At 34.4% G+C, this 66803-nt stretch overlaps 7 protein-coding genes across 10 annotated transcripts; 4 read left to right on the top strand and 3 right to left on the bottom strand.

Annotated features, from left to right (window-relative positions):
- Window positions 1-687: 687 nt before the first annotated feature.
- Window positions 688-1767, bottom strand: LOC111393897 (small heat shock protein, chloroplastic-like). Its single transcript, XM_023019673.1, has 2 exons — window positions 1370-1767; window positions 688-1276 (listed from the first exon to the last, which is right to left on the bottom strand). The coding sequence occupies exons 1-2, from the start codon at window positions 1635-1637 to the stop codon at window positions 870-872; spliced, it is 675 nt and encodes a 224-aa protein (XP_022875441.1). The 5' UTR covers window positions 1638-1767; the 3' UTR covers window positions 688-869.
- Window positions 1768-2363: 596 nt separating this feature from the next.
- LOC111404285 (leucine-rich repeat receptor-like protein kinase PXL1) lies at window positions 2364-4621 on the top strand. Its single transcript, XM_023033116.1, has 5 exons — window positions 2364-2382; window positions 2825-2941; window positions 3879-3989; window positions 4124-4232; window positions 4276-4621. The coding sequence occupies exons 1-5, from the start codon at window positions 2364-2366 to the stop codon at window positions 4619-4621; spliced, it is 702 nt and encodes a 233-aa protein (XP_022888884.1).
- A 1463-nt stretch (window positions 4622-6084) lies between these two features.
- On the top strand, window positions 6085-6983 carry LOC111404277 (receptor-like protein kinase). Its single transcript, XM_023033106.1, has 2 exons — window positions 6085-6507; window positions 6591-6983. The coding sequence occupies exons 1-2, from the start codon at window positions 6085-6087 to the stop codon at window positions 6981-6983; spliced, it is 816 nt and encodes a 271-aa protein (XP_022888874.1).
- A 15497-nt stretch (window positions 6984-22480) lies between these two features.
- LOC111393889 (auxin-responsive protein SAUR32-like) lies at window positions 22481-23293 on the bottom strand. The gene has a single exon (XM_023019661.1). It carries the CDS (start codon window positions 23059-23061, stop codon window positions 22690-22692), a length of 372 nt encoding a protein of 123 aa, XP_022875429.1. The 5' UTR covers window positions 23062-23293; the 3' UTR covers window positions 22481-22689.
- Window positions 23294-31268: 7975 nt separating this feature from the next.
- On the top strand, window positions 31269-32187 carry LOC111393881. The gene has a single exon (XM_023019650.1). The coding sequence runs from the start codon at window positions 31324-31326 to the stop codon at window positions 31948-31950; it is 627 nt and encodes a 208-aa protein (XP_022875418.1). The 5' UTR covers window positions 31269-31323; the 3' UTR covers window positions 31951-32187.
- Window positions 32188-33821: 1634 nt separating this feature from the next.
- LOC111393862 (metal-nicotianamine transporter YSL3-like) lies at window positions 33822-38406 on the bottom strand. Of its 4 annotated transcripts, none has more exons than XM_023019629.1 (8): window positions 38001-38406; window positions 37163-37503; window positions 36807-36979; window positions 36013-36110; window positions 35792-35926; window positions 35416-35605; window positions 35179-35293; window positions 33822-34885 (listed from the first exon to the last, which is right to left on the bottom strand). In XM_023019629.1, the coding sequence occupies exons 2-8, from the start codon at window positions 37494-37496 to the stop codon at window positions 33948-33950; spliced, it is 1983 nt and encodes a 660-aa protein (XP_022875397.1). In that variant the 5' UTR covers window positions 37497-37503; window positions 38001-38406; the 3' UTR covers window positions 33822-33947. The 4 variants fall into 4 exon arrangements, with proteins under 4 accessions (XP_022875397.1, XP_022875379.1, XP_022875388.1 ...); XM_023019611.1 differs by having other exon boundaries at window positions 37163-37547; window positions 38001-38405; XM_023019620.1 differs by having other exon boundaries at window positions 35416-35587; window positions 37163-37547; window positions 38001-38405.
- A 14500-nt stretch (window positions 38407-52906) lies between these two features.
- Window positions 52907-58187, top strand: LOC111393853 (ATPase family AAA domain-containing protein 1-B-like). The gene is made up of 5 exons (XM_023019599.1): window positions 52907-53422; window positions 55658-55958; window positions 56431-56589; window positions 56808-57103; window positions 57798-58187. Exons 1-5 carry the CDS (start codon window positions 53222-53224, stop codon window positions 58017-58019), a joined length of 1179 nt encoding a protein of 392 aa, XP_022875367.1. The 5' UTR covers window positions 52907-53221; the 3' UTR covers window positions 58020-58187.
- The last annotated feature ends 8616 nt before the right edge of the window (window positions 58188-66803 follow it).

Here is a 66803-nt window from a genome sequence, read left to right as displayed (position 1 = left end):
ATTAACTACTCTGAAAACTGCTTGATCGTCCTATAACTACCCACTTTCTTTGTAGTGGCCATTTTGTCATGAAACCGCCTTTTAACTGCTGCCATTATCTTTCATCGTTCAACTGCCTTCGATTGAATTCCTTGAGTTGTGGAACGTGATAAGACTACTTTAACAACTGCCTTGATAACTGCATTCCTTGATAACTACGATGCGTTATGTTTGTTGACACCTTGGATGACTTGAACGTTTGGGCGAGAGTAGAATAACAGCTCTGGACGACCGTATGACACCCATTCGTTCAGATTCTGAGCGACTTGCAAACTTGGGCGATGACGTTACCGCATTCTTCGGCCCCTTGTTTGGACCTTCACCTTGACTCGTTCGATTGGACTTCATTCTTTGGGCCATCCGTTTTGAGAATTCTCCAATTGGACTTTACTCCTTGGGCTGTTCGATTTGGACTGAATTTTTATGTGTCAACACATGCTTAAATTATAATCCAAGTCTGGTGCATTTGATTTTGGTCGCACAGTCAGCTAACAAAAGAAGTGGACCGACCGTTACAAGACTCAATACTTTTAGAACTTAATGAATTCTATGCAATGAACTAACGAAACAAATGAACAAACGGAAACCTAACCCTACTTTCCTCGATCTCGCATCTTTAACTCTGCATTGTTCACAAAATTTCGGGTCGGAAAGATTCCGCTTTTTATATGCCCAAAAATTCTTTCACATATTTAAACAAAAGCTAAATATAAAAGAAAAAGAGAGAATAAAACTATACAAACTTGTATTGACGCACAAGCAGAGATGAACAAAGCATTACAAAAACATCGCCGAAAAAAACATCACACCATATTTCTCTTGAAAGAACTTCACTCAATTTCTACATCAATCACTTTCCTCTCTGCTTTAGCCTTTGGAATATAGACATAAAGAACTCCATTCTTCAATTCTGCCTTCACTTGATCCTTCACACAGTTATCAGGAAGCTCTAGTCGAGTATCGTACGAGCTGTAGTTCCTCCTCGACCAGTCGAGGTCTTTTTCTTCCCCCTTGTGTTCACCTCTAATAACAAGTATATCATCCTCTACAGAGACTTTGAGATTTTCTTTCGATATCCCTGGCATGTCAAATCGCATCTTGATCTCATTTTCTTCTTCTTTTATGTCCCATGGGGTTCGTATTTCCCCGGTTACCGACAAGGCATCGTCAAATAGTCTGTCCATTGTATCCAGCATCTGCCGCATTGTCCTCATTGGAGACAGAGGATCTAGCAGCCCTATTATCAAACAATTCCATAAAATTTTGAGAATTTGACTTCGAAGAAAAGAAACTTAAAATTGTGAATGAAATAAGGGAACAAAAGACACACCAAAAGGAGAGATGTCCATGGCCAATCTCCGGGGACGGCGCTCGACAGCGGTGCCCTGTTTGTTACTGCCGGAATGATGCTGTACATCAACTGAAGTATCTTGCTTATCGCCGGAGGCTTGAGCTCTCACAATTGACACTCTAGACGGCGGCACTGCCTTTCTTATGGCCTTACATGCTGATGGAAAGAACACAGAACACGACCCGACACCAACAGATTTGTTCTGTGTCCTGAAAATGTTGTTTGCTGCTAAACGTGTAGCTGCCATATCGAAGAAATTAATCACTAATCTTGGTTTTGATAAGGAAATGAAAAAATTTGGGTGTGTATTTATAGGCAGTGAAGGAACGGTGTGGAGAAATCTTGAATGTCTGAGATAAATATCGAGGTTTCTGGAGTAGAGTGTGATACCTTACTTGCTATTGCTAGTTTCTTTCTTTAGGTTTCTACTATGTTCGCGAAAGAACCAGAATTTTAGTTTCTATTTTTTGTATCCATCAAGGAACCTGCCAGAATTCAGCCCTTTTATAAAAATGTCTTGTATGCAGACTGGACCCATTTTTCTTCTTGTTTTTTGTAAGGCCCACACAAGACCATCAATATAAAATCACTTCAAAATGCTCTGTCTACCCAAATTTCCATATTATGAAATGTGATTGTTTGATAATCAAAATTCGAGACCCTAAAACCAATTACAGATGGAGCCTGAATGAGGTAAACTAAGCATGGTGGAATGTGCACAAAACATAGGAATTAGGATAATGCATTAGGCAGGAGGAGGTCACAGTGGTTGAATGCCGGGCAAAATGGACTCTCCAATGCATATAATCTTTACTCAAAGTGAAATCTCATGTATGTGATCAATGCAAGAGACTGTCTTGTGAAGGGTACGTGGAAACTCGTCTTGCAATAAGAGAGTCAGATGCAAGTTCTCAATCAACGAAAAATTCAAGCCTCGACTTGCTCTAATTATTTGGTTTTGTAACATTGAAAAATGGCTATGCAATCTACAAGTAGTCGAGGAAATATTCCGAGCCTAGTTCACCTGTTAAATTATGTCTAAAGCTTAAGTTTTTAGAGAGAGGTTTTATTGTTCTCCTATGCAACTAACCATTTCGCACTACGATATTTCATTGTTCTGATAGATGTGGACATTGGATGACGATCGATTTTCAGCAAACAAGGAAGATCTTGACAATAACTCCCGATGTTTTGACGGGACAACACTAAAACAAATTTGATAGAAAATTAGGCAATCAAATAGACGCAACAAAGAATATTGAAATTGACACTACTCGACCTTACTCGTACAGACTCTAAAGCATTAACTTCACCCTTCATATGATCGACTCTTTTTTATCTCCAAAACATTTGCTTTGCTCTTTCACCTCCCACTCACCCTTAGGAAAGCAAGACTAAAGATTCACAAACTTATTATTCATGAATGCTTTTTAGCTTCTTGTCACCAGAATTTCATTACAAGTCTTGCTCTTCTCATCCCTTCTCTAGTGCTTAGGCCTCAACCTCCAGCTCGTGACCGCAGAGAAGCTCTACGGATCGATCCATGTCCAAGTTTGTCTTAGGACATTATTTTGTAAAATAGGCTTCTATTATTTTTTTCTCGTCAAAATGTCTATTTTTTTCTTTTTTCTTTTCTTCTTGCTTCAACTCAGAATCAAGGTTGACTCTGAGATTTTGAGGGCCTTAGACCAATTTCAAATATGAGGCCCTATATACACGTAAAAATACATGTAAAATAAAAAATTAATTTTTTTGGGGCCCCTTATCAAAGTGGGGTTTTAGACAATCATCTACTCCTCCTATAATCAGGATCGACACTGCTCAAAATAAGTGTACAAGCCTGTCAATGAAATAAGATAAGAACTCACAAGTCACTGCTCTGCTTATTAAAGGATAAATAATAAGCAATGATGAAATTTATTCATTATTTATTACTTTTTTTATATAATAGTAAAATGACTTATGTCATAATTGTTCTTTTTCAACTTGTTGGAATCTCCCCATTGCGCCAATCCTACTACTAAACCTTTACTTTAAAGCTGACATACAGTTTGATTCTTTAATAACACCTGCACACAACGACCAAAACATGTGAAACTTGAAACATAAATCCAACGTATTCTCTCCAACTTAATCTTCTGAAAGTTTAATCTTCATTATTACGGGTAATTCTTCTAAAAGATCGGGGGTTAATTTTAGTAAAAAAAAACATCGACAAACAGCATTACTTACGTTGTTACTGATAGCTCCTATAACTGATCTATAAAAGTATTAACGATTAGAGTTTGACCCTTCGTCAAACATAATAAGCAAAAAAAAGATTAGAAATGTGTAAAAAAAATTTATATATATACATTAATGATTATAATTCAAAAGTTGTTCACCATCAATATAAGAGCTACATAGCTAATGTAAATTTTCATAAATGGTCATCTCACAAATCTCACTCTGAAAAATTGGTTGTAAATGGTTCATAATGTATATGTAGGAATACCTAATGTTAGGCCGTTTGGCCTCAATGTGATTAAACTCTACATAGTCCGACAAAAATCAGTTAAAAAGCCTCGAGCAAACAACACCACCGCCTTCGTTATAATAGGTAGTTCCTAAGAACTAACAAAGAAAACTGGGTTAAAAAACATCAGCAGACAGCACCACCAGCAACATCTGTCAATGCTCCATGAATTGTATGCTCAAAAAACAGCTATGAGAGATTGTTTGCACCTTATCTAGTATTCAGAACTACCATGGTTTTCTTGTTTCTTGGTTATGTTCTTTTCTTGATGAACCTGCGTTCAGTCTTATCAGTCTCATTGCCTCAAGATGCAATTCATCTTCTTCAGTTTTGAAACAACCTACTGGAACTGTCTCGGTTTATGCTGCAGTGGAATGAATCCATTTAACACTGCCAATGGCCTGGTGTTTCTTGCTACTCAAAAAAATATTTTCGCGTCGAATCTTCAAATCTCAAGCACTACAGCCTCTCAGGGATTTTTGGAAATATCAGTTTCCAATATGCGTAAACTTCCTGATTTGCTGATTCTTGATCTATCTGGGAACAATTTCACAGGAAAAATCCCAGCCCTGCTCGGAAACTGCAGCAAACTCAATACGATTCTCCTCAATGAAAATGGCTTTTCTGGATCAATTCCTGCTCAGCTTTTCATATCAAGGGAAATTGTACAGATTGATTTAGGATTTAATCTGCTCACTGGGATCATTCCCCCCTGAGGTAGGCCAAGGCAACAGTCTTGAATATCTTGGGTTGAATGACAATTTCTTGAATGGGGAGATTCCTGTAGAATTACCTACTCTATCAAATCTGAAATTTCTCTATTTAAGCATGAACAATCTAACGAAATCCTTGCCTGATTTTCCATCCTTCTGTTCACTTGCTGATTTTTGGACTCATGAAAATTCGTTTTCTGGTCCTTTACCAGTTTACTTGAGCAACTGTCATAACCTCAGTGTTCTCTATGCGTCTTCTAACAATCTCGGGGAATTATTCAACCGAATACCTTCAAAGGCCTCCTGGAACTTGAATTTCTGTATCTTGCCAGAAACAAGTTTGAAGGGGAAATTCCTGAGTCCTTATGGGATCTTAAGAATTTAAATGAGCTTATTCTTTCGGCCAACATGTTCAACGGAAGTATATCAGAAGACCTTAGTCATTTCAATCTGCTAACGTACCTCGATCTCTCTAAAAAAAACTTAACTGGACACATTCCAAGATAGTAGCCTCAGAAATTTGAATATTCTTTTCCTTTACAAGAATATGACTGGTTTCTTACCTCCAGAGATTGGAAATTGTAGTTTTATAGTCGAAATCAGGCTTCAACATAACTTCATTAGCGGAAATTTGCCTTCTGAAATCTGTGAACTGCATGGTCTAAAGGTTTTTCACATGTTCAACAATCAAATCTAGGGTCACCTTCCTCGGTGTATAGATAGAATGAGCAGTCTTGACAAATTAGCCCTGTATAATAATAGATTGACAGGCTTCTACCCTTTCGATTTTAGCAATTTAAAAAACCTTACTTTCCTTTATTTAGCTCACAACGATGTCACTGGAGCAATTCCATCAGACCTTCGGAAGAAAAACCTTCCTGGTTTAGTGAAGCTGGATTTAACTGGAAACCATCTAGATGGAAGAATTCCTTCTGGCATATGTGCTGGCGATGAACTCGTAGATTTGGCACTTGGAAATAATAACTTCAGTAGCCGTTTCCCCAAGGAAATCATGCAATGCAAGACTCTAAATAGGGTGATTCGTCGTGATAATTTTCTGCAAGGAAGCATACCGGATGATATAGAAAAGAGCTCCAGCACTTCTTACTTTGATATTCGTGGCAACTTGCTCGAGGGAAGAATTCCAATAAGATCTGGTTGCTGTAGCAATCTCTCGATGATTGATCTCTCAGATAATAAGTTTTCTGGCTCAATACCTAATGAATTTGGAAACCTTCAAAATCTTCAAGTTTTAAGGATTTCTTCCAACAGCTTGACAGGAGAAATTCCCTGGGAACTGACTCATTGTCCAAAACTAACAGAATTAGACCTTAGCACGAATAATATTTCTGGACTAGTTCCACCAGGGATCTTATCATCTTTTACCATGAAAAGCATCCAACTTCAACAAAGCAAATTTAACGGTGTTATTCCTGAATCTCTCTAGTAGACAAAGCCTCCAAGAGATGCAGCTCGGAAACAACATGCTAGAAGGTCCTATTCAATTCTGTCTCAGTAAAATTCAACATTTTAGTTCTGTTTTAAATCTCGGAATGAATAAACTCTATGAAGAAATCCTCAAATGCATCAGCAATCTTGATAAGTTAGAGATTCTTGATATCTCAAGCAATGGTTTCTCTGGTGAAATACCCTCAGAAGTAAACAATATGATATCACTTTCAGTTGTCAACATACCTTTTAATCTTCTCTCAGGCAGAATCCCAGATTCCTGGGCAAAAATCATGGATTCACATCCAGGATTTTCACCTGGAAACCCTGAACTCTGCTTAATAAGCACTGAATCCACTAATTGTAGAGAAGGAGACAGAAAATCACATACTAGAGCAAAAATCCTAGCGGGGATCCTTGCCCCAGTCCTTCTGTTGCAGGCATTTCTTCTTGCAGCAGTGTACATTTTATGATGCACGTACAAAAATCATCTTTAACCGATCAATCTCTCCTAAATTCCCAGTCAAGAACAGAAGATTTACCCGAAGACTTAAATTTCGAGGACATTCTACATGCAACAGAACGTTCGAGTGATAAATACGTTATTGGAAGAGGCAAGCATGGGACAGTTTACAGAACACAATCTGTGAGATCAAGAAAGAACTGGACCGCTACGAAAGTGGACTTATCCAAGATTAAAATTAGCATGGAAATGAGAACTTTAAGTCTGATCAGACACCAGAATGTGGTGAAAATGGAAGGATACAGCATCAGAAATGGATATGGCTATATTGTAACAGATTACATGCCAGGGGGAACTATTCATGAATTAGTACATCAAGAAAAACCGCGAAGGCCTTTGAATTGGGAAACTCGTTTTCTTATTGCTCTTGGCATTGCTCAGGGATTGTCATAACTCCACCATGATTGTGTGCCTAAGATCATTCACAGAGACATTAAATCAAACAACATAGGGACTCTGAATTGGAACAAAAAATTGGTGATTTTGGGACAGCAAAAATGGATTCTGATATTGATGATAGCTCAAAAGTTTCTGAAATAACGGAATTGTAGATACGGAGCACGAAAAATTCATTAGTGTTGTTTTATCATCCTAATTGTGCTTTCAAATTGCGTGTGTTTAAATAAGCACGTTTTTGCCCAGCTAGACAATAAATTCAATACACTTACGTATTTTTGTTGGAATTTTGCTGGAAATTTTATATTATTTGGTGAATGAAAAATTAAGCAAAAATTTAAATCACTTAAAAACGTGAATTATTGAAAAAGTGAGTAAAATATTATGGAATATTTTAGAAATTATTTGGCTGAAAATGTGTCTTTCTATATGAAAGTTTATGACTTTTGACATTATCATTTTTAAGAGACGTTTCTCTTTAAATATAGAAACTAATTTCAATGGTTGTGTCTCTTCCATAGATTGTGTCTTTTGAGACAAACATTTTCAACATCTATATATTGATCCATATGTTTGAATTTATTTATTCAAAAATTTCATTCCATTCCATATTTTACACTTTGCTATGCATAAAACACTTTGTAGAAGTGATTATCTTTTGCATCAAAATCATGATTATGGTAGAGAGGGAATTCCGTTTGAGTTCGTTGGTCGAAGTCATTTAGAGTGCTCCTATGGCTTGACGTAGTTGTTGTATTTTGCGAGATGATTGTCGAAAAATCCTTAGTACCGATACGACAAATTTATCTTAAGGAAAGAGTTATACTCACATCGGCCAATCGCATTACTTGCATCTAATTTTCTTTTCTTATTTCTGATTTCATTTCTTCATATTTGATTTCAGAAAATGATTGATATTATTTATATGTTTGTTCTGCGAGGTTTTAATTCAAAAATGGAAATGGTTAGATTCGATAATCATTGGTTAGTTTCTCAAATTCCATTTCGGCAAGTCGAAACCTTATTTCGATTTCGTGAACGTGTAAGTTACGTTTTGTGAATACAATATGCACATTTGAATCGGTGTATTCCCCAATAATCTTAAGATGAAATTTGTTTTCGTGCATTTATATTTTTCATTATTCTGTTTGCATGAATAAAGTATTAAATGGATTAGATGATAAAATCTGATTGTATAAGCTCGACACCGATTTATATTTTATGCTCAGTGAGGTTCTATGCAACTCTTGAATGATGCATACATGAGAAACTATTATGTTATTATATGAATTGTGTCTTAAGTGTCCACGTCATCCATTTGTTTAGTATATGATGAAAGTGAAGTATTATATATTGCACATGGTTGCAATTGTTAATCAATATATATGGCCGTCAATACGTGTCTTTCCATAAATTAGTCAAGGACCATGAAGTTGATTTATTTTGAAAAAGTGCATGTTGTTTTTAAGGCAATTTATTAAATGATGACTCTTCATTTTTTAAATGCATTTTCAAATCCAATTTCGTAATATATCATCAACTTGATTATCCTATCAAATAATATGACATGTATATTTATTGAAATAAGATCTATATATGTTGGTCATTGGTACAACTCCAATGTTACTGAAATAGATGTCAACTAATTGTGAAAGTATATGAACTTTCATGAATATTCTTTTATTGGAATATGAAACATGACATGGTAAATTAGTTGGTTTCATATCTTTTTGAAATTATAATAATTTTGATTAATGTTGATAGCCTCATTTAATCCTATGAAATTAAGTAAGATGACTTTAATGTCAATTATATTTGCATAAATATGACAAATTGTGATTTGTTCTAGTGGAAATTCTTGCAAAAATATTAAGACATGAAAATATTTTGCAGAGCACAAATTGTGCCTAAAGTTGGCAATGGTGCTGAACTTCCTTTTAAATCTGGAAAAGTTTGAATGTAATGATTTAGTTAAATTTCTGACTTCAATAAAATTAAATGGGATTGTTTGTGCAAAATTATATTTGCATAAGAATATGACAAAATGTAATTTGTCCCAATTTGATTACTTGGAATTGGTGATCAATTATGTAGAATATTATGAAATATTCTAGGATCAATTTAGATTAAAATGTACATCATTTCATATGAAAATCATGATTTTTGATATAATTATTTTTCAATGGCTATGTCTCTTCATAAATATTATTTTAAGAGGTGTGTCCTTTTGTAAGGATGTGTCTCCTAAGAACACAACTTTTTAACATATGGTTGATTTGTTCGTTTAAGTTTGAATATGGTGAATATGTACCTTATTATTTGACATGAAATGAAACTATCATATGAAATGTCACAATATGATAAGAGAAGTTGTGATTCTTGTGAATCAAGATGCTTAGGCCTTTTCACTGTTGAAATTGACTTCAATCGCGAGACCAATTAAATTGGTTTATACTTGGAAATCATTACTGGTTTATATTATGGCCTTGATTTAATTTGGATGATCAAATTAAAATAATTGGATTGAAGTACGTTATATACAACTTTAATTGAAATAAATTGTGAGTCAACGACCACTATTTTGAAAGTACTTAGAATTTCACGAAACACTAGATACGGATATTATCTAAGAGATAATTGAATAGAACTATAAAAGAGTTGCTCAATTCTAAGTTCAAGTATAACCCAAGAATGTGGGGGGTTAAATTTAATGCTTGTGAACTTGAAATGGAAAGTTCAAAACTTGTGGATGCAACATTACTAAATTGCATATATATTCTCAATTGAGAAACTGTGGGGGTAACTCAATTTAACAGTTACGTTTGCTTCTATTTTATAATCAAGAACGATATCAATGAAGGTGGAAAGATCATGCAAGAACAATTGGAATCTATGAAGAATATTCATAAAGTTCAAATTCATGGTAATGTTTCAATGATGATATTGAATACCCATGATTTTGAAATCTACTAGTAAAAGTGATTGATTAGTGTAGTGTTTGATAGAAATTCTCCAACCGTGTTTGGAAATTGATAAAGCTAATAAGAAGCATGTAGCTTCATGAGAGGATTTCTTGATGGTTAAAATTTGTATCTATTAAATGAAATTGATCGTTGGCTAGCAATATTTGATAATATACTAAGTCACATGTAATTGTAGATCTAGACGTATAAGCTATAAACATAATATCATTGAGCAGTTGATCTCAATGGTGTAAACTCGTGGTACTTTTAAGAGATTTACCGAGAGATTAAGTATACTACATATCAAAAGGAATGAGATTGAAGCCTACTACATTAGAGTCTTTGTAATGGTAACCTTACCTTGTTGACTGGAGATCCCAAGATCTTGGTTCAAAGGGACAACTAAGTTATGAGGGCTCCATTTAAGCACTAAGGAAAATAATTTCCTAACTCATTCCTATGACATTAAAGTGCTTTCTGCAAAATTGCAAGAGGTTAAGATAATCTATTAATAATTCCTATATCTTGATTAAGTCAAGTGGAGAAGGGCATAATACTCTTAATAGGAGGTCACCTATGTGAATATGAAGTGGGGCCGCTTCAATGAGAATTACTCAAGGCTTAAATTCTCTAAACACTCGCAGAACCAAGAAGGGTTCAGGACCCAAATGAATAAAGTCATGAGAACCATGAACGGTTTAGGGAAGACATTGTGTGAGTATCGTTGTCTTGGAGTACACTAAAGGCCGAATGGTTCAAGACATCACGTTCACCAATTAGCTGAGTAAGTCCGATGGTATTTCACTAAGGGTGGGTCAAGGCCAGAAGCTACCATCCCTGATGCAGTGTTTTTTCGCTCTCTCTCTCTACTAGTGTTTGCATAGATATTTGCATTAATTTACATTCATGTGGGGGATTGTTGAAATTTTGCTGAAAATTTTGTATTATTTGGTAAATAGAAAATTAAGCAAAATTTTAAATCACTTAAATACGTGAATTATTGAAAAAGTGCGTAGAATATTATGGAATATTCTAGAAATTATTTGGCTGAAAATGTGTCTTTCTATATGAAAGATTATGACTTTTGACATTATTATTTTCCAAAATATGTGTCTCTTTAAATATAGAAACTAATTTCAATGGTTGTGTATTTTCCATAGGTTGTGTCTTTTGAGACAAACCTTTTCAACATCTATATAGTGACCCCATATATTTGGATTTATTTACTCAAAAATTCCATTCCATTCCATATTTTACACTTTACTATGCATAAAACACATTGTAGAAGTGATTATCTTTTGCATAAAAATCATGGTTATGGTAGAGAGGGAATTCCATTCGAGTTCGCTAGTCGAAGCCATTTGGAGTACTCCTATGGCTTGACGTGGTCGTTGTATCTCGAGAGATGATTGTCGGAAAATTGTTAGCATCGATGCGAGACAAATTCATCTTAAGAAAAGAGTTATACTCGCCTCGGCCAATCGCATCGCTTGCATCTAATTTTCTTTTCTTATTTCTGATTTTCATTTTTTCATATTTGATTTTAGAAAATGATTAATTTTATTTAAATGGTTTATGCAAGGTTCGATATGAAGAATCACATGTTTAAATTCAAGAATGAAAATGGTTTGGAGTACACTAAAGGCCGAATGGTTCAAGACATCACGTTTACCAATTAGCCGAGTAAGTTCGATGGTATTTCACTAAGGGTGGGTCAAGGCCAGAAGCTACCATCCCTGATGCAGTGTTTTTCCGCTCTCTCTCTACTAGTGTTTGCATAGATATTTGCATTAATTTACATTCATGTGGGGGATTGTTGAAATTTTGCTGAAAATTTTGTATTATTTGGTAAATAGAAAATTAAGCAAAATTTTAAATCACTTAAATACGTGAATTATTGAAAAAGTGCGTAGAATATTATGGAATATTCTAGAAATTATTTGGCTGAAAATGTGTCTTTCTATATGAAAGATTATGACTTTTAGCATTATTATTTTCCAAAATATGTGTCTCTTTAAATATAGAGACTAATTTCAATGATTGTGTCTTTTCCATAGGTTGTGTCTTTTGAGACAAACCTTTTCAACATCTATATAGTGACCCCATATATTTGGATTTATTTACTCAAAAATTCCATTCCATTCCATATTTTACACTTTACTATGCATAAAACACATTGTAGAAGTGATTATCTTTTGCATAAAAATCATGGTTATGGTAGAGAGGGAATTCCATTCGAGTTCGCTAGTCGAAGCCATTTGGAGTACTCCTATGGCTTGACGTGGTCGTTGTATCTCGAGAGATGATTGTCGGAAAATTGTTAGCATCGATGCGAGACAAATTCATCTTAAGAAAAGAGTTATACTCGCCTCGGCCAATCGCATCGCTTGCATCTAATTTTCTTTTCTTATTTCTGATTTTCATTTTTTCATATTTGATTTTAGAAAATGATTAATTTTATTTATATGGTTTATGCAAGGTTCGATATGAAGAATCACATGTTTAAATTCAAGAATGAAAATGGTCGGATTTGATAATCACTGGTTAGTTTCTTAAACTTCATTTTGGTAAGTCAAAACCTTGTTTCGATTTCGTGAACGTGTAAGTTACGTTTTTTGAATACAATATGCACATTTGAATCGGTGTATTCCCCAACAGTTTTTCCAAGTATTTCCTTTGTTTCAGCAAACAGAGTTAGATGAAGCACCCAAACGCAAACATATTTAGAAAAAAAAAGTTCCACCAACCAAAATAAAATAATGCTACAAGTTGGGCGACTAACACTTTTTTGACCTTCCAGTTTATATATTACTTCAGATTCTAACACTTTCGAAGACTAATGTATTTATACGTTATACAATCTAGAGAATGCATACTCAACAAGGTTAACAGAGAAATGTGATGTATATAGTTATGGAGTTATATTACTAGAACTTCTCTGCAGAAAATTACCTGTAGATCCCTCCTTTGAAGAAGGCTTAGATATTGCATCCTGGGTAAGGAAAAAATTACAAATTAACTCCATTGATTTTCTGTTCTGTTTTGAAGGATAAATTCAATCCTGGGATTCCGAAGAGCAGAGGAAAGCACTGGATGTGATGGATATTGCTATAAAATGTTCTGAATTCATAGCTGATATTAGGCCTTCCAAGAGAGAAGTTGTGGGAACTTTGATAAGGTTAAATTCTAGAAAATCAACTTTTAAATAATACTGGAAACTCGGGTTTGTAGTATCATTTGTTGGAGTATTATTCAAATGACAATGAAGAGTAATTTTAGAAACAAGGGAAGTGATTAACTATGAGAAAAACAAGTGAAATCAAAACGAGAACAAAAATGGTGAAGGCCAAAAAATGGCTTGGGCAGCGTCCGACCTTGTATTGCAATTACAATGGCCATTTTGTTGAACTAGGTGGATGCTCGACCGTTTGCTGTTTGAATTATAGTGTCGTTTTGAAGTGTTTCAGACTTTTTTGATTTGGTTTTTATACCTTTTCGTGCATAGTGAATATAATTCTATATATATGAGTGGTTTTCATATTAGAAAATATATCACAAACATCAATTCATTCATCAACATTCAAAATCAAAGATCAAACCAGTATTTTACAATTTTGTTCTTTAATTCCTTTTTCCAAGTTTTGATTACTTGATTCATATTTAGATTGAGATTTGTTTACTCCTGCAAATTATTTGCCATTGAAGCCTTCAAGCACTTACTCTAGTGGCAGCAAATGTCATTTGAAGACGGTGACTCATAATCATGTTCAAATCTTCCATTTTGGCAATTTTGTTAAACAATCTCAAACGATATTTTCAACATGAAGAACGGACAGCCATGGTTACGATAAAGATGATGAATCAAGACCTTGTAAGGCTTGACAGATTCGACGGATCGAACTTTACAAGATGAAATGACAAGTTGAAGTTTCTTCTCAAAACCTTAAAGATATTTTATATCTTGGTACCAGATTTGGCGCCATTGTCGGAATTAACCTCAAATGATACCGACAAAACAAAGGCAGAAAGGAAGAAGAGAGAAAAAGATGAATTATGTGTAGAGGACACATTTTGAACACTCTCCAATAGCTTCTATGATCTCTACACAAGCAACATATCGGCAAAAGGGATATGGAAATCATTGGAAAACCAAATACAAGGCCGAGAAGGAAGGTTCCAAGAAGTTTCTTATTTCTAAGTATTTTGATTTCAAACTTTTGAATAACTTGCCTTTGTTAGGACAAATCCATGAATTGCAAATCATTGTCAATAAAATGAAGGCCGTGAAGATTGAACTTCCAGAAATTTTTCAAGTTTGTGCAATCATTGCGAAATTACCATATTCATGGAAATGTTATAGAAGGAAAATCCTTCACAATTCATAAGATTATTCTTTGGAAGAACTTCAAAAATATTTTCGAATAGAGGAAGAGTCAAGGACATGAGATGGGAATGAACATTCTTATGAGTGCACCTCCAAAGAGCCCACGCCCTAGATCAACCAAACGAATACAAAAAGGATTCTAAGGAAAGGAAATCCACAAATCCCCACAAAGATAACAAGAATAAGAAGAAATTCAAAATTTCTTGTTATGTATATGATGGCAAACTCAAAAATTATGTTTGAAATTGTAGACATCGTAAACAACGAATAAGAAGGCAAAGTGAACTCCATTAACCACATCATTGCTATCATGAGCATTGTAAATTCTGCCAAAGGAAAAGTACAAGGATGATGGTATGGTACTTGTGCCGCCATAAATGTACGTTATGATAGATCCTTTTTCAAAATCTATCAAGAAGTGAGGATGGAGAAAAACATTCAAATAGGGAATGAAGTTCAATCAAATGTTGTTGGCAAAGAAAGTATAAACTTACAATTTACATTCATCAAGAAGATCACATTAATAAATGTATTGCATATACCGGATATGAATAGAAATTTTGTAAATAGTGATTTGTTGGGAAAACCAGGAATAAAGTCCACATATGAGTCGGGCAAACTTACACTTTCCTGAAATGGTGTATTTGTTGGAAAATGTTATTATGGTGATGGAATTGTCAAACTTTATGTTATTGACAATAATATCAATAAAACTACAAATTTAAATTATGTTGTTTAATCTATTTCTTTATGGTATGATAGACTAGGACATGTTTAAAAAGAATGATTAAAATTGGAATGATTGTGTTAAGTCTAAAATGATTAAGAGACCTTTTCATAGTGTTGAAAGGAAATCTAATTTGCTAGACTTATTTCATTCCGATATATTTGAATTAAATGGAATATTAACTAGAGAAGGTAATAGATATTTCATAACATCATAGATGATCATTCTAAATTTTGCTATATCTACCTAATGAAATACAAGAACGAAACCTTTAACATGCTTAAGATATACAAAGTGGAAGTAGAAAATCAATTAAATAGAAAGATTAAAATTCTCATAAGTCATAGAGAAAGTGAATATTTCTCTAGTAAATTTAATCTTTTTTGTGAATAACATGGTATCATACATCAATGTAGTGCGTCTAGAACACCTGAACAAAATGATTTGGCTAAGAAAAAGAATAGGACACTAGTTGAAATGATAAATGCTATGTTATTAAATGCTAAGTTTCCATCTAACTTATGGGTGAAGCTTTATTAAGTGTGTTTCACATAGTTAATAGGATTCCTTTTAAAAGATTTAAGGTTTCTCCTTATGAATTATGGAAATGGAGAAAATCGAACATAGATTATTTCACAGTGCGAGGGTGTTTTGCTTATAGTAAGAACACGGATCCTAAAAGGACCAAGTTAAGTCCTAAAGGGATTAAATGTACTTTTGTAGGATATGCCCAAAATAGCAAAGCATGTCGTGTATTAATCTTGGAAACCAATGTTATTAGTAATCCCGTGAAGTAGAGTTCTTTGAGAATATGTTATCTTCAAATAATAATTCTCTAAAGATTCCGAGCTCTACAAGATCACAAGTGGAAAATACCTTTCGATGATGTTGAAATAAGTGAACTTCGCAAAAGCAAAAGAGATCGAAATGAGAAAATGCTAAAATCGGATTAATTAGACTCTCAACTTATTTCTTTCTATTTAGTTGAGGAAAATGAGAAGAGTGTCACAAGAACTACTCCGTATGTTCTTCAAGTAGAAATCGATCTTAAAACTTATCAAGAAGCAATGTAATCTAAAGATGGCACCTTTTGGAAGGATGCTGTAAATGATGAAATTGATTCAATAATGTCAAACAACATTGGGAAATTAATTGATTTACCACCTGGATCAAAACCTATAGGCTGCAAATGGGTATTTAGGAGGAAGAACAATGCGGACAGTACTTTTAATACATTTAAAGCTAAGTTAGTGGCTAAATGATATCGACAAAGAGAATGAATAGAGACTACTTTAACATGTATGCACTAGTTACACGAATAACATCAATAAGGATTATATTTTCTTTAATTTCAATCTATGATTTGCATATACATCAAATGAATATTAAAATGACATTTTTAAATGGGTATCTCGATGAAGATTTCTACATAGAACAGTTAGAAGGATTTGTTCTACCCAAAAATGAGGATAAAGTATGCAAACTAATAAAATTCTTATATGGATTAAAACAATCACCAAAGAAATGGCATACAAAGTTTGATTTATCAATAATGTCTTTTGGATTTAAACATAATAGTGTTGATAAATGCTTATATTCAAAAGTATGTGATGATAATGTTGTGCTCATTTGTCTATATGTGGATGACAAGTTAATTGTAAGCAATCAATGCAAAGTATAAAAGAAACAAAGAGATTTCTATCTTCCACATTTAAAATGAAAGATCTTGGTCAAATGGATATCATACTAGGTATCAAAGTCACCAAGATTAGTGGGGTTATATGTTAAGACAATCACATTATGTTGAGAATGTGATTAATAAGTTCAAACATTTAAACATTAAAGGGCTAATACTCCATTTGATCCAAGTTTGAAACTTATAAAGAATAATGGAAGAGCTATAACACAACTTGAGTATGTAAGTGCTATCGGGAGTCTAATGCATGTTGTACAATTTATAACACCCGACATAGCATTTGTGATTAGTTAACTTAGTCGGTTTACTAATAATCCAAGTAAAGAATATTGGAAGGCTATCAGGAAGGTTCTTGGTTATTTGAAGAAAATCAAGTATCTAGGTCTCCAATATTCTAAGTTTTCGACAATAGTAGAAGGATTTACCGATACTAGTTGGATATCTAGTGTTAGTGAGAATTAATCAACCTCATGTTGTGTATTTACCTTGGAGGAGGTTTGATCTCTTGGAAATTTAAGAAACAAACATGTATTACTTACTCAATTATGAAATTCGAATATGTGGATTTGGCTGAAATTGAAAGAGAAGCTGAATGACTTAGGGATTCATGTATAAAATTTCGTCGGGGAAAATGAATAATTCTTCCATATCTATCTAGTGTGATAGTCAAGACACTTTAGGCAAAGCAAACAATGAAGTATATAATGATAAGTCTAGACATATGAGTCTAAGACATGACTATGTGAGAAAATTAATCAAAGATGAAATAATTTCACGTACCTATGTGAAGTCAAATGAGAATTTGATTGATCCGTTCACTAAACCCTTCACAAGGGAGTTAATGTGAACAACAACTAGTAAGATATGGTCAAAATTCTGTAATTAAATCCACCATTGACGGCAACCCTATCTAACTGTACTAACAAGTATACTTTGAGTTCAAAGGGTAACATTCGATAAGTGGATAGATTCATCACTTATTCACAAGTGTTGGTTGTCACAAATAGGAGGATTGAGTTTCTATAACTCTTAATAAAGTTCAGATTGGTGAATTAAGTATATCTAAAAGTGACAAAGATACCGCAAGAACTTTACTTAAATAAACTTCGACGTGGTGCTGCTTTAATATAGACTGGAGCTTCCCTCTTAAAGTTTATGAATAGAAGAAGCACAATGCCATAAAAGTGCTAAACGAGATTATGTGAATCTTGGAACACTTAATACTTGTGTATGTGATTTCACTGATATAATCATAAGAAATAATAGGTTCAAAATGTTCGCGCTACCTTGTTTTTCATTGATTATTTTGTGAGATTTATCCTAAAGTTGGATTCAAATCGAAAGATATCCATACACAGTGCATAAGTGTCATTAAACTTAAGTTTCAACTCATTTTACAATTGAACAAATGGGGGATTGTTGGTATATTATTCTAATGACAATTGAGGAGTGATTTTGGAAATGATGGAAGCGATTAATCATGAGAAAAATAAGTGAAAATTAAACTAGAACAAACAATAGTGAAGGCCCAAAAATGGCCTGGGTGAGGCATGTTGCAATTTCAGCGACCATTTTGTTGAATTGAGCGGCTGTCCAGTACAAAAAATTTGATCGTTGGCTGTTTGAATTTTAGTGTTGTTTTGTGGTGTTTCACACTCTTTGGCTTGGTTTTTACACATTTTTGTGCATGGTTATTATAATTATATATATATGAGTGGTTTTCATGTTGAAAAATATATCACAAACATCAAATTCATTCATCAATATCCAAAATCAAGGATCAAACCAGTTTTATACAATTTTGTTCTTTAATTCATATTTTCAAGTTTTGATTGCTTGATTCATACTTGCATTAAGAATTGTTTACTTCTACAAACTATTTGTCATTGAAGCCTTCAAGTACTTACCCTGGTGGCAATAGATATCGTCTGAGGACAATGATTCATAATCGTGTTCAAACCTTCTATTTTGATGGTTTCTTGTTGCTGATTTTATTTTCGTTCTTCTTCAGTTTTGTTCAACATCATTGTGTAAGTATTATAGATTATTCTTTTTCTATACTAGTTTATGACCATAAAGAAGTTACATTTCTCATTCTATTTCATGGACAGAAAACTAACACAAATTTTCTCATTCTTTTCATTGTTTATTAACATTATGCCATGCCGTGTTATCTAGTCCTATTTTAACCATAAAGAAACGCGTTACCAACGTACATTAATTTTTTCTAGATGACCAGAAAAGTAGATTAATAAGATTGAGTTAATTGTCACAGTAGTCACCGAACCTATGTTTGTGTTTTTGATTGTTCGCTGAAATTTTAAGATGTTGAGTTTTGATCATTATAATTGTCCAAAGTTGGACCTTACTCATTACCTTAACATGCATTCCAATTTTTTTTACGAAATTAGTAATGTGACTAATGAAATGCACACGTGGTGCTCCATCACGCCGTTAACAAATTGGATATTTTCGGTTGTTCACTAAACTTCGAAAAATGTCTTCAACTGCTCACTAAACTTTGAAAAACATATTCGATTGCGAGTGGCTAAACGAGTTCGAGTCAACGATTCCTCGAAAAATAATTATTCAATGACACAATAGTTAAATTCAATTTGATCCAATAAACATGTGTTCTACTCTACATGAATCACATGCACAACAAAATTTAATTTTAATCTCTATCAAACAAAAAGTTAGGGGTTGTTTGTTCCACATTATTTCCTCATTTGTAGAAGAATTCCGACCGTTAGTGGACCCCTATACCAATTTCATGGAGGAATGTGCACCAACGGCTATATTTCTCATTTTATGAAATGGAAAATGTGCCTCAAACGACCTCTTAATATATTTGGGTATCCTACCCGGTCAAGAGAAGAGGGAAAGAGTAATTTGCTTACTTCCACCCTTGGTTGGAATAAGAAGTCCCCTAGTTAGCCCCTCATGGGATGACCGAATTGATGGAGTAGGTGAGTACGGAAGCCTTTAGTCACGAGCTCGATTCCCCTTACCAACACTTTCTTTGTCAAGCCTATCGCATCAGGATTGTCTAGTACGGTTTATCTAGCTGACGTGGTTTGTAGGCTATTGCGTCAGTCTGAGAGTTTACCCAGTGCACACTCAAAGTAGGGGTGTAAGCGGTCCGATTTTACCGATTTTTGACAGATTTTCAAACCAAACTGTATAAAACGGTTTGAGAAAAATACAAACCTAAATCAAACCATTTTGAACGGTTTGAAAAAAACTCAAACCTAAACCTAAAGGTTTGGTCCGATTTTAAACCACCGGTTTCGCCATATAATTTTTTGTCCGTCTACTTTTATGTCATTAATTCATTGAATTTAATATATATTTATATCTCACTAGTAATAAATCTAAAACAAATTAAGCCCCTGTTTGAACCAAATTTTTGGGACAAAAAAATAAAAATTTGGACCGTTATTCCACAAGTCCAGCCGCCTTTGTTGACCTGTTATTTCATATATGGGACCCAGCCTTTTCTCCAATAGTCAATTTTCTCATTATGATGATATGGAAAATATGACTCAAACAGAGGCTAAATATATCTACTATAAATTTAAATATCAACTAAATCTAAGTGAAATCACAATAAAGTAAAACATAATTTTTTTTCATTTTTGTTCACCTTTTTTAGGTTAATGACGATTCAATAACGTTACAATAAAAGTCTACTAAACTAGATATAAAGTCCAAATAACATACTGATATCTAACAAGACCTCGTAATCATCATATCTGAAAAAATGATACTGATTAAACAAAGAGAATAACCAACCACAATAATAAAGCAATTGTTTATAATATCTAAACATAACAATTACACAAATTTATGTTTGTATGATGTTACGAAACACATTTAATTTCATATTCTTACCTTAGTTTGCTCCAAAAAGTTATTGATTTGAAACTTTATTTTTAGCAAATATTATCACTGAAAGTCTAGGATCTTTTTATATCCGATTTGATATAATGGATTTCAATTCAACTTTGAAAATGCGTGAAAAATCTGAAAAAGAAGTGTGTGGTATCGGTGACTCAAAACTTTGTTGGATGTCGACTGGAGTTCATTTAAATTTTGAATAGGAAAAAAGCTTTTGATAGATTATATTAGTTTTGAAATTATTAAATATATATTAGGATTATTGGATAATAATAATAATAATAATAATATATCTGTATTAGAAAATTAGGAATTGATAAAAATACCCACAAGTGACAGAACTATTGAATTTTACATATTTGGATGAATTTTCAAAAAATTTCATTTTTTCATTTTTTTTTATTTTTATATATTTTTTCGCCGATCCGATTTGGTTTTAAACCGCAATTAAAATTCTCAAACCTAAACCAAACCATTTTGACCAGTTTGGTTTGAGTCAAAACCATTTCGTTGGCCGGGTACACATGGCACCAAATCGACGGTTTCTAAAATGTGGTTTTGGTTCGATTTTTCGATTTTGTAATTTTTACTTACAGCCCTAATTCGAAGAGTAGCGACTACATGTTCTCCTATCATAAATAAAAATAAAAATTCCCCTCTAGTCGGCAACATGAATATGGACTTTGTTTTGGCCAACAAAAGAACTTTCATGGTTTCTCAAGTTTGACCTTTTCCAACTTTAGAAATTAGAACGTTTATTTTCCATCATTAGGTATTACAGTCCAATTATTCTCTCTGCATTTGAACTTTCACATGTATATACTGACGCTATGTTCTCATTCTGTTTGATGCATTGCTACATCTACAAAGATCCAATTGGACATTGGACTTTTGACTCAACTCCTGTGATAAGATCTTACCCTATGTTTGAACTTCATTCTCTGAAAAAAAAATAATAATAATAAAAAAAAAATTCTTAAACAGTATTTTGACGTTATTTGAACCACATATTCTTTAATAAAATAATATTACACCTAAATCCAAAAAAATTTCTTATTTTTTAATCACACATTTTCCAACAGATTCAAAAATTCATTCCTATGAAAAGAATGAAACTCAAACAAGGGCTAATTTAGTCATTCTTACATCTTTCCAAGTTTTTTTGTCTCAACAATATTTGAAGCATGTTGCACGAAAAAAATAGATACCGAAATAAGAAAATATACAAAAACAAATCCAATCATGTGTTTGCCAAAATTTCCCGACCCATAAAAAATATCTTCCTATTCTGTTCGAAGTTGGGCATATTGGAGAAAAGAAAAAGAAAATTACAAAAGAGCACCGCTTGCCGACCACCAAGTGACCTGCATAATTAACGCAACGCGCACCTGAAAAAATATAAAGAAAGTGGATGACAATATAATATTGGGACCCATTTCTCAAATCATTTTNATAATTAACGCAACGCGCACCTGAAAAAATATAAAGAAAGTGGATGACAATATAATATTGGGACCCATTTCTCAAATCATTTTGTCAAATCTAACCATCTAACCGTCAATCATTTGCCACACTAAATTATCGAACGGATATGATAACATCTATATGGTGCATTAATTCCGAAGAATTCTTGATATTTTAATACTACATGAATTAATGCTTAATCATATATTGTTTAATCTATTTTAACTAAAAAAACAAATTAAACAAAAATCTATTTACAAATAGGGTTTTGCTACACTAACATAGGGATTGACGTAAGAGATGATCGAACACACATTAGGAGGGTCAGCATTTTAATTCACGCAGAATCCACACGCAAAATGTGAGGATCGGTTAGCCGTTATGTCAACGAATTCGATCACTTTAACTTAATTCATACAAATATCATCAAAATCTCGACATTATTATACTACACAACGGTACAAATGGATCCATAATAAGTAAGGAAAATAATTAACCAACAAAAATTGAAAAGAGAAAAAGAAAATTACATCAAACGGGGAATAACCTAATTGTCAAACGCATAAATTTCAAGCCTTGAAGCACACAAACTGGTGGTAGTGGGGGTAGCCGTGGTGGCTGTAATGGTAGTGGTGCGATTTCTCTTGATCAATCGTACACTGAACATGGCGAAATTCTTCAACATGGCAAGGAATATTAATTGGACCTTTTTGATCAAATCCATATTCATTTTCAGCCACTTTAAGCAACTCGGTGAACAGCGGGTGGTTGATATAGATCACCGGAACAATGAACCGCTGCTGCTGCTCCTCCCCTTGCCCCACCGTTATCGCCACATACCCCTTCGGTATTTCCTTCTTCCCTTGGTGGTGGTGGTGGTGGAAATGAATAATCGGCATGTTCAAATGGAAATTCAGATGGGTTTTATCTCCACTACCCATCTCAAGATTAAAAAACACGGAGGAACAAGAAAACCTTAGATTTTTCTTGCAGAAAGAGAGAGATCTCAGATGTTACAAGAAAACAAGTGAAAAAGGCCAAGGATCTGATGCCGAAATGGCAAGTTTAAAGATTGTAAGAGAAGAATTTGTTAAGGACGTTGGAATATTGATCATGATAAGAATATCCACGAAACTGAAAGCATATCAACAACTAGATTGAGATTCAGGAATACAGATATATCTATATATATAGACATACACTGTGGGGAATGCTTTGCCGCTGTAATTTGACTTTTGGGTTTCTTAATATATACGCTAAGGTGTTATCTAGAGAGAGGAGATCTAAAATAGTCGTGTGTAAATAATCGTGTGCAAGGCATAAGCGTCCGTTTGGCCAATTAAATTTAGCCCCTGTTTGACCCCCATTTTTGGGTAATGAAAATGAGAGGAGTAGTATTTTTTTGAAAAATAAGAAGTTGAAAAAGAAGGAAAAATTTTCGATTTACGTGTAATATTATTTTATGAAAGATTGTGTGGTTGAAAATAAGAGAAAAAAATAGAATGTAATTTAATATGGGCCAAACGGGGGCTAAATTTCATTTTTTTCTTTTCTATTTTCAGTCATACAATTTTTTATAAAATAATATTATATGTAAATCGAAAATTTTTCCTTCTTTTTTAATTACTCATTCTCTAAAAAAATATTATTTTACTCATTTTAATTTTGAAAAAATAGGGGCTAAAGACTCGTTTGAGTAGTTTTTTTGAAATCATTTTCAATTATAAATATTATTGAATTCATAATTTTTTTTCCTACCAAACAAACTCTATATTAAATGACTTAGAGTTGCAGGCTTCTTCCACGAGATTTTAATTACCAAAAAACCTGACCAACATTCCTAATGGATAGGTGGATTTACGGGAAACTATTCAAATCATCGTTTACCTCCGTTAGGTAAATTTATAATTAATCTATAAAAAAATAATTTATGTAAAATAAGTCAATAATAATGAGAAATAATTATAAATATATAATTTAAATTAATATTAAATTTGACCAAATTTATAAATTTATGTAATCATAATGTGGTATTAATAAAAATATCTCGATAATATGCCCTATGTTTTTTCATTTATTTATTATTATTATTATTTTATTATTTTAGAAACACGAATTAATTTAAAAAATTATAAATAATTAAGAGTCATATTAAGAAAAAAATTACACATCGATTAAATATCGAAATAGACTTTGTCATTTGTACACTGAATTTATACACTTTGATTGACATTTACATTGTTATCAACAATGCATTAGATAAAAAAAACTGTTTAAAATTTAAACTGTTCAATTATTTAATGACATGTGGCAAAGTATAAATCAAAGTGTGCATGTATCAAAATTTTACTGAAATATAGATCAACATATAAGGCGGCTACTCTTCATGGTGGGGCCACTCACCACTGCCCATCTTAGTACAATTGTTGCTAATAAATATAGGCAGGGGTTCACCCTGGGGCACCATAATATGTCGTGAAGGGAGAAGGGGGGAGACGGAAGTGCTTCCTTGGCTAGGGCTGGGATTTTGACTACTACTCTTAAAAATGTTGATTCTCTAATATGGAACCTTTAATATTAATATAGTATTAGAGCCAATGAAATTTCAACTAGCAATTCGATCCAATTAAGATTTAAAAAATGAGCAAGCGAATTTCAAGATTGTTTACACCAATGAGCCATTATTCTCGGGATATGTTAAGGGATAAATCTCACATCGATTAAATATCGAAATATAGATTACGAGCATTCCCAAGAGTGTCCTTAAAACATGAAATACTCTCCATTTTAAGAAGTCAACATTTAAAATCATACTCTGAGAAACTCTTTAAATTAACATTTTAATTTGAATAGAGGATTTGGCTCTCCAAATTTGGAGAATCAAACTCACTCTCTATAGTTAAATGCATTTAAAATGTTTCAATCTTCAATGGGGAAAAATAATAAAATAATCTAGAATAAAGCTAATTAAAATAAAAGATAGAAAAAAGTAATAAATATATTTTTTAAGTAGTAAAATTAAGTGTTAAATATAAAAAGCTTGTTGAAGTACTTTCAAATTTTAACTCTCGAATTTTATATATGCTATCCAAATGATGGAATAAACTTTTTTTTTTAAAAAAAAAAATAGAGAGTCTCTTAATTTTACTACTCTCAAATAGTATTTATTATATTTCTCCATCTTTTATTTTTAGTAGCTTCCCTTCAAATTCTTATATTATTTGTTTACATTGAAAATTGAAATAACTTGAGTGCATTAAATTATAAAGAGTGAGTTTGGAGAGCCAAATCCACTCTTTATTTTAAAATATTAATTAAAAGAGTTTTTGGAGTAAAATATTAAGAATTGACTCTTTAAAATAGAGAGAATCTTATGTTTAAAAATATATCGTTTCGAGGATTTGAACTACTCTTCAATCTTTTAAAATGGAATTTCAAATATTAATAAAGACGGGAGCCATGTTCTTGTTCTCGTCCCGAGTTTTAGACTAACCAATAAATCTTGTCCCATTTGAAGCAAAACATCACAGGACGGAATGAAACTTTTGGACACCCTTTAAGTTAAACACAAACTGTAAGAGGGCATTTTGGCGAATGGAAATGCTCATCTTTTTGAAATGTAATGACCCTTCTTTGTATATAAATTTTGGAGGCCCAATTCGTTACTTCTGATCTAATAATAGGCGAATATGACAACCACGCTACTTTAGAACAAAAAAAATTAAAAAATAACATTAAAAGATTCACAAAAAAGTAACACATTATTCGCAAAGTGACATATGTTATTACGTTATTTATTTTTATTAAATAGGATGATAGATGTATTACAACTTATACACAGAGTACATGTATTTTACTCTCATCACACCTTAATGCCGTCCCGTCCGACTTCGCTTCTCGTCGAGAACAACATATATGGTCAATGGATTCAAAAATCTCAACATTAAAAGCGTAAAATTATTATTAGATTCGTCATTATTTTTCTTCACTTTCTTTTTTAAATGTCTCAACTTATTCTATGCGGATTATTCTTTGAAATTAATCAAGATTCTTTCAATATATACGCTAAGGTGTTTTCTAGACAGAGGCGATCTAAAATAGTCGTGTGTAAATAATCGTGTGCAAGGCATAAGCGTCTGTTTGGCCAATTAAATTTAGCCCCTGTTTGACCCCCATTTTTGGGTAATGAAAATGAGAGGAATAGTATTTTTTTTGAAAAATGAGAGGTTGAAAAAAAAGGAAATTTTTTTTCGATTTACGTGTAATATTATTTTACGAAAAATTGTGTGGTTAAAAATAAGAGAGAGAAAAATAGAATGTAATTTAATAGGGGCCAAACGGGGGCTAAATTTTATTTTTTTTCTCTTCTATTTTCAGTCATACAATTTTTTATAAAATAATATTATACTTAAATCGAAATTTTTTCCTTTTTTTTCAATTACTCATTCTCTAAAAAAATATTATTTCACTCATTTTAATTTTGAAAAAATGGGGGCTAAAGACTCGTTTGGGTAGTTTTTTTGAAATCATTTTCAATTATAAATATTATTGAATTCATAATTTTTTTTCTACCAAACAAGCTCTATATTAAATGACTAGAGTTGCAGGCTCCTCCACGAGATTTTAATTACCAAAAAACCTGACCAACATTCCTAATGGATAGGTAGATTTACGGGAAACTATTCAAATCATCGTTTACCTCCGTTAGGTAAATTTATAATTAATCTATAAAAAAATAATTTATGTAAAATAAGTCAATAATAATGAGTAATAATTATAAATATATAATTTAAATTAATATTAATTTTGACCAAATTTATAAATTTATGTAATCATAATGTGGTATTAATAAAAATATCAATAATATGTCCTATGTTTTTTCATTTATTTATTATTATTATTAATTTATTATTTTAGAAACACGAATTAATTTAAAAAATTATAAATAATTAAGAGTCATATTAAGAAAAAAAATTACACATCGGTTAAATACCGAAATAGACTTTGTCATTTGTGCACAGAATTTATACACTTTGATTGACACTTGCATTGTTATCAATAATGCATTAGATGAAAAAACTGTTTAAAATTTAAATTGTTCAATTATTTAATGACATATGGCAAAGTATAAATTAAAGTGTGCATGTATCAAAATTTTACCGAAATATAGATCAACATATAAGGCGGCTACTCTTCATGGTGGGGCCACTCACCACTGCCCATCTTCGTACAATTGTTGCTAATAAATATAGGCTGGGGTTCACCCTAGGGCACCATAATATGTCGTGAAGGGAGGGGGGGAGACGGAAGTGCTTCCTTGGCTGGGGCTGGGATTTTGACTACTACTCTTAAAAATGTTGATTCTTTAAGATGGAACCTCTAATATTAATATAGTATTAGAGCCAATGAAATTTCAACTAGCAATTCGATCCAATTAAAATTTAAAAAATAGATCAACATATAAGGCGGCTACTCTTCATGGTGGGGCCACTCACCACTGCCCATCTTCGTACAATTGTTGCTAATAAATATAGGCAGGGGTTCACCCTAGGGCACCATAATATGTCGTGAAGGGAAGGGGGGAGACGGAAGTGCTTCCTTGGCTGGGGCTGGGATTTTGACTACTACTCTTAAAAATGTTGATTCTTTAAGATGGAACCTCTAATATTAATATAGTATTAGAGCCAATGAAATTTCAACTAGCAATTCGATTCAATTAAAATTTAAAAAATGAGCAAGCGAATTTCAAGATTGTTTGCACCAATGAGCCATCATCCTCGGGATATGTTAAGGGATAAATCTCAAATCGATTAAATACCGAAATATAGATTACGAGCATTCCCAAGAGCGTCTTTAAAACATGAAATACTCTCCATTTTAAGAAGTCAACATTTAAAATCATACTCTAAGAAACTCTTTAAATTAACATTTTAATTTAAATAGAGGGTTTAGCTCTCCAAATTTGGAGAATCAAACTCACTTTCTATAGTTAAATGCATTTAAAATGTTTCAATTTTCAATGTAGAAAAATAATAAAATAATCTAGAATAAAGCTAATTAAAATAAAAGATAGAAAAAAGTAATAAATATATTTTTTGAGTAGTAAAATTAAGTGTTAAATATAAAAAGTTTGTTGAAGTACTTTTAAATTTTAACTCTCAAATTTTATGTATGCTCTCCAAATGATGGAATAAACTTTTTTCTTAAAAAAAATAGAGAGTCTCTTAATTTTACTACTCTCAAATAGTATTTATTATATTTCTCCATCTTTTATTTTTAGTAGCTTCCCTTCAAATTCTTATATTATTTTTTTACATTGAAAATTGAAATAACTTGAGTGCATTAAATTATACAGAGTGAGTTTGGAGAGCCAAATCCATTCTTTATTTTAAAATATTAATTAAAAGAGTTTTTAGAGTAAAATTTTAAAGATTGACTTTTTAAAATGGAGAGAATCTTATATTTAAAAATCTCTGGTTTCGAGGATTTGAACTACTCCTCAATCTTTTAAGATGAAGTTTCAAATATTAATAAAGACGGGAGCCATGTTCTCGTCCTCGTCCCGAGTTTTAGACTAACCAATAAATCTGGTCCTATTTGAAGCAAAACATCACAGGACGGAATGAAACTTTTGGACACCCTTTAAGTTAAACACAAACTGTAAGAGGGCAGTTTGGGGAATGGAAATGCACATCTTTTTGAAATGTAATGACCCTTCTTTGTATATAAATTTTGGAGGCCCAATTCGTTACTTCTGATCTAATGATAGGCGAATTTGACAACAACGCTACTTTAGAACAAAAAAAATTAAAAAATAACTTATTTTCAAGCTTTTTGGATTTTTACTCTTACTTAACTTCTTGAAATTTGCCTTTTACTTCTTAATAGAGCAGATTCACAAAAAAGTAACACATTATTCGCAAAGTGACATATGTTATTACGTTATTTATTTATTTATTTTTATTAAATAGGATGACAGATGTATTACAACTTATACATAGAGTACATGTATCCGTCTTCGCTTTCTCGTCATGAACAACATATATGGTCAATGGATTCAAACAAAAATCTCAACATTAAAAGGGTAAAATTATTATTAGATCCGTCATTATTTTTCTTCACTTTCTTTTTTAAATGTCTCAACTTATTCTATGCGGATTATTCTTTGAAATTAATCAAGATTCTTTTAATGTTTAAAGCTCCTTAATATTGTAAATATATTTTGCTTAAATGTAAAACTTGAATACTCGTGATATTGCTAGGATCGTCCTCAAGTCATATACCCTAAATCTTAGATTTGGACATATTTAGATCTTCCAACATGGTGGTAGATGGTGATGGTTGGGATGATGAGTGAATGGTGGCAGCGACAATTGAGGTGCAATGGTAGTGATTGATGGTGCTTGTGGCGGGTTCATCCTTGTTCCAATGTTAGGGTTTGGCGTAATGCATGATTCCAACAACGGTGGTGCTTTTGTCTTGATGGGGATGGTTTGTGGCGAACAATCATGCTATGGGCACGTTGCGGTATGCAATGAGGTGTTCAAAATGGACACCTGGCGCCTCGGTATTGGCCGAGGCGCCTGCCACGTCGGGGCCCACCTGCGCCTCGGCCAATACCGAGGCGCCGGGTGTCCATTTTGGACACCCCGTTGGATATCTCGATGTACCACAAGCATTATTTTTTTGGCGAAAGGCAATGACACTGGGGTGGGAACGATGGAGCTGGAAATGATGGGTAGAATTTTGGTGTTGTAAATGGTAGGAAATGTATATCGGACGTGAAAAAAGTGGTTGGATTTAAAGAAATTTGTTAATTAGATAAAGATCTTAATAAAAGAAGGTATTTATCATTAACTATTTAAAACGGGTACGTTTCATCAATTTATTTTTTATTTTTTTAAAGTTCGGATACTTGTTCTAGTTTTCTCCTAAATTCATTATTTACTTTACGAGTAATGCTATTCAATATCATTAGTGGCAAACACTAGTTTAAATGACAAATGCATAACATTAAATGATAATTTTATTTAAATGCAGTGTCACATAATTCATTTAATCAAACCATCAAGTGTGATTATTTGAACTAGTGTTAAATAACATTATTATTTCCTAAATGGTCGGTCCGACCCATTAGCACACCTATTTATTGTGCTCACCAAATTGGAAGTTAAGATTATAAATATTAGTAAGATTCTAGCAACTGGTTCTTTGTAGACAATTTCCTCTTATCAAAATTGAAAAATACTTCAAAGTATTTTGTTCGTGCTCATCATCTAATGTGACAACCAAGATCACATTATTTAATTATTTAAGACACATTTTGAAATGTTCCACTATCACATAAATTATCAAATCATACTTAGACTCTGTTTGAGCCACATTTAGGAAAAATAATGTATTTTGGAATAGTAATTTATTAGAAAAATGTGTGATTAAAAATAATGAAAAAATTTCGATTTACATATAAAATTATTCTATGAAAAAATATATGGGTCCCGTTTGTTTCTCATTCTTTGACAAAAAAAAATGAACGTTATTCAGATACGGATTTAGGGGGGCTGGGCTGTAGTCCTCCCCCACTCAGGTCCAATAGCTTTTTTTAAGGTATTTTTTTATTATTTTTTTTTGTGAAAAAATCAGTTTTTTATGAATAATTTTTTTTTCGCATAGTAGCCCGATTTGAAATTTTGTACTCCGATCTTGAATCCAATCCTGAAGTCATCCCCGCCGTTATCCATCACATATAGTTACCATATTTGAGTTCCTCTCTCTTGTGTGAGACCCATAATATATTTTTCATTCTCATTCTTATAAGAATGAGAATCAAACGAGGATGGTTAAATATGAGTTTTGAAATTTTGTTTTGGAAAAATGGGAGCCACACATAGGTTTAAAATTGTATTATTACTCATACTTTGTGTATCCCCACACCACTCTCATGCAGCTCCACACCAAAATGTCCCATTTGAAAATAAATCCATCAATTTATTACACATCCGAATACAAATAGATTAATCCATCAATTTAAGTCCTCAATAGATTTTCCGCAGCAGTCTCCACTCTCAATCACATAAAATTAATTCCCCATTATTGCAAAGAGAAAATAAATAATATTAATTAAAAAAACACAAAAATATATATATATATTTCCTTCTCACAGAAGGGGGCCGAACCGCGCGACGGATACTGAGTCAGCGACCATGGCCAACAACTCATCATCTTCCCCCACTCACCGCTTCATCGGACTCCTTCAACAACCCGAATTCGACCCTTATGACCCGACTCATAATGTTCCCAACCCGAATCCCCTCGAGCTCGACGAAAGCGACGTTTTTTGGTTTTCCACCGCCGCCGAGTCATATTCAAATTTGAACTCACCTTCTCCGCCGTTGTCCAGCCACGGTTCGCCGCCTCATCACCGTTCCCAGCTCCGACGTCAATTCAGCCTGACGAAATCGGGGCTGTCCGCCGCGCTGTCGGAAGACCACCACCACCTCATTAGGCGGCAATCCACTCTGAATCCGTCCACCGCCGCGAAAATAATCCCGCCAGTGGTGCGAATCGACGGTGCTCAGGTGAAATTCCACCAGTCTGCACCGGTGAACGTGCCGGTATGGCCGAAGAAGATTAATTTCAAAAATCACAATAATTATATGGAAAGTTTTGATGAGGTGGATGACGAAGAGGAAATGGTGCCACCTCACGTGATGGTGGCCCGATCTCACGCGACCTTCTCCGTCTTCGAGGGAGCTGGAAGGACACTCAAAGGTCGGGACTTGCGGCGCGTGCGCGACGCCGTGTTTCAGAAAACAGGTTTTCTTGATTGAAAGGAAAGAATTCCCAATATATAAATTTAATTATCAATATTTATTGTAATTTGCGTTACTCAATATTTTGATTTATATTTCAAATGAAATTTTCTGCATCTTGTTAGAACAACATGTGTTTGACTGTATGATCACATGATGTTTGGCCGTGCTTAGAAGTCCTTTTTTATTTTGATTGTATTATCACAACATTTTTATATCTAATTTCTCCTACATGGATGTATTTTGCATGATTCATTGTCTTGTTGGAGGATATAAATTGTTACTTGCTTTCGATCAATAGGGAAAAGATTTGATTTGGAGAGAAATTTATAATGTATCTTTGTCTTTTGCATTCGATGAATATTTTAGACAGAAAAAGGTGATCTGGGTATTTTAAGTGCTTGTTTGGTAGGATTTTGTTAATTGATTTTTTGACCATTAGACATAAAAGTGAGACTTACCAGAGAGAAGAATTCAAAAATGATGGTTGGAATAATGAAATAACAGTAAAAAAAAATTGATGTTAATTGGATTAAAATCCTTACCAAACATGCTCATAGTTAGATAGTGAACTGAACTTTAGTTGTCGATGTAGATACAGATAGTTATGTAGAACAGATGTTGAAGTTTTAAGTTGAAAATATCATAAATGTTCATATTGAGAATTCATATGTATAGGTGTGCTCTAGTTATCTCGATATTTTGAGAGAAGGAAATTTCCATTTGTACAAAATTCTACCAGAACAGACATGTGTGGGCCTCATGTATGATAAAAAAATGCCAAAAAAATCACCAACCCACGTTCACTGTGAGTTGTCCGGACAAATTCTGTGGCTTTCCTTTCTGTAAGTGCAGCACGGCTCTTGAGGGAATCTATTCAGGTTGATAATGTAATCAGAATTCATATGTATAGGTGTGCTCTAGTTATCTCGATATTTTGAGAGAAGGAAATTTCCATTTGTACAAAATTCTACCAGAACAGACATGTGTGGGCCTCATGTATGATAAAAAAATGCCAAAAAAATCACCAACCCACGTTCACTGTGAGTTGTCCGGACAAATTCTGTGGCTTTCCTTTCTGTAAGTGCAGCACGGCTCTTGAGGGAATCTATTCAGGTTGATAATGTAATCTTGGAATTACCTTATGTTTGAAAATAATAATTACTTATCTGTTTGGAATTAGACGAAGCTCGAGGATAGTTCCCAAAGTTCTGATGTTAATGCAGAACTCAAATCATAAAATAATGTTCTATGGACCTAAATCATCAAAGAGAATATTACCATTTACCTCCTGTTAACACACAACTTCTACCTTCATTATTTTTTTTCTTGAGTTGTTAATAGCTATCCTTGTTGATTTGAGATGATTCGCTCCATGTGAATCCTCTGTTTCGATTAACTCATATGATACGTTTTGTGAACTAAAGATGGCTTTGGGAGAAAAAGTTGCGAACAGATTTTACTTTTCTTCACAAACCATTCTATGAGTTTCAATTTTTTACGGTGTGATAGTTTGGGAGCAAAGTTTAGAGTACGTTATTCTTCTGATTGTATCGCACCAGAAATATACAGAGTATGGAATGAGTAAGAGGGCAGTAAAGCTATTCAAAACTCATTTTTCTCAACATAACGGTCATCAGACACAGGCTAAGGTGGAACACCCATGGCTGTACACGAGGGTGGTGCGAACGATGATTGGGTGCTATATATGCACGTCACATAAATAAAAATAGTATTTTCTTATGTTTGATCATTTGAAATGTCAAAACAATCCCAGAAAACATTTCGATCATTCTGAGGTTCTATGATCTTAACCTTTTCATGCTTGTTAATGGTCATTTCAATTTCAAGATGAGATCGGATACAAATTTGTTGAATATTAGACGAGATTGAATAAACCAGATTTTAACTTTTTTCATTCATAATATGATCAAATCAATTATTAAATAATTCATCTTCAGAATATGATAAATTAACATACAATTCATGGTACTGAACAAATCCATCAAGTGCCTTCAAGTTCTTAGGAAGTTGAAGGTAGGCAAAAAACTCATGCAGATGGGAGGATTAATCTTGGCTAAAGCAAGAATAGACGAAGGAAGAATCCACAATCCGTCTCCACAAATCAAACCAGATGCAACCGCTGGAATCATCAAACTAGCCTTCGTGTTGTTTACCTTGTGCCAAATGTAGACAATCAAGCTGCCAACACACATATCAATTGCAAAGTTAGCTCCAACTAGAAAAGGCACGGCCATAGCCATCGGGAGAGGAACCCATTTTCCAACCTTCTCCGGCGCCAAGTCTCTCAACAAATTAGCCAATATGGCGAATGTGAAAAACCCATAGCATAGCTGCAAGCAATGCTGAGGCAGAGCGGAGAAGCCTTCCTCCCCGAGAATTGCCATGTTTCTGTATATGAGAGCGTAAGGAGCTTTGTACTCTCCATCTGGGTTCCCCACGTCAAAAGCCCTGTAAAACAGGACGAACGTGAGAGGAGCAACAATGCAGCCAATGGCAGTCCCAATCCCTTGGCTAAGAACCATTGATCGAGGTGAAGTGAGCGTAAGATAGCCAGTCTTGAAATCATGCATCAAATCAGACGATATGGAAACAATGGATTTTATCAGACCACATCCAATGAGTCCTGCAACTACACCATTTTCTTTTACGACCAAAGCAGCAAGCACAAAGAGAGCCACTTTCCCATAGTTATATGCCATGTTCATGTCGGTGAGGCCAGCACTGTAAGCATTACAAAAACTCAGGGATGGTGCCAGAACATGAGCAGCCAAAACATAATGCCACTTCAGCTGAGGAAACATAATTGGAATTATGAAGATGGAAATAACGGAGAATAACATGTATCCAATACATGCTACCCACAATGGAATGCTCTCTCTTATGAACAATTTATTTCTTTGGAGATCATTGGGTTGTTGATTCTTGTTATCTGAAACAGCAGTATGGAAAAAATTAGTCAGAACAAAATTTCTATTGAGTGTGAAACTTCTAATCAGAACCTTTTCCTATGAATTTGAAGCCGGCTACATGAATCACTCTTGATCATTACTGTTGGCTTAATCGAGTAACAGAATATTAGATACTTTATAGATACAAGACATAATAACATTGTGATTTACTACTAAATGTGGAGAGCTGTGAAATGAGTAAACCAGCAAGTAGCAATAGGCTGAGTCGGAAAGGGTGACGAGAGACATTATATGACAGAAGTTACCTATTTACCTGCTTTAAGATTCCTTTTGTTGAATGCAGTATACATGCTTCTAATGGTAGAAAACATTGTCTTGAGGAAATTGTAGAGACCATCACCAAGGATTAGAGCGATAGAAGTGAAAACCTGCACAGGTATATGAATACGTAAATGCGACGTTTATTTCAAAATTGTGGCAAGTCAAACAGAAAACCATCCTCAAACATGGAATTTCCAGTCTATTTAGGACAATGGTGTTCAATTTAGACCTTGTAACCATTTAGACTCTTCATACTGCTTTCTGGTATAGTTTCAGGAAACCAAACTCCCTTAAGTTCGCTTATTATTGGCCACATAACCCCGTACGAGAGCATGGCCCCAAGAAGCAAAGATAAATTCACAAGATGGGAGCAAATCATTCCGGCTCCGATATAAGTCATGCTGAAATCAAAGTAAAATCTGCAAAATTCGGTGACTTTCTATGACTGGTGATAGAAAAATTATGGAATGTGAGATTTAGGGCAGAAAGGTTCACTTAAAGAAAATAAGTATTCTTTTTACGGGTCAAAGTTGAAAATTATTACTTCTTTTACTCAGAAGAATCATACTCTTAAACTTGCTTAGAATAGATGTGAAAGTACGCACGATTGGTTCCAAGCTTTCAATCCAAAGGCGGGGAAGCTGTTGAATCCACATTGTCCTCCACCAGAATAGAACCATTGAAAGAAACTCCACAGGAAACTAATTGAGAAAAATTTCATAAACCCGTGAACTTGCATCCTGAAAATTGAAGAAAAAAAGCGAATTATAAATTGGTTTACAGTAGAATTTCATATGTTATGGCAAGAAAATAAATGATATATTACTTGGCCATTTGGTCTCCTTTAAGGGCGTGGAATCCATTGATGAGAACAGCAGTGGCAGTTCCACTTGGATAAGGTAATCTGTAATCTATAATCATGATCTGCAAAATAACAGAGAAGGAATGAATAACAATAAAGAACTTGATAGTTAATTAAAAAAGGAAAAAACAATGGTCAATTTAATGTGATCAAACATGGGGAGAAGAATTTTCCATGGTCCATTAAACCATCTCGTTTAATATCTAAAGCAGTCATAAAAAGGAAACACGCATGTTTACATGTATTTGCATACATGAAGATAGGATCTGTTTTATAATAAAAAACCTAACACGTGTAATTTTTTTGAATATGTGGTAGCAAGATTTGAACTTAAGATCTTTACATGTGCTAATACCCTTCTAAACCACCTTATTTGAAACTTATCCCATAAAAAGGGGACAACTTATTTTATATTAATATCATCAGCAAAATCAAAGTGTCAATTGTTGAACCACTTCATCTAACAACTTAAATTGTAAGAGAGAAGATGTTATTTTTATATATTTAAACTTTAACAAGCCCCCCACATGCCCAACACGTGTACAATTTGCTTAATCTAGTAACTCATCGAAGCGCTTAATCCATCAGAAAAGACACTTTTATTTTTATCAAATTGCCACCTTTTCTTTCAGAGGAGTTAGAAAAAGCACTATAATGGGTCCGTTGCTTTCTATTTTAAATTTATTTTATTTTATTTTATTTTTTATTTTTTTATTTTTTTTGCACATCATAAAAATTAGGAAGGGTGTTGAAGTTACCTTTCTGAGAGGAACCAAAGCCAACAGCCCTATAAAGCTAACAACAAAAAGAAAACCAATCATCCAATCGAGGCCAGGTTCTTTGTAACTCCCAGGGGAGTTTCCCTCTGTATCAAGTCCTGCCTGTTCATATGTTTTCTTGTTCAATCCCAAAAGATAAGACCCGAAGCCACCTGTTAATATAACACATTCAATAATAAGAAATTGATTGATTTGATAGCAACAATATCCAAGCACATTATTGTGTACCAAACATGCTCTAAATGAACTACGAAACTTAGTCTTTAAACATGAAAATTGAAGCCAATAAATCAAAGGTAAAAGATCAAATCATTAGAAATCCAAAATCTCCCAACCTCCCACTGCAATGCTATAACATGCAACAGCACAAGTCTGAATAATTGTATTCTCTTGTCTAGTGAATGGGGTTGTTACAAGATTCGCCTTTTGCAGCAGGTTCGTCCATGTTCGAATAAACACAAAGGCAAGAAGAGCAGCCGAGACATTCAGGTTTGGGACGAGCCCCGTTGTAAGACTGAGCTTCATTACTATGGCACTATAAATGATACCAATAAGTAAACTTGCTACAATCCCTCTTATTGTTATCTGTTTTGTCCACGGAGGAATTCTCTTAGAATCCTCGGGCTGATCTTTCGGTTCCTCCAAATCCTCCCTCTCAATTTCCACCATTTCTTCCCTGCCACAGTTTCCCATTTACAAGAACTCAATCGATTACCTTATCTGTCAATTAATAATCATATCAGCTATTTCAAAGTCCAATGTATTAATAAATTCTTGATTTGTTAAGAACTATAAAGTGGGTGTAAATGGGGACAAAATTACTCAAAGGAATAGGATAATTTGTACAATATTAAGAAGAATGATCCTATCTTTCCATATATGAAAGAAGCATCTCACTTGAGCAGCTCTCTTTTTAACCAATGAGAGATCAGAGAAATTGAAATGCCATCTTTATTCTGAAAATTGTAAGATAATCCAAGAGACCCAAGAAATGAAGGAAAAAACCAAATAGAAAATAATCAACTTTTCCAATTTCATTAAATATGTGAATAAATTTCCACATGCCCCAAACTAATTTTCTATCTCCAATCTAATATTGACCAAACTAGAATAACATATGCATTATAAGCTGTAACAATAAAAAATTAATGCAATGAATTTATAAGTGCTTACCAAGATGATAACTTTCAAGATTGAAAGGACTATTCCATGAACTGCTTCGTAATTGTATTCGAAAAATCAATTTGACCTTTTGTGATCTTAGAATAAAGGGTACGCAAGAAAAGCTTTGCTTTGACTTGCTTCTCGTTGACTCTCTCTCTATCTCTATACATATAGATATTTATGAGAACATACCCTAAACAGGGTTTTCACTTTGTGGAGTGTAGCGTGAACATGGTGCACTGAAATCTGAGAGTTTTCCAGCGACGGTCAATTGATAGAGCTCATTTTGTTGTCGGATTCTCAATCGGACCTCAATGTTGACGAACTAGAATATTTGATCCAATAGCTATAAAGTTATCAAAAAAATTGAAGTATGTCCCGAAATTAAGAGCAAAATAGTATCTCGCCCGGTGATGACAAATTGGCTACTTGGCTCAACTTGAAAAAAGTTCGAGTCAACTCAACTCGAAGTTCGGTTTCACCAAGCCCCATCTTGGGGTGGTAGGCCGAGCTTGAGCCTAAGCCAACATGTGGACCCGCAGATCGGCTCGAGAGGAAAAAAAAAAAAAGGCAACGCAGGAAAAAAGGGCTCGATTCGATAAAGATCAGCTCGACTTGGGCCAAAAAAGACCGAGCCTTGAGTTTCAGCTCGTTGATCCCCTACTCCCACCTGTCATTATATTTATGCAATTTTAATAAAGAAATAGTCCCCGTTTGGCCCCCTTTTTTCAAATGAAAATAGGTGAAATAATATATTTTTGAAAAATGAGTGGTTGAAAAAAATTAAAAAATTTCGATTTACGTGTAATATTGTCTCGTTTGGCTCCTATTCCATTTTTCTCTCTCTTATTGTCAAACACATAATTTTCTATAAAATAATATTACACGTAAATTGAAAACTTTTCCTTTTTTCAATAACTCATTTAAAAAAATTACTATTTCACCCATATTCATTTTCACAAAATTGGTGGGTAAAAAAATTGTGTAGTTGAAAATAGGAGAAAGAAAAATGAATTTTAATTTTATGAGGGACAAATAGGGGCTAAAATTATTATAGAATCATTATGATGCATTTACATGTCCAACCATGTGAAACAGAAAACATCACTTTTCGTTAAACCTATTGAAATATTTATTGTCACATTAGACAGATAATTCAACCCGGATGTTTTGATAGTGTACACATATTCAAAGTTGAAGAACTCTTAAATCTTTATGGTCTTTTCTTTAAATTAAAATCATTCGTCAATTTACCAAGTTACCTTCTTGTAAGTAGCTAGCATAATCATTGTAATAAAATCGAATCAAATTGAATCGGGGCTAGTCTGAAACTAAGCCGCCAAACTGTTTCAGGCATCTCAACTTGGCCCATCGCCGTGCTAACTCGTGGACAAAAGATGCTAAGAATTGAAATATTCGTGTCCTTTTATTAAGTAAAAAAAAAAAAAAAAAACACAGAATATCATAGAATTTTGATATCTATTATTTAGACCCTGTTTGGTACAATTTCTATTTTACTTTTTACTTTTTTGGAAAAGTTCTTTTTGAGAAAGCTACCTTAAATTTTGTTTGTCATGACTCTCGAGAAATCAAAATGAGATTTTAAGATTCAAAAGTTGGTTTAGACTCATTTAGCTAATTATATGAATGTACATCTTATTAGTTTAACATGACTTCTAAAAAGTCAAGAAGAGAATTTGAGATCTAAAAATCACTTTTGGACATATTTGACTAATTTTAAGAAAGTGCATCTTCTAATTAGAAGAACTTTTAGAGGAAGTTGGTATGACATGATTTTCTCTAAAAGCACCTAAACAGAAATTAAGGCAGTTTTTTCCACCAAAGTTTCTTCTATGGAAAGTGAAAGTAAAAGTAAAAGACATACCAAAGGGGTCGTTCTTTAGAAGAGCTTTTAGAAAATATTCGATCAATGTGATTTCATCTAAAAGCACTTTTCGAATAGAAACCCTTTTAGAAATTAATTTTCAAAAAGAAAGTTAAGATAACTTCTTCAAAAACACTTCTATATAAAACAAAAGTCATGGCAAACAAAGTTGTAGCCAATTTTGTTTAAGAACTCTTTTAACCCGACAAAAAAACTTGCAGATATTTGACCGAATATTTTTAAAAATAATTTTTTAATCTCAAAATCCATTTTTGACTATTCAAAAGCCTACAAAACGGATCCTTAATATTGTAAAAATATTATCTCACTATAATAGCAAGCAAGCCACCAAGAAGTAATGAGTAACATAGTCTGTCAATAAATTACTTATGTCCATTTTTTGGGTATTGTGGTAGTCAAGAGCAAGTATTAAAAAAAAAAAAAAAACTCGATGTAAACTAGTGAAATTAAATAAACAAACGAAAAGGGGAAAAAATTCAAAGTTTGAGGACTAAATTGTAAATATTTAATAATTGATTTGGATTGCAAAACGTTGATTGAAGATCTTACATAATCAATTAGATGAAATTATAAATCAAATGATGAAAATTGCACAAGGAAATAACCCAATTGATAGAAGGATGGAAGTTTAGAGACAAAAATATAAATTCCCAAAACTTCAAGTGGCACACGTGCGCCGCCCATGATGACGTTCACGCACTGGCCACTTTTAGAGAACCTGAGAGTAGAAATTGCAAGCGGCGCATGCTCGAAATGCACGACCTCACGTTGGAAGGGATAATTTTCGACAAACAGACCAGTTTTCCTTTTTTGCTACAAAATATTTGAAATCTAATTTGGCTACTAATAACCCAACATTTCTGAAGATCCGAACTCGACCTCATTACCCCGATCTTGCCTGCCTACGAATCTCTCGAAGGTGAGGTCGGGTGTATTTTTAGTTCGGGCTCATGGTGGAAGGTCGGGCCTCGTTTATATAAAGCCCTCGATCCCCTGGCGTGGTTCCTGGGGAGAACTATCTTATTCCACCTACAATTCTCACTCAATTAACTCCCTCCTCAATTCAAACTCAAGTAGAATACTTTGAAATAAACACTAACTCCTTATCCTACGAGGATAAGGACCACACATGGTTAAGGCCTTCTAAGATTCTATAATCAGCACCTATAAAAACATAACTCGAGCTCATTTCCAGGTACGTCTTTCATTATTTCCAATTCATAGCCTTATGCACTAAATTCCCTATTTGACTTAAGCATCGGAGGGGCAACGAGCACACACTTCATTGCCTTTGTTTTAGGTATTCGAAGACCGTTTGTGTTCACCCAAGTTCGGAGTTCGATCATCCAGTTTGAGATCTTTCGGGTACTTTTTTGATAGCATCACTGGCGCCGTCTGTGGAAAGTGCAACCAAAAGTCATGGTCAATACACGTTCAAATCTTCCTCCAGCTAGCTCATCCGTCCCGGATAACCCTCCTCATCCTGAGGAACGCCATGTCCCTCAAGAAGAATCGTCAGAGATAGCAGCACCGCCTCCAACTGTTGTTACCGTCGGAGCTTCGTCAGCAAGTTGCTGCATTAACCCAATTGTTAAGCCAGAGAAATTCGTACCCGTCACATACTCCAACCCTTGAAGGTGGTTTTATGGCAAATGCTCAAGCTCGAGTCCCACATACAACTCGTGATGATGGTGGGGTTGGAACTTCGGGTGCACCGCAAATGGCTTCAGGTTCAAGGTCCGTTAAAATGGAATCTGCTGAACTCGCTAGGATTATTCAAGAAGGGATAGCAGTGGGTATGTAACAAAATACTCTGGCAAAAACAGGATTCACCCCCAATAGACCGTTCACTCCAGAAGTTCTCTCATATCCCCTAGCAGACAGGTTCAAATATCCTCGAATAAAGGAGTACGATGGGTCAACCGACCCCATTAATCATCTCAATGTGTACACGGATATCATGAACTTACAGGTTGCACCAGATGCAGTAATGTGCAAGGCCTTCCCTCAGACCCTCACAAACGCAACTAGAGATTGGTTTTCCACATTGGAACCCAACTCTATTGCATCCTCAGATTTGGTCGATAAGTTCTTCGCTTTCTTTGCAAGTAGTAAGTGAATCAGAAAGACAGTCGCATCACTCATACAGATGCGTTAAGGACCCAATGAGACACTTCGTGATTTCATGATCAGGTTCAATAAGGAAAGGCTTCAGATCCTCGATCTACATATCACTGCCGCAGTCTCAGCTTTGACATACGCCATTAAATGTGAAGCATTCAAGATGTCTTTGTCTTAGACTCCACCAAAGTTAGTAACTGAGCTACTCAACATGAGCTGAGAAATAGATTAACATGGAAGAAACCATGGCCCCAAGGAGAGAAGTTTCCTCATTAGAAAAGTTCGATCAAAAAAGGCCGCATGACTCCAATTTGCAACAAGATGCACATCGGGTCAAGACAAGGAAGGACCCTTCCTCAACATCCTTTACCCTTTTGAACACCTCGAGGTCCAACATTCCAATGGAGATCAAGGATTCAAAGGAACTTAAGTGGTCTCCACCCGATACTCGTGACAAGAGCAAGTACTGTGATTTTCATAGGGACCATGGACATAAAACGGAAGATTGTTTCACCTTAAAGCAGGAGATTGAAGCTCTTATAAAAATGGGATTTTTGGGTTCTTATGTTAGCAACGATAAGTACTCAAGAAATAGTCAAAATAGAGACAAGGACCCAGAGGGTCGGTGAAACAAACAACCAACCGCAGGTACTATCAATATCATTGTTGGAGGAACAACCTCGATGGGAGATTCTAGTAGCGAGCGTAGACAATATGCCAGGCAGCCTCCAACCATCTCAAAATCAGATCTTGGTTCTACAGAGGACATCACTTTTGGAGCAAGAGACTTGGAAAGCATATCATTCTCTCATGATGATGCTCTGGTCATATCGACCATCATCGCCAATTTTGAAGTCAAGAGAATTTTGATAGACAAGAGAAGTGCAGCCAACGTATTATCTCATAAAGCCTTTGTTCAAATGGGGATCTCAACGAAACAGCTCAAGCCAGTCAAAAACCTCTCCAAGGGTTTGGAGGTGGGGTCATTTCCCTGAAAGGTATCGTCAGGTTACCTTTAACATTGGGGTCAGAAGGTAAGCAAGTGACGTAGATCACTACTTTTGAAGTTGTCCATACTCCAATGGCCTACAACGCCATATTGGAAAGACCATTGCTCAATAGAATCCGAGCTATTGTCTCAACTTTTCACTTGGCTCTGAAGTTTCCTACAAATAATAGAATCGAGATGGTTCGAGGCGGCCAAACAGTGGCACGATAGTGTTATGTGACTAGTGTTCAAAAAATTAAAGGCGACGCCATGCAAGTTTCAAAGCTCGAGCTTGAGCATGAGAATCATGGAAGACTGGCTCCAGTGGAAGGGCTAGAAGAGGTCGAGCTCAAGCCTGGTAGGAAAGTGACAAGCGGACAGGAGCTAGATACAACAATCGTGTTGAACTACTAATTTGTCTCTCCCGCAACATTAATGTATTTGCTTGGAATGTAGAAGACATGCCTGGGATTGACCTAGAGGTAGAGGTACACAAACTCAATGTAAACCCAGTGGCAAGACCTGTGAAGCAAAGGAAGAGGCAGTTTGCGCCTGAAAGACGAGAAGTTATAAAAGAGAAGATTGCTAAGCTTGCTAACGCACAGTTCTTTCGGGAAGTACAATATCCTGATTGGCTTACTTCTTGTCAAGAAGGCTAATGGGAAGTGGCAAGTCTGCATTGACTTCACAGATTTAAATAAAGCATACCCTAAAGACAGTTACCCTCTAACTTGAATCGACAATCTTGTGGACAGCACGTCTGGTCATATGCTATACAGCTTCTTGTATTCATTTTCGGGGTATCACCAAATACTAATGGCGGAAAAAGATCAAGAGAAGACCTCATTCATGGCCGACTCAGCCATATATTGTTACAGGGTCATGCATTTTGGACTAAAGAATGTTGGAGCAACGTATCAGAGGTTGGTGAACAAGGTCTTCGCCGAATTAATTGGAAAAACGATTAAAGCATATATGAATGATATGGTGGCTAAAAGTAAACAAGTGAATGATCATGTCTCCGATCTTGAGGAAGTATTTGCTATGATATGAAGGTACAACATGAAGCTCAACCCTGCAAAGTGTGCATTTGGAGTAGCATCTGGAAAGTTTTTGGGTTTCATGATCACGCACAGAGAAATAGAGGTAAACCCTGATAAAATCCAAGCTCTGATGTGTATGGAATCCCTTAAGTGCAAAAGAGACATTCAGAAGTTGACAGGTTGCATAACAGCACTAAACAGATTTGTCTCCCGAGTAGTGGACAGGTGTTTTCCTTTTTTCAAATTACTTAGGGAAATAAAAGCTTTGATTGGAATGAGGAATGCAACTTAACTTTTCAAGAGCTCAAGCAAACACAATCAACACCTCCATTTCTTAACAAACCAGAACCCGGTGACACGTTGCTATTATACTTGACCGTTTCTCAGAATGCAGTAAGCGAAGTCTTGGTAAATGAAAAACGAAGGTTCAACAACCTATCTATTATGTAAGTAAGGTACTCCTTGATGCAGAAACACGATACACACTTGTAGAACAGCTTGCCCTTACTTTGGTAACAGTTACCAGGAAATTACGGCAGTACTTCCAATCACATCCAATTGTTGTGCTCACCAACCAATCTCTTAAACACATACTCTAGAAGTTGGACATCTTAGGAAGACTGTTGAAATGGGCAATTGAACTTGGCGAATTTCACATAGAGTTCAAGTCACGACCCTCAATCAAGACTCAAGCTTTAGCTGACTTCATAACAGAACTCACCCCAACGTCCCAAGAGACAAAGGACAAAGACTCGAGCGCAACCTTGAAAATATGAGAGATCTTTGTGGATGAAGCTTCCAACAGCTCGGGCTCGGGGACCGACATCATCATTACAAGTCCGGACAAAACTACAGAAATACAACGTACACTCAGATTTGAATTTGAGGCCACAAACAATGAAGCAGAACATGAAGCTGTCATCATAACCCTAGAACTGGCAAAAAATCTTGAGCTGGAGCATGTCAAAGTTTTCAGCGAGTCATAAGTAGTGGTCGAACAAATCGAGGGGTCTTTCAAAAAAAAGGATAAAAAGATGAGTTTATATTATCTAAAAGTACATGAACTTCAGAGGCAGTTCGTGAATTGTGAAATCCTAAAGGTAGCCAAGGTTGATAATGTCAAAGCTGATGTATTATCCAGACTCGTCTTCATGGGTGTAGACGGACTCAGCAGAACAGTACACATCAAGATAGTGGCAGAAACTAGCATAGCTCAAAAGCCAAGTATCATGGACTTCGATCATGAGCCCTCTTGGATGGATCCAATAGTTGATTACATAAGCAATGACAACCTACCATCGGACCCTCAGGTTGCTAGAAGCATCCGTTATAGAGCTGCTAGATATCGTCGAATCGAAAGAGTTTTGTTCCGAAGGAGTTTCATTCTCCCCTACCTGAGATGCCTCATACCTTCAAAGTCTCTTTAAGCCTTGACTGAAGTTCATGAAGATGTGTGTGGAAATCACCAAAAACCCAAGCTCTTGCATATAAGTTGATAAGGTATTGATACTACTGGCCAAGTATGAAGAAAGATGTAGCAGATTACATTGGAAAGTGTGATAAGTGCTAACATTTTGGCAACATCATACATGCTCCTGCTGAGGAGCTAACTTTCATTCATTACTCAGCTCTCTTCAAACAATGGGGAGTCCACATTCTTGGACCATTCCCCTTGGCCAAAGAATAATTAAAGTTCGTAGCTGTGGCAGTAGAGTAATTCACAAAGTGGATAGAGGCTGAACCTCTGGCAACAATTTCGGAGCCCAAGCTCAGATCATTCATATGAGAGTCCATCATATGCAAGTTTGGAATACCGAAAGTCATCATCACAGATAACAGAAGGCAATTCGACAATCCACAATTTAGGAACTTTTGTGTCAACCATGGAATTAATCATCGTTTAACCTCGGTATCACACCCATAAAGTAATGGGCTTGCTAAAGTAACTAATCAGATCATACTGCAAGACCTTCGAACAAGAATAGGAGATGCTAAAGGTGATTGGCCTGATCATCTGCCTTCCATACTATGGGCATACAGGACTTCGCATAAGACCGCAACGGGTGAGACACCCTTCATGCTAGCCTTTGGACTTGAAGCTACCATTCTAATCGAGGCCAACCTTCCCACGATAAGGAAGCGGGGCAAATATGGAAGAACAAACCACTGAACACCTCGACCTACTCGAAGAAGTAAGGGAGCAAGCCTCACTTAGAACGACAAGTTATCAGAATAAAACAAGAAAGCACTTCAACAATAAGGTCTATGCAAGAAAGTTCAGGGTTGGGGATCTAGTCCTTAGAAGAGCAAAAGTGGTCGGACACCCACCAGGTAAGCTTGGACCAACATGGGAAGGACCTTTCGAGGTCATATGAAAATTAAAAGGTGGAGCTTATAGTTTCAGAGATACCTCGGGAAAATCACTTCCGAGGCCATGGAATGCGGATAATTTAAAAATTTATTACAAGTAGCCAGTAATAGTTGTTATCTATTTCTTTTGGGCTTGCATGCCCACGCAATGTTTATTTCCTTTAATTTTTGGGCTTACATGCCCACCATAGACCAGCTTCCGTTTGTTTTTCGGGTTCTAATGCCCTAACAACTCATGCTTCAATAAGCTCAGGCATCAATGCCATTGAGCCCATTTATAGTATATGAATTTTCCTTTTACGTTATTGCTTTCCTGTATAATCAAACTAGCGTAAGGTCATACTCCGCGCATGTAGCTAAGTCTTAATCAAATTAACGTAGGTCGTACTCCGCGCAAGGTCATACTCCATGCATGCAGCTAATACTCAATCACTTAGCGTAAGGTTGTGCTCCACATACACAGCTAAGTCTTAATCAAATTAGCGTAAGGTCGTGCTCCGCGCATGCAGCTAACACTCAATCAATAGAACCAAATACATGTTGTCATACATCAGTATAATAACGCACAGACAAACTATGCCAAGATCTCAAATATCAAAAGGTCGAGATCAGCCAGATCCTGACTTTATCGATCCCAAAATGCCTTTATAATAAAGGATGTCAAGGTCGAGGTCGGGGTACGAATAAAGTTTATCATAACAAACCAAACTCGATCTTATCCACAAACAAAAGAATTCATTTAAATTACAAGGGGCAAGCCCGAGCTCAACCTTTAAATCATCAGCGACCCAATGGTCATCCCTCGATATGCGAAATTTAAGGATTACACTTTATTTATAGTACACGACACTGATACTCGAACTCATTGTCCCAAACAAGGCATTCGCATCCGAAGCCCAATTTTCAAGTAAAGGGATAGATCTATTCATAGTCTCGACGTTCAGTATCGGTAAGACATACAACATCCCCGAGCTACCACGCACACCGGGCTAAATATTTCAACATTCGAGTTAATTAGTTACGAAATATGATCTATACTAATAATCGATCTTTTAACGATTGTGACAATAGCCCGAGCTTAAAATCATAATATCCACACTCGAACTTAAAATCCATGCACGATCTCGTAACGAAAGCAAGCTGCATGAACTGTTAACGAGCGACATTTCAAAGATCGAAGCCCAGATCGGGCAATACATTTCAAATTGCCATCACAAAAAAAATGAGCCCAGGTCGGGTAATGTACTTGTACAATTTTCAAAGAAAAAAATTCAAGGGCTAAGGCCTAATCAAGCTCGATGGTATCAGCACCACCCTAATCAGGGGTCCCATCTTCATCATCATCATCACTGTCGTCGTCAACCTTCAAGGCAGATAGTTCGAGCTGCTTGGCAAGCTCATTCACCGTTTTGAGCTATTCCATCACCGATTTCAGGTCGTCATGAAGCTTCTACTTCAAGAAAAAGTGTGCAAGTCGTAGCCCGTATGGTATGAGCCCGAGCCATACTATCCAAGAAGAGTCCCAAACTCGTCAGACTTCTTAAAATCTTTGATTGCCTAAGTACGAGCCTCTTCTCGAGCTTTTGTCAATTCCTCCTCGAAGCTCTTTTTAACTTGCAAGAGCTCGAGTTTGGCCTCTTCAGCTTCATCCTTGGCCGTCCCGATATCATCTTAAGCCTTACGAAGGTCGGACCTCGCATCGTCACGCTCTTTCTCAACCTCGAGGACCCACCTCTTAGCCCGATCCCTCTCCCTCTCGAGCCCTTCCAGCTGGCTTGAGATATTGAGGCCATTTAAGGTAAGATCTCTTGCCACACTCAACGTCTGCATTAGAACAGTAAGAAAATTCGATGTCAGTATGATCAATGGAACATGAAACTGGAAACATCATTAAGGTCGATATCTTACCCTCAAAGTCAAGACCTCCAACATCTTGACACCTTCGTGAATGTTGACCTCCTTCTCAAACCGATCAACAGGGTCCTTCACCAAGGCGCACTCAGAATACTCCTTGAGAGCGCTATCAGAAATAGACGAGAAGCCTGAATCGACCACGCGCTGACATCCCCGAGCTCGATCTTGTGATTTTAGTGTTTACTGTGGAAGGGAGGTCGAGGCCCTCAACGTCGAGGTTTGACCCTTTGGCAAGGCCTGAGATTCGAAGGTTGGGGTCCTCCCGGTAACGACCTCTCTGGTCCTTTTCTTCTCCTTGGATATAATGAATGTTTGCAAGTAGCTTCGATGGATCAAAAGACATCTCCAAATCTGCAAAAATGACAAATGCTTAAGCTCGACCTAAATCTCACAAACAACACATGAAAAGAATAAGGAGGAAAGACCATACCCTCGAGGCCTTTAACATTTGCCAAGATCAAGGGTGTTATCTTCGAGGAGATAATCAATCTTTTCTGCCAGAGGGTCATGATTCACTAATCTCAGCCTATCTCGTTCTAGAACTTTAAAATAAGCCTGATCTTCATTAAACCTATCCCTGTCCGAAACTTCCCACTTCGGGCTACAAGAGTGATCGGGATCCTGAGGTTTGACAAAAAATAATCACTCTTTCTAGCCCCGGAGAGAGCTCAGGGATTCAGGTGTCCTAAACACTCATTTGGTAGACAAATATACAAAACAATTATACCCCGACGAGAATTTTGTGTCAAAAACCATCTTCAATAAGTCGATCCTAGGTTCGATCTCCAAGCACCTACAGAGGATAAAGAAGTATACTAGAAGCCTCTACCCGTTTGGGGTTAACTGAACTGGGCAAAAATAGAAAAAAGTCAAGAAATGGATAAAGAAGGGGTGAAGAGGCCATCTAAGCCCGGCCTTAAGGGCATCTCTAGAAAAAGTCATCTCTCAATCTCGAGCTACCGTAATGATCACATGTTCTTTGTATTTTGTAGGGTTCATTGGATAGGTCAATACTACCTCGCTCTGAGAACACGAACTCACAGGTATGGCCGTGGGACTTATGGAAGTACCTAAGGTTTCGGGGTTCTCACCATCGTTTGAGCTCCTAGAGGGTTTGCTACTATCACTAGAACTCGATTCTTTGCTGCTATTACCGCTACTCAACATTATGATTTTCAAATAATTAACAACTTAAAGGCGTGATCTCTTACCTTTTTAGAAGGGCGCTCACAGACTCACTATCCCCGAGCTCAAGCTTTCTTTTACTGGAGAGTGAAAAGTGAAGAGTGAAAGTGAAATGTAGGGACTATTTATAGGGGTCTTTGGAATATCAATGGTCCATTAATCATGGCCATTGAATAATGACTCGTGGTGACCATCCAAGTTCGCGTCCTTTCCCTCTAACGTGTGTCATACATGTGTCAAGCTGTGATATCAGTTGTGTCTTAGATTGAAATTTAACTTCGGACTACCACGCCTTTCTGCATCTCGATTTGCAGCCAAATTTGCACTACTAGCCGTGACTTCGATGCACGGGGGCCTATGATAACCCAACATTTCTTAAGACCCAAACTCGACCTCGTTACCCCGATCTTGCCTGCCTGCGAATCTCTCGAAGGTGAGGTTGGGTGTATTTTTAGGTCGGGCTCATGGTGGAAGGTAGGGCATCGTTGTTTATATAAGGCCCTCGGTCCCCCGACGTGGTTCTTGGGGAGAACTATCCTATTCTACCTACAATTCTCACCCAAATTGACTCCCTCCTCTATTCAAACTCAAGTAGAATACTTTGAAATAAACACTAACTCCTTATCCTACGAGGATAAGGACCACACATGGTTAAGTCCTTCTAGGACTCTATCATCAGCACCTACAAATACATAACCTGGGCTCATTTTCCATGTACGTTTTTCATTATTTCTAGTTTATACTCTCACGCACTAAATTCCCTATCTGACTTAAGCATCGGAGGGGCGACGAGCACACATCTCGTTGTCTTTGTTTCAGGTATTCCAAGACTGTTCGTGTTCACTCAAGTTCGGAGTTTGATCATCCAGTTCGAGATCTTTCAGTTACGATTTTTTGGTAGCATCAGATACAATCTTGATTTTTGACCTAATTTTTAGTACCTATAAATATAGAATTGAAGTTAACATTTAGGGGATCTCTCTTATCTTTCAAATCAATTCATATCATAAAATCTATTAAGAAACGAGGGACAAATTCAATATGGATTGGAGATGAGAACAAATTTAGCCCGCTATTGAATTGAGAAACATTAAGAACTTGAAAAATAAGCTCAGGATTGAAAATCAACAACAAAAAATTATTTTCACATATTTCTCGTATTCATTTAAAATCTGGGTGATTAGAATCTTGTATACTAGATTTCTTTTTGTGTTGGATGAATACGAACCTTATTTTTTATTTACTTTTAATTTAAAGACAAATAATTTAGTAATTATTATATTTCTTGTTTAATTATTAATGCTCGTTGAATTATTTAATTGCTTGATCACCACTCAGGTAATTAATTAATTATTTTAGTACTAGAGTCTAGAAAGCCCATAATAAGTAGAACACATCATGATTGACTCGTGGGTAATAAATGTTTAGGTATGATATATATCGTGTGTGCAATCATTCGGATAATCGGGTAATTAAATGCACTATATTAATATGAATTCGAACTAGAAATATGATCAAATGTATCTAGAATATAATTAACTTATATTGGAAGGAAAGTCATATACAATAGGATTATCGACTATAAAAAACATATGAATAGAATTAAATTACATGGGTGAGAATTATAAACTGGATAATAATAGATGAAATCGAAATTCCAACACATACATCTAGTAGTTCAGCCTAAAGTCGTCTTAGTTAATTAGTAGATAAGTTAGATATAATAAACATGAATTTCTGTTGTTAGTTACATTCAAATTCGGTAATGGATTAATACGGTTCGATTTAAATTTTACTCTCTGTTGGATGATGCTCTTGATTCATTACATTATTACTTGTCAGTAATTTCATATGTTCGAATACAAAACATTACAAATAGCACGTATCCTAACATAATTTCTTATTGGAAAATTTTTCATATCGGTCCTAAAAATTGAAGATAGTACAGATAAACTCAGATCTTTAAATAGTAGCAAATAGCCCTCAAACTTTTCAAAATTGTGCTGTATAAAAACTTTTAGACGATTATTGTCCAAATATTCGTTAACCATAACATGACCAATTCTAAAGAGGACAAAATGGTCTTTTAATATTTAATTAATTAAAACAATGATAATTTGCATACGAGATTCAAGACCTTTAAAATTTATTCAATGCAGATCGAAACCCTTAATAATATGCATTGGAATGATCTTTAATTATTTCTACCCAAAAATTGTCAATTCACCAAGAGATCAAACTTCTACCTTAATTTGATTAATCTCTTAAAAAGGCAAAATGATCTTTTAATATTCAATTAATTAAAATAATTGAAAATAGAGACAAAGTGAGGTGGTTATGGTGATTGATGTTGTGACTGCAACTCAAGTGGTGATAGTTACTGTGAAGTTCATCAACCCCATTGGATGGATTGGGGAAGAACAACGCTTTCAATTTTTATTTATTTATTTATTTTCTCTTCTTATTTATTTTTTTGGTTCTATTTTTAATTTTTTAATTAATAAAATATTAAAAATGTATTTTTTATTTTAAAATTTGATCAAATTAAAGTATAACGTTTTACTTTTGATAAAATGAAAATTTTTTAGATGAAAATTATTAGAAGTCTTTCAGGTGCACATTTATTAAAAATGTTTGAGACCACTCGGTATATTTTTGTTAAGGTCTAGCTCTCCGAAGTAAATTTCCCTTATTTTAATTAATTAAACGTTTAAAAAACTATTTTTTATTTTAAAAATTGGTCAAATGCTTGATTTTGGTCAACTAACAAATTTTTAGACGATAAACTGTCCAAAGGTCATTATATTGATTTTGAAAGACTGGGACTATCGCTACAATTAAAAGATTTATATGCTATCTAGGCTGTTTTGAAAGGTTTGGGGCATTTGGTGAAAATTTCCCTTTCTTATTTACAATTTTAATATTAACAAATTGAACTATCCTCTTGATTCTCACTATGGTGATGTTTGGTGTAGCTAAAATTAATTTTTTTAGTATATTCTGATAAAAGTTGATGAAGTGCATAATTGAAAACTTATGAATCTTATGAAATATTTACGATTAAAATTAATTAATAACTTTATCTTAAATTTTTATCGAGATTTTAATTCACTTCAAATAGACTTTATTTGTGGTTTGTTTTAAAAATCTTTTTCAGTAAATTTGAGTGATAAGTGCTGTTTGGTTCCACTTTTTCACCCAAAAAATGAATTTTTTGACCGTTACTTCTCCAAATCAATCGTCATTTTTCACTTCTTTCCTTACAGATGAGATTCACATTTATTTCTAGTAGTGAAAAAGTCAATTTTCTTAATCACTACCGAACAATTTCCGTGAATGTCACTTTGTCCACGTGCACCCATTTAACGAAAACCACAAATGAGACGGCAGGTGACGGGAAAGACGGTTTTCGCAAGAAAAGATTCATACAATAATGTCTTCGTCAACATTGGAAGCCTAAGGTCCTCTCTCAGAATTTATAATTCTTGGGTAAAGGGGAAAGCCTAGGACCTCTTTCAAGAAAAGACTCATCTTCGTTCGGCCGTTCGAAAGCCCTCACATTACTAGACGCGTTCCCAACCCTTGTACTCTCGTGCCCTACAAGCTTTCCTCTTCTTTTCAAATTCCCAAATTCGCCAAATCGGTAAATTTTGCAGATTCTTCATCTCAAATTGACGCCAAATCCTCCGAAAGAACTGCAAAAATGAGAAGCGGGTCATCTGAAACCAAGTTTTTGCAAGAACTGGTTCTCTACGCCGCAAGCGCAGCTTTGAGCTGTTTGGTTTTGTTCGCGGGGCTCCGACATCTTGACCCCAACCGCGAAGCGTCCAAGAAAGCAGTCGAACACAAGAAGGACATTGCAAAGCGTTTGGGCCGACCTCTCATCCAGACCAATCCCTATGAGGTTCAAATTTATTTCTATACGTGTTGTATTGTATGTTATTTTTATAATTATATGCCTTAATTTGTATAAATATTGTACGGCATTGTCTCTGTCATTGATTTTTATTTTTTACTTTTTTTTCAGTAATGGTTGTTTGTTTTTTAATTATTACGAAAAATTCACAGTGATGGAAGTTAAGTTACTATAACATACAAATTTTTTAGGTAATATTCTTAGTGACTTAAATTTTAAATATTATTGACAATGTAATTGCATTTTGATTTTGTTTTAGGTTTTATTGGTTAGGACAAAGACAAGGAAAGAAAAACCTAGTACTTTTGGAATTTTCTTATGTTTGATCTTGTTGGAAATTGCGAATATGGCTTGAGCACCTTGGACTAGGATCATAAAACATTTGGCTTGCGAGATATACAAGCCAAGCTTGAAATCATTTTACTTAAAAACTTCATGGTTGTACTTACTGACTACCAAACACAATAAAATTGCCAATTTGCTTGAGCTTGGCTCAGATGTAATTTGTAAAAGATTAGTTCTGCTTGACTTAAACAATGAATCAAACAAGCTTCCCCCAACCTTCTTTTTCTCTTTCTTTTTCTTTCTAGGCTCATTTAAGATGTCAACCTGAGTTTTAGGAGCCTGTTAAGCTATTTATGCCCTTGGATAGATGTCATAGATAATCCAAGAATATTTCTTTTCAGCACAAGGATAATGTGAGGTATTGGGTTTGTGCTAAAGTTTGTTTAATTGTTACTTCTTTTTTCATTGATTGTTGTGGATATCAAAATTTGGATTAAGGCTTTCTTTAGGTGAAGATTAAAAGAAGAGTAATGTCATGTAGCCCAATTAGTGCTAAGCACAAGTCAATGTATCCTAAATGGAATCCATATCTTTTTATATCCAATCACTTAATACTAAATTGGCATCAGTCTAGATGTCAATTAAGTGATTAATATCTTAAATGAGACCCATGTTTGATATTTTTTACTTCAAGGTATCCAAATTTAGCCCTTGTTTGGTAGCAATTAAAATTAGGTTTTTAATAGATTTTGTTGGAAGTTGATGAAATATGTGGTTAAAAAATTGTGGGACCTATAAAATATGTTGGTTAAAATTAATTGTTGACTTTGATTTAACTATTATCAATAATTTTAAAATAATTAAAAATAAAAAAATGTCTTATTACGCCTAGACTTTGTCTAAGCTCAACTAAGCTTATAAGGCTTGAGGCTCAGCCTTGATGTCTTGTCACGCTTTACACCCTTTGAAACCTTGAATGAGACTAAAGTGAAAATTTTAAAAGATTTCGATATTACAGCAGTCCTAATATTGAGAATTCTGTTTCTAATAATTGAATTTTATAATCTTGGTTATCAAATTGCTTAAATTAAGTAGAGGAAGAGTTAAATGTACTTCTACGCTGAATACAAGTGCTTTGAAAGTAATGATATTTTGTTTACCAGGTGTTTGGGTAATCTATTGAAGTTCGTCAACTAGTTTACACATGAATCACTTTGGTAGTTCTGGTACAAAAAATATATAAATTATAGTGGAATACTGCTTAGAGTTCTGCTATTGAAATACACACTCTCAAGTGTTCTAGAATTTTGAATCGGACTTTGTTTGCCTATGGGATGATTCTCTGGACACAATAGCATATGAATAACAGTCATACTAAGGTTATTGATGTCCATGGATTTGTGTCAGAGTGTTAATTAAAACATCAAATGCTTATTGTTGTCAAAAAATGTCACCACAGCATTGTGCATATCAGATTGCATATTGATGTTTAAATACAGTTAAGACTGCTATGATATCCTAAGGTGGTTCCGCATATATAGATGATGGCTGCCATTAATTCGTAAAGGGTCTAGTATTAGCTGATACGAATATTACGAAAATGAACAAAATAAAGTTAATGATGCAGAATACTGTTACTGGAGAAGGGGACTGGAGTCTGCCTCTTGGGAAGTAAATGGAGATCTGGAATGTTAAAAATTGGGTGTTCAAGTTCACTTCTTTTCGTTCTATAAAAGTTGGGCCTGGTGCTCAATTATTGAAGTCGTGTAGTAAGTTAGCAAAACCTTATATACTACATGTTATTTACTCTGATAATTGAAATGAAGTTAAATCTCACGGTTTTACCTGGTGGCTTTGTACAACGTTCAGAATTTATCACGTCCAGATATTCATCTATATACTCTTTCTTTACCATTTGTCTGTTTTACTTATTGATAGGATGTTATAGCCTGTGATGTAATCAATCCTGACCATATTGATGTAAGATTTGACTGTATTGGAGGATTGGAAGCCATTAAACAAGCATTGTATGAATTAGTTATTCTTCCATTACGAAGACCCGAGCTGTTTTCTCACGGAAAGCTTCTTGGTCCCCAAAAAGGTGTCTTGTTGTATGGACCCCCTGGGACTGGGAAGACTATGCTTGCCAAAGCAATTGCAAAAGAGTCTGGAGCTGTGTTTATCAATGTGAGAATATCAAATCTGATGAGCAAATGGTTTGGGGATGCACAAAAACTAGGTGAGTATAGGTCTCGTTCTCCGAGTTCTTACTCCACCTTGCATCTTCTGGATTATGTTGATTCATTTAAAGTTTCTTCTGGCCTCTTTGCATATTCTGATTATTTTAGTTGGTTTCACATGAATGTGTTGTGGTGATTCCCCTGTTCCTTCCCTCAATATGTGATCTACGTGTGTGCTTGTACTCGTTGCAATCATATTGATTTATTAGCTTGGGGTTAGGTGGGGTGGGAGTTTGTGTTGTAGATTTTTTATATTCATTTACACTGTGGCTAGTTTTTCAAATTCTCGTTTACGTAGTTTTCATGATTTGCTGCAACTTCTTAACTTTGATTTCTAAGTACCGGTTTCTCCTAATGGGTCTTATACATAGCCATGTTTTATTACTGCATAAATACTCGCTTTTCTTGTTACCGATTCTCCATGGATATCCATTTACTAGCTGTTACTTCTGATTGAAAATACTTTTGCAGTCGCTGCTGTCTTTAGCCTGGCGCATAAACTCCAACCGGCAATTATTTTCATTGATGAGGTGGATAGTTTTTTGGGCCAGCGCAAGACTACAGACCATGAAGCACTTACTAATATGAAGACAGAATTTATGGCTTTGTGGGATGGTTTCACCACAGACCGTGAGTTTCCTTAACCTTCTTGGGAATATTATTGAAAGATAGTTTCCATTGCTCTTTTAGCCTCTTTAATATGCCCTTTTGTGGCTCATTCATAATGTGGTTGTCGTATTGTTCTGTATAATGATGATAGATAATAGTGTTTATATCTATGTGTATTTGTTAATTTGAGATAATGTAGATGTCACTTTTGCTGAGATGGTATGATTTTGTTTATGCAGATAATTCTCGGGTGATGGTACTTGCTGCGACTAATCGTCCATCAGAACTTGACGAAGCAATTCTCCGTCGTCTTCCTCAAGCATTTGAAATTGGAATTCCTGATCACAGAGAGAGGTCACAGATACTGAAGGTGATTCTGAAGGATGAGAGCGTTGAAGATGACATTGATTACGACCATATAGCTGGTCTTTGTGATGGATACACAGGCTCGGATCTTCTTGAGCTCTGCAAAAAAGCTGCTTACTTTCCTCTCAGGGACCTGCTCGATGATGAAAAGAATGGACAATCATCTTCGGTTAGTAATTTCTCCTTTTCTTGCTTAATCAGCTTTTTTTGAATTCTATTTTTGGTCTACAATAACTCAGGTTATGAAGACCTATGATAACAAGATTGATTACATAATAATCTCAGAATATAACAGTATTTTATCAATTTATAAGCCATCAGCATTGAAAATGCAATGTGCAACAGGAATTGAGGAAGATTCAAGTTCTTCGAATGCCTTGCCTGCTCTAGTCATTTACTGAATCAATCGATTCCACTTTTAACTAGCATATCATATTTACTGATTCAATTTTAAGAGAACATATTAAGTTCCCATGACCCCATCAGATGCAAATCATTTACATGTGGCAACTTAAATAGTGTCGCAAGCTATAACATAATTCTGCCAGTTGTTGCTTCATGAAATAAATTCTTTACATATTACTTCTATACTAGCTTGAATCTATTCATCTACGGTTGGTAATCTCAGGAGCATTATTTACTTATTTCTCTATGTCCTCTTCTGTGTATCTGTAGTAAATTGTTGCTTTTGCTACAAATCGATGTGTATTTAGTTCTATAACACTACTATGAAATGCAATTTATGAAGTATGAAATATTAAAAGACGTTCCTTGTTAAGTAATGAACACAAATGCTTTGGTTCAGGAACGAATGATTCTAACTTCTACCAATTTTCTCGTCAAAACTTCTATGTTTTTTTTAGGTGCCAAGGCCATTATCGCAGTTGGATTTGGAGAAAGTCATCTCTAAAACAACGAAGACGAAAGTTGCTGCAAGTGAATATTCCCGATTAAGCTCACAATCATCAACGTGGCCAGGGCATAGAGATTCAGACAATTTTCAGGTTCAAGCAGCCATTAATGAGCTATCTAAGCTCGTGGTTTCCCAAATTTTGAACATTCAGCCAGAGTCCCAAGATCCTTGATTGTTATTTCCTGTCCTCAAAATCTTGTTGCTTGTATAACTATGCAATTAACTTAATTATTATGGGGTTTTGTGAACCCTTTTTGACATGAGATCAACCCTATTAGCAATTAGCATCTCCTAATTCAGGTTTTCGTTAATCCGTGCTTGGTCTTCATTTTTCCAAAAATTCATTTTCAATCACTCATTATTCCATCAAATAATTTTACACTTAGCACCATTTGGTTGGCAAAACATTTCCACGGTAAATGGAATTTGGGTGGTATTTTCGAACTTTGGTGTGTTTGATAGGAGTTTATTTTCCATAGAATAGAAATTCTTGGATTTTTTGGGAGCTGCACTTTTCTTGCTTTTGTATAGGCCTGGGCGTGGTTTGGTTTGGGTTGGTTTTGGCCTAAACCCAAAACCAAACCAAAGTAGTCGGTTTGAGTGAAATTAAAATCAAAACCAACCCACTCTAATTCTTAAACCGAACCAACCCAAACCACTTCGGTTCGGTTCGGTTTGGTTTGGTTTCTCGGTTTGAACTTTTAAATAACATTGCATTGTAACTTATAAAGAACAAGCAAACATTGATGTTATTCTTACACATTGTTCTCTCTCTTTTCTTTTTCTTTTTTTTCCTCCTTTTTTTCTTTCTTTTTCCTTTCTTTTTTTCCTTGTTCCCCCATTTTTGAGTTTGATTTACAAATGTGAGTGTTTCTTTTGCTTGGCGCATGATCTTTGGATACTTTCTGTAATGAATTAACAATTGCCAAACTTAATGACTAGTTTCACTTGTTTATGTTTGTGGGCGAGTGCTAATTGATTATTTGGATCATGTAGTTTCACATTATAGTTTGTCTCCTTCAAAAGTATTTGTTTCATATCCTAGAATATCTTTCCTAGCATTTGTTTGGTCAAGAAGCAACATTTGATTCCATTTATAATGTCCTTTTAGTTTGTGATTTTTGCCATATGTTTTTAACTGAAGAGATCACTCTCTTCTAACTTGTGGAGGAAGCAAATTTTCCTTCAAGTTTGTTTTGTTAATCTACAATGGGGGATGAGGAAAACAATTTTCAACCTTAAAAAAAGAGGGCTGCCGGAGTGCAACTATCTTGAGATAATCCTAATCTTGATGATGATGAAACTTTTGAATCAGAAACAAAAAGTTTCAAAAAAGCTAGTGACGAGGTTTTGGAAAGTAGAAGAATAGCGAAAGTTCGTCGTCATCAAGCATCAACTTTCGGTGCCTTATCTTTTGACTTTTCTTCCTGAAAAGGAAAACGAAAGCAAGAGAAAATGTATTGCTTGAGAGTGTGATTATGAGTTAGTTTTCATGAAATAATTATAAGTCCTATATCCATTTTGTTGCATGATTCCTAATCATCATGCTGCATGATTCTGGAGATATGAATGATTGAATCGTAAATATAGTCTACAGTTGCTAATAAAATCTTAGTTTTACTACTGTTGAAATTGATAATTAATGTGAAATTTTATTGGATTTGGATTGGATTGGTTATCATGTTTATTTTGATTCCTACAGTCATACTCTATCTGTGAGTTACCCTTCTTCTTCTTCTTTTTTCAAAAAGAAAAAAAATGGTTTAAATTTGTAGCGGGTTGAGCGGTTAATCATCGGTTTTGGTATTCAAACCATGAACCAAACCAAACCAACATAGTTTTTGTCTACAAAAAATCAAACCAAACCATTTGACTACTCTAAACCGAACCAAACCGAATCGGTTCGGTTTGGCAGTTTAGGTGGTTTGACGGTTTTTTTGCCCAGGCCTACTTTTGTATATGGTGGGAATTGATTTTTCGTTGACGTTTTTCCTTTTTCTTTTTTTTTTTTTTGTGGCAATGGAAATAAATTCTAAGAATTATTGTAAAAAAAAAATTTTCATTTAATTGACAATTTTTATGTAAAACAAAGTCAAACGAATAGCAAAAAATAGATAAATTTTTTGAATTTTATGTTTTGGGCAATGAAAATAAATTGTGGAAATTACATCTTTACCTACTTTTCAAAATCAATTTTCTAAAATCATAGTGAAGATTTAAATGTACAAAAATAAGATATTTTAAATATTTAATATTATAATACAAATTTAATTAACCTTAATTCATTTTTATTTCCCACCCCTCCTCTCACCGGCCCTCCCCACTCATCCTCTCTCCTTTCATCAATTCAAGTAGTCGACGATAGAGTTGCTCCGGCCGATACCACACCAAAGCGCCTGTCGTCGCGAGACAAGTAGTCGGTGGTCGGAATGGTGCGGCTCACCGAATTGATTGTTTTGCTGTCGATGAATGGTATGCTGCGGGGAGAGGACCGACGCCGTTCCTTCACCTATCTCATCTTCTGTCTTGCTACGTGAAGGAAATCGGCGCCGCGACTGCAAGAGCACAGCTGAGCGTTCGTCGCTCACTTGCAGTGTATTGAGGTCGCGGTGGCGTTCGCGATTTTGGGGATTTTTTAGTAGTGTTGTGGTGTGGCAGCGGCGACGGCGCTAAGTTTGGGGATTCTTTTTGTTGTTGTATTGTGGTGTAGAGATGAAAATGGTGATGGTGCTGTGGCCAAAATCTGCAGCTCCGCGATGGTAGTGGTGTGTAGGCTGCGATGACACTAAGTTTGGTGATTTTTTTTGTTATTGTGGTGTGGTGTAGAGATGGAAATGGTGATGGTGCTGTGGCCGGAATCAACAGCTTCGCGATCTGGTGGGTTTTTAGGTATGCTTTCAATTGGTAGATAGGGGCTGTAATGGTGATGGTGGTGTTTGGGTGGCAGTGACTTTGTTGGATCCGATGGCGAAGGTTACGTTGGATATGGTGGTGGTTGTGGTTTTGTTGGTGGCGACGGTGTTGGATATTGTGGGTGGTGAGATGGTGGCGATGGTTATGGTGATATGTTGGTGGCGATGGGTCCATCGAAGTGATGGTGGATATGGCGCGAGGTTGTGTTGATTTGAGGTGGTGATGTTGCCGTCGAGAGGTAGCGGTGGTGGTAGTTATGGCAGCAATGACGGTGGCGGTGGTGCTACTGCAAGAAGTGGCTAGGTGGTGGTCACAAGTGTTGTAGGGTGTTTGTGACCAACTAATTGGTTGAATGTGACTAATAAATTGGTTTGTGACTTGTAATTTATTAATTTGTGACCATAAAATTAATTGTGACCAATTATTTTGATATAATTTGTGACTGACAAATGAATTGTGATCAATTAAAATTTTGATTTTGTGACTAATCAATGAATTGTGACCTAAGAAATTTTTGATTTGTGGCCGACAAATTAGATGTGACCAATAACAATTTTGATTTCGTGACCTATAAAATTTTTGATTCGTGATCGAAAAATAATATGTGACTTATAAAATTTATGTTTGTGACTTATAATTTATTAAGTTGTGACCGAAAAATTAATCTGTGACCTATGAAATTTTTGATTCGTAATCGAAAAATAATATGTGACATATAAAATTTGTGTTTGTGACCGAAAAATTAATCTGTGACCTATAAAACTTTTGATTTGTGATCGAAAAATAATATGTGACCTATAAAATTTGTGTTTGTGATTTATAATTTATTGAGTTGTGACCGAAAAATTAATCTATGACCTATAAAATTTTTGATTCGTGATCGAAAAATAATATGTGACCTATAAAATTTGTGTTTGTGACTTATAATTTATTGAGTTGTGATCGAAAAATTAATCTGTAACCTATAAAATTTTTGATTCGTGGTCGAAAAATAATATGTGACCTATAAATTTTTTAATTTGTGATCGAAAAATAAGTTGTGATCAATAATATGATAAGTCGTGACTAAAAATTAATCTGTGACTAATTATTTTTGGATTTGTGACCAATAAATAAACTGTGACTTACAAAATTTTTGAAATGTGATCGTAAAAAAAATTGTGACATAAATTTTTTGATTTGTAACCAAAAAATAATAAGTAACTAATTATATTGTTAATTTGTAACCAAATTGTATAGATCTGTGACCTAAATATATTTAATTAATAAAATAATTAATTAACTAATTAAATTATAAATAATTTTTAATAAAAATCTGATTTTAGAAATTTGAAACTTGTTTTCTTATTTTTGAAATGTGCCATCATTAATTTCTTAGTTATGAAATTTTCCCAAATAAATTTCATCACTAATACCAGTAAATTCTATCCGGTTATCCCTTTAATTGATAATTTTCATGTAAAACAAATTCAAATGAACATCAAAAATATTTTTATTTCAACATATTTCACATGAAAATTTATATCAATCAAATACAATAATTTACAATTATTAGGAAAACAATTTCTAAGTAATTCAATTCCTCGTGATTCGTTTTTTTCAACTCAATTTTCATCTTTGGAATCAAACGGAAACTTAGTGTGTGTTTGATAGGAGGCCAATTCCATTTTCCATAGAATTGGATTTCCAACTATCACTTTTAAGGGTGTTTGATGTCCAAAATTTTCCCTAAAATTTAAATTCCTACTTTCTTGCTACATAAGTCGAATTCCAACTTTTCCTTGAATTGGAATTCTCTACTTTTCGGTTACTGTAGCAATTTTTATTTATTATTATTATTTTTTTTTTGGCAATAGAAACAAATTCTAAGAATTATTATAAAAAAAATATTTCCCTTCAATTGACAATTTCCTTATAAAACAAAGTCAAACAAATACCAAAAGATAGATGATTTTCTTGATTTATTTTATTTTATTATTATTATTTTTTGCAATGGAAACAAATTTCATCCCCAATATTAGTAAATTCTACCCATTTAATTGATAAATTTTATATAAAATAAAGCTAAATGAACACCAAAAAATAATTTTATTTCAACATTTTTCACGTGGAAAATTATACGAATCAAACACAATAATTTACAATTTTCAGGAAAACAATTTATAGACAATTCAATTATCTGAAATTCGATTTTTTTCCACACAAATTCCATCTTTGCAAAAAAAGGGGACCCTAAAATTTAAAATTTTTCATTATTTTTTAATCTCATATTCTCCAACAAAATTTTATTTCAAAATGCATTTTTGTCCAAAAATGGGGCTCAAACAACGGCATGGTAACATTTCTTGTCACCGACTCACTGCCTAGTATTTGCCTGATTTCGACTTAAAATTTGTCATAGGTCCCGTTTGTTTCTCATTTATGAAAGAATGAAAATGAAAAATATAATTATTATGAACCCCATACAAAAGATAAAAATTTAAATATGGTGACTTAATATGATGAATAACGATTATATTTTTTATTTTAATGAAAAAAGAATGAGAAACAAACATGGACATATTTATATGGCTAAAGCCACTGTGACCATAGAATAACTCTAGTTATATAAAGGCCCCCCAGGGCACATCCAAGTTGGCGGAACAATCACATTGGGGGCTCTGAAACCAAGCGTGGGGAGTTCGATTCCTGGTGGGAACCTTTGATCCAATAAAGGAGGAATTATTGGTGGATTAATCATCATGGAGGAGGCTCCCTTTGAGAAAAAAGTAAAAGTCATGTGGGAACCTGGGAACCAACAAGGGCACATCCTGCGATTTATCTCCCTGAGCAGTTGAGGGGCCGGAGATTCAGGGACGAGAATATAGTCTGGCGCAAGCTGGGACACCTCGTTAAAAAAAAAAAAAAAAAAAAATTTGACTATGAGAAAATTGCTTTTAATAAGCTGGGGCCCCGTTAAAAAAAAAAAAAAAAAAAAAAACTCTAGTTATATAAAGGATATATGGGGGGCCATTTCTACCTGACACAAAATTAAAAGGCATGAGATCACAGTTGTATATTTCATCGTGAAATCCTATAACTGCAACTGGATGTCACTCTTACATCACATTGAAGACGTAATAGTAAAATTCTATTACTTCGAGGATTTTACTTTTGTATACTTGTTAAATTGTATTTGTCTAAAAATCTTAGGGATTACGAGTTTGGAAAATGCCAAACAAACATAATATTTGACATAAAGAATGATATCACACTCACATCGAGGCGTGAGTCCCGCGCAAATAAAATAATGCCGACCTTCCCATGTATGTACTATCAACTCCTATATTCGTGTAGTACGGTCCAATATCCACGATGTGACTTACGTCCAACATGGTTGGGTAGTTATCGTGTTTATTTTTAGAGCAATGCTACAAAAACAAGCTACACACATGTTGATGTATAATTGGAAAGTTTATAAAAAATAAAAAAAAATAAAAAAATTGCTGTGCATCAGTTTGTTTTTTGTTTCCTATTTTTTAGCCTTTCTATTTATCATTTTCCTTATGTTTAAATTCTGAAGTGTTTTACAAATTCCCAACGATGCCTAAACAGTAAGAATGTTCATAAGGGCGTCCACCAGCTTTGTTACTATGGGACTCTGAGCTGGAATTGTTTCCCTTAGCTTCCCAGCAACCAAATTCATGATTCATTTAGTTCGGCCTTTTTTGGCTAAATTATGTCTAAATTATTTATATTATCTTTGGGTAGCTACTTAACCTAAAGTCTTCTACACATGGAGCAAAGAAGTAATCCAAGCCAATGGAGGTTAGAAAGTCTATTTGTTATGCCCCGTTTGGTATCCATTTTTTTTAAAATGCATTTCTCTCTCTTCTTTTAAATCACACATTCTTTATTAAAATAATATTTCACGTAAATAAAAAACTTTTCCTTATTTTTCAACCACACATTTCCTATCAATTTACTATTCAAAAATGTATTTTTACATAAAAATGTCTCCCAAACATCCTCTTAATTGTTATCAAGGATTCTTTCAATACGATTATTGTTAGTTGAGTTTTTTTTTTTTTTTGTATTTTTTTTCCAAAAAGAGTTATTACTAAAACTTAACTATTTTTTAGTTGTCAACAAATACTTTCATTTATTAATTACACATAAAATTATTTGACTAAATACTATTCCTTGATTATATGAAGTTTTTAAAATGAAATGTTTGAAATAAATTTTCATGGCAGGATTATTTAAAAGTATAAATAATATTATTTAAAATTATTTGCTCAAGACGTTATAATATGACACATTATTATGTGAAATATCGTAAAAATTATGAAATATTATAATTTCTGGTATAGTCTTAAATTTTATTTCTTTTTTAAATTTCATCTTGAATTTCATTTCTAAAAAAATTATTGGACATTAACAAATGAAAAATAATAATAAATAATTTTTATTTTTTTTATTAAAAAAGTCGATTAATCGTTCAAAATTAATCATTAAATAATATACAAATCGAGAGGTGGGTTAGATATATTTGGTATTTTAGAATAATGCAGATTTTAACTTTTAATAAAACCCGAAATTAGAGCTTTTTTGAAGAAGCTCAATAATGGAGCTTCTCTTAAACAGCTTTAAAAAAAATTTCTTTTCTTTTTTTTTCTTTTCAATTTATTTTATTTTATTTTGGGGTCAATAAACGCCTTTTGGACCCTAAACCATACAATCATATTTTTATGAAAAAGTGTATTTGAGCTCCCAAAAAGCCCTCCCAAACTCGCTATATCCTCTCTTTTTTCGATTCTACATGTATATATCTTTCGTACCCATTATTTATAATTATAATGGGTGAAATAGTATTTTTTTGGAGAATAGATGGTTGAAAAAGAAAGAAAATTTTTCAATTTACGTGTGATATTATTTTATAGAAAATAGTGTGGTTAAAAATAAAAAAAATTTAATTTAATTTAATAGAGATCAAATGGGCTTAACATAAAATAATGTCAGTTATGAATAGTGTTGAAAAGACACAAAAGTCATCTCAACCCAGGTATTGAGGCCAATGTTTCAAAAGAGAATTCTCGAAATAATTTCACTCTTATTTTAATGTTTATTATTGATATTGTATCATTCTCATGAATATTTTCTTTTATAATAAAATCTTTAATTTCCTCGCGACTTGTTAATGTTAATTTTTATTTTTTGAATTTTTAAAATAACATATATTTTAGAAAATTTGTCTTCATCACTCACCCAATAGTCCGAATCATACAAAAATAGCTACAATGGTATTTTTCTCCAATACCAATATTTGACCAAGCAAAAATCACCATTGCCGTCTATAGTCTGCAAAACATTTTGAATACGCTCTCCTTGTAACATTCTCCCACCATTCTTTATACACAAGCATTCTCTCTCTATTCTATTTCTCTACTGTTATTTTAAAACCTTCAGATCTAAGGATTGATTCATGTAAAATTGCCGAAGTTCCAGAAAGATAAAGAAATAAAGAACATCAGATATTTTTTTGCCCTGGGAAAGGCCCGGATGTTCAGTTGTGTGACTTAGTCATTCATTGAGTGTCTAACAAGAGATTCAGCTCAAGATCCACTAATATACCCAAGAGTCAATACAAAAATGTACAAAGAAATTACAAATTTCTTTGAGTTTTTCTCGCCTCTTTTCAACTAGAAAACCCTCATAACTTTCAATCTCTATTGACCGTACTAAACAATCAGAAAGCTCCACTAAGAACAAACATTTCAACCACAAAGATCGATTACAATTTTAAAAAGGGAAAACCCTATTTTTCACTCAGAAAAGGGAGAGAGACGAAGAGATTGAAAAGAAGAATTTGGAATGTGAATAGTGCCAATGTCAAGTATATATTTGTCCTCACCAATAGTCACGATCAAAGGGTTTGCAAGAAGCCACGTGGATTACAGATTCACATTCCTTAAGAGGCAAAAATCATATTTATACAAAACATGTTTTATCATAAAATCAGCAACCCTGTGTAAGTAAATGTGACCCAAACAAAATACGGCCC

This window comes from Olea europaea, chromosome 1, assembly GCF_002742605.1.
Source record: "Olea europaea var. sylvestris chromosome 1, O_europaea_v1, whole genome shotgun sequence".
Taxonomy (NCBI): Eukaryota; Viridiplantae; Streptophyta; class Magnoliopsida; order Lamiales; family Oleaceae; genus Olea; species Olea europaea.
This window is presented reverse-complemented; position numbering and strand designations above follow the sequence as displayed.

What these genes read in the sequence shown, in the direction of transcription:
- LOC111404277 (XM_023033106.1), top strand. Translation starts at nt 6,085, where the DNA reads ATGCAGCTCGGAAACAACATGCTAGAAGGTCCTATTCAATTCTGTCTC. An exon ending in CCCCAGTCCTTCTGTTGCAG is followed by an intron (nt 6,508 to 6,590) that starts GCATTTCTTCTT and finishes CTAAATTCCCAG; the next exon opens with TCAAGAACAGAAGATTTACC.
- LOC111393862 (XM_023019611.1), bottom strand. Translation starts at nt 37,520, where the DNA reads ATGGGAAACTGTGGCAGGGAAGAAATGGTGGAAATTGAGAGGGAGGAT. An exon ending in CTTTGGTTCCTCTCAGAAAG is followed by an intron (nt 36,111 to 36,806) that starts GTAACTTCAACA and finishes GTTATTTTGCAG; the next exon opens with ATCATGATTATAGATTACAG. An exon ending in TTGAAAGCTTGGAACCAATC is followed by an intron (nt 35,606 to 35,791) that starts GTGCGTACTTTC and finishes CGAATTTTGCAG; the next exon opens with ATTTTACTTTGATTTCAGCA.
- LOC111393853 (XM_023019599.1), top strand. Translation starts at nt 53,222, where the DNA reads ATGAGAAGCGGGTCATCTGAAACCAAGTTTTTGCAAGAACTGGTTCTC. An exon ending in TGGGGATGCACAAAAACTAG is followed by an intron (nt 55,959 to 56,430) that starts GTGAGTATAGGT and finishes ATACTTTTGCAG; the next exon opens with TCGCTGCTGTCTTTAGCCTG. An exon ending in GGATGGTTTCACCACAGACC is followed by an intron (nt 56,590 to 56,807) that starts GTGAGTTTCCTT and finishes TTGTTTATGCAG; the next exon opens with ATAATTCTCGGGTGATGGTA.
- LOC111404285 (XM_023033116.1), top strand. An exon ending in CACCGCCTTCGTTATAATAG is followed by an intron (nt 3,990 to 4,123) that starts GTAGTTCCTAAG and finishes CACCTTATCTAG; the next exon opens with TATTCAGAACTACCATGGTT. An exon ending in GATGCAATTCATCTTCTTCA is followed by an intron (nt 4,233 to 4,275) that starts GTTTTGAAACAA and finishes TTTATGCTGCAG; the next exon opens with TGGAATGAATCCATTTAACA.
- LOC111393897 (XM_023019673.1), bottom strand. Translation starts at nt 1,637, where the DNA reads ATGGCAGCTACACGTTTAGCAGCAAACAACATTTTCAGGACACAGAAC. An exon ending in CATGGACATCTCTCCTTTTG is followed by an intron (nt 1,277 to 1,369) that starts GTGTGTCTTTTG and finishes GTTTGATAATAG; the next exon opens with GGCTGCTAGATCCTCTGTCT.
- LOC111393889 (XM_023019661.1), bottom strand. Translation starts at nt 23,061, where the DNA reads ATGGGTAGTGGAGATAAAACCCATCTGAATTTCCATTTGAACATGCCG.
- LOC111393881 (XM_023019650.1), top strand. Translation starts at nt 31,324, where the DNA reads ATGGCCAACAACTCATCATCTTCCCCCACTCACCGCTTCATCGGACTC.